The following is a 72,089-nucleotide window of genomic DNA, read 5'->3' as shown; positions in this document are numbered from 1 at the left end:
CAGTTTCTTCCCACATCCCAAAGACGTGACGGTTGGTAGGTTAATTGGCCACTAAATTGTGCCTGACATTTAGATGAGTCATAGAATCCAGCAGGACTTCATGAGAATGTGGGGAGAATAAAAAGTGGAATTAATGTAAACTTCATGTAAAGGGATGATTGATGGTTGGTGTGGACTTGAAGTGCCATGGGGCTGTTTCTGTGCTGCATCTCTCTGCAGCTCTATAACTCCATGGGATTAACTATCCAAGTCGTTCACTTGTTCATCTCAACTTGTTCCACGAGTACAAAGGAGAAATAATTATAACCTTCACTTCCCTCAGTTTCATTCTGCTGTCATTTGGACAGTACTAATTCCCTCACATGTGAAAGGTCTAATGACAGAGGTCATGCTGTACATTCTCCAAGGGTCCATTGTTTTTCCATGCATGTTTAGGTAGTGCATTTTTAACTGAGTATTTAGCTGCAGCCTGTATATCAGCTAAGCCTGTCCCTTCTTTCACATATACTTTCCTGCAAGAGAAACAGAATGATGGTCGGCAAGCAGAAGAGCCTGCCGACTTTCACTTATCACAAACAGCAGCAATAATGTCAAATCTATTTTTTGTCATTTGCAGCACTCAGGCTGAGATGAGCTCACTGATTGGGAATCAAACTTGGAACCTTCGCAGTCTGTCTCCCTCAGTCATTCTCTGTGAAGACAAGTTATTGATCATTGTACTGATCATTGATCACCCACCACCCCACGAACCTCTGCATCCAACACATCATTCTCTGCAACTTCGGCCACCTCCAACGGGATCCTACCACCAGGCACATCTTCCCCTCACCTCCTCTCTCTGCTTTCCTCAGGGACCGCTCTCTCCGCGACTCCCTTGTCTACTTGTCTCCTCACTGATAACCCCCCGGCACTTATGCCTGCAAGCACACCAAGTGCTACACCTGTCCCTACACCTCCTTCCTCACCACTATTCAGGGCCCCAGACAATCATTCCAGGTGAGGCAGCGTTTCACCTGTGAGTCCGAGGGTGTCATTTATTGCATCAGGTGCTCCTGGTGCTGCCTCCTGTACATCAGTGAGACCCGACGCAGATTGGGTGACCTGAAGACCTTTCATCCGATAGTTCTGCAAGAGATCCCAAGATGTGTATGGAATTAAGATGAAATTCTCACTGCTTCAGAGGTGAAATAGGAATACTTGAGAATGCCAGGGGAGATACTCATCAGAGAAGCAAAGGACTGCAGATGCTAGAATCTAGATGAAAAACACAACGATGCTGGAGGAACTCAGCAGGCCAGGCAACATGAAGAGTCCTGACCCAAAAGGTTGATGGCCTGCTTTTCTCCAAGGATGCTGCCTGGACTGCTGAGTTCCTCCAGCATCATCGAGATACTCATCAGGTTACAGAAGCCTAATGTACAGCTGGAAGAGAACAAGTGGAGTCTTAAGTTTTTTTTTACTTGGGATTCAGCAAGAATGACAAAGGGTAAATAACTGCTTAGGAAAATGCAATGGTTGTGCTGGATGTGAGGGAGCTGACTAATGATACTGAGCTTGGCAGCTTCCTTGGCATTCTTCAGTAACGAAACTTCAACTTTTTGAGTCTGGACATCACAATAAATCTCCTTCACAGGTGGATTAGAGCTATATGGTAAAGGTGAATGACGGAAGGCGAAAGGCTCAAATAGATGACTTGGTGGACATACAGGATGCTCAGGAAGCTGGCTAATGGGATCCAAAATTGGCTTGGTGATAGGAGCCAGGGGTCATGGTGGAAGGACTTTTTTTTTAATTGAAAGTCTGTGACCAGCGGTGTACCACAGGTATCAGTACTGGGACCCTTGCTATTTGTGAAAAATATCAACAACTTTATGATTATGACTAGTAAGTTTGTGAATGACATAAAAGTTGGTAGTGTTATGGATAGCAAGGACGGTTGTCTAAGGCTACAGCAGGATATAGATCAAATGGAAAGTTGGGTGGACGTTGGCAGATGGAATTAATCCTGATGAGTGTGAAGCAATGCATTTTGAGAAGTCAAAATTGGGTAGGACATATGCAATAAATGGTAGAGGGCTAAGGAATGTTGATGAATAAGCGACCTTGGGGTTCAAATCCATAGTTCCCTGAAAGAAACATTACAGGTAGATAGGGTGGTGAAGAGGTCATGTGGCATGCTTGCCTTCATAGGTCAGAGCACAGAATAAAAAAGTTGAGGCTCTATGTTGCCACTTTACAAAACACTGGTTTGACTACAGAGTTTTGTGTGCAGTTCTGGTTGCACTGGAGAGAGTGCACAGTAGGTTCATCTGGACGTTGCCTGTATTGAAGGACTTTTGCTGTGGGAAAAGACTGGGTAAGCTGGGCTTATTTTTCTTGAAGTGAAGGAGGCTGAGGTATATAAAATTATAAGAGTCATAGATAGGGTAAAGAGTCAAAATTCTTTTTTCCATCATAGGGAAATCAAAAACAAGAGGAAAGAGGAAGGAGTTTTAAAAGGATTTGAGGGGAAGTGTTTTACACAAAGAGTCATTGATATCTGGAACCTGCACCAAACGAGGTGATGGAATCTGATACAATCATTATGTTCAAGAGACATTTAGACAGCCACTTCAACGGGCAAGGCATTGAAGGTACAGACCTAGTGTAGGCAACTGGGATTGGTGTAGCTCGGCAATCAGGTTAGCATGAACATAGTGGGCCAAAGGGCCTGTTTCTGTGCTGTACAACTCTATGACTCCTTGAATCTCTATTAGGGATCCTTGTCCTTGTGCATATGAATATGACTATTGAATGTACCCTCTCAAAATCAGTCAAAATTAAACGTAATGCTCAATCCTGAGGTTCCATATTTGGAAAGGAAAAAGAGCCAGCTATTATTTTTTATGTTATCATACTTGGTCATTAATCTGCCATGTTCAAGCCAAGGCTGCGATGAGGTTTTGAGTGCTCCTGACGAAACCCAAATCGGGCATTGTGAGTAGGTTATTAGAGAGCAATTGCTGTTAATGACACATTTGATCACTTATTGATGATGAAGTGTGGAACTATTGTGCAGTAATTAGCCAGACTGAATATGTACTGCATTTTTATGGACAGAACATAACTGCAATTTTCTACATTCAGGTAGATACTGGTATTGTAACTGCACTGGAAAAGCCTGGCTGGAGGCACAGTTAGTTCTGCAGCACAAGTCTTCATCATTTACGTGAACCGTTGCCTGAATCCTGGACATTGCTTGTTAAAAAGCCGTTTGTCACCCAGTCATTGGAGATGATTAATTTCATGTTGACAAGATTGACAACTTTCCTTTTCCAGACAATATTTCCATTATGGAATTAAATGAGGCATGCTTTAACTTTGTGATCAGGACATTTGTTACAATTTGTCAAGATGGTGAGACATATTTAAAGTTTGTTGAAGATGAGAACAAAAATTAAAGGAAGAACTCTGGAACCACTTAAACATAGTGACTGGAGGCTGATATGTCTCAGCAGGCTTATCAGCTGCATTTCCTATTTACAATATTTGTCCTGTGTTATTTAGCATGCAGCTTCTCAAATGTGAAGTCTTATCTCTTCTATTATTTTACAAGCGAGATTTATTGGTTCTCATGCTTATTTTTTTCAATTTTTCTAGGCCTATTCTATGACTATAATGCTTCCCTATACCAAATTGTTCAAATCCATATGTTCTTATAATACCTCCATCAAATAAGATTTCTGTTAATAATAGTAACACCAAACCCTGGGCTACTACATTAGCTGAGGTTGATTGAAATATTATGGGGAGATTGATAAGTATCAGCTGCTTCTATTATGTGACCACTTTAATCCCAGCAGATTTCACTTTTCTATTTTTGAGACATTCTGTTTAAAAATTTTTGGAGTCAATCCAGATAAAAACTGTCATGTTACAACAAAGGATGTAAAACGTTGAGAATACTAAAAAAAAGTTATGCGTGGTTTTTCTGAAACATTCTTATTGCCTGCAGCATTGTTACTTATCAATATGCAGAGAAAGCTGCTTCTGTTCTCTCTCCTTTCTCTACGTGGGTACATAGGAAGAGACGCTTTCTCAGATGTTTCAGAAGAATGCTCAAGGAAAACATTATTTAATTTTAATGTCTCCTGTGGATATTCAGCCCTGCGAACTCTCTGCTCTGAGAACTCTCTGCTCTGAGAGAGTTCAGCAACAATTCAGTATTTCTCCGATGCTCCTGATTTTTGACATCTGGTATGTGTAGTCTTCAAAACCAGTGGGCTGGGAATGTCCTTCTCTGTGGTTTTAGTGTGGTCCCATTTGGTTTACACCTTTCCAGATGCAGACCAAGACTGGCCATAGGAAAATCCAAGGTTAATTCGAACAATGGTAAAGAGGTATAGACCTTGCTGGCGTCATCACTGTTCCTTTCTATTTATGCCCAGAGAACACTTGATTCCTCGGTGCCAGAGTCAGGAAAGTAGAGTTAACCAGGTAATGATTCCAACCCTAGTCTCAGGATAGATATAGTGTCAGAATAAAGGTACACCCAATTAAGACCAAAATAAGGAGGAATTTATTATCTGAGAGGCTTGTGATTTCTTTTAAAAATTCTGCCTCTGCAGAATAACAAGTTATATTCAGAACTCATTCAAGACTCAACAGCTTAGGTTTTTAGGCTTTAGGGAATTAAAGCATTTTGAGGAAAGTCAAGTTGAACTCAATAATCAGATTAACCACAATTTTATTGTACACCAGGCTCATGGGGCTGTATGACCCTATTACTATCCCATTTCTTATTTCCTAACTTCTTGTATCATACCATCAACTAAATTTACCATAGAGCTATTCCATATTTTACACTACCTTGTGATAAGCATTCTTACCACCTCCAACCTTGCATGAGTAATAGTATTTCAGACCTACAAACACAATCTTTGAAACAATTTAGTCCTTATCTGCTGTGCCTTAATGACAAGGAGCATGAAAATAGAAGCAAGAATGGGGCATACAGATTTCCAAAACCCTTCTATCATCCATTTATGCTGTGACAGATCCCCTGCCTCCATCTAAATGTGCAGTTTCCACATTCATTGATTCCTGCTGCAACAATGTATGTATTTCTCTTGATCTTTTATTTATGGAGAGTTGTAAAATTGTGGTCATAATGCATGATGAGAAGATTGGCGAAATAGTCAAAGAATTATGTACCTCGTATGTAAACCATACATCGAGCCATATAGCAAGGCCCTTTGGCCCACTGAGACTGCATTGACCACTGGAGGAAATTAATAAGCGTTAAACCTCAGCATGTGGCTACAAGGAAAAAACTCAACCAGAAACCACAATGTTCAGAAATCCATCAATCTCAGCATTGAATGTACTCAATAAGTGGAGATCCACATTCCTCTGGGAAGACCAGCTTTAAAAATCTGAAACATTCTCCACAAAGGAATGACTTTCTCTCTGTTCTAACTGGGTCATCCCTGATCCTGAATCTCATCTTCTTGGTTCTGGATTCTCCTGTGTGAGGAAACAGCCTCTCCAAATCTACACCAACTCATAAGCAGTTTCCCTCTGGGTATTTGTGTCAGTTTTCAAGCGGATGGTGCATTTGCCTTTGGCAGCAACTGCGAGTAAAATAGCAGAGGGAGAAGTCTGTACTCTCTCAGCAGAATGAACCAGAAAGAGAAAGCTATTTGGTATTGATAGAACAACTGTGTCCATGTTATTTCTGCTTCAGTGGCAACATCTGCCATCGGTTGCATCTAGACATGGAGCCATGCTGTTTGGCTGCCACAGTGTTACCTGCAGTGTGAAGGTCACTGTGCCACTGCTTTCATCTAGGAACGATTACTTAGTAATGATTATAACAGGCACATCACATCCCATGATGCCCAACTGCCTCCAGGAGTTCCCAGATGCACAGCTAATGAAGGCTTGCAAATGTATTCCCTTCCCAGAAAGGTGAGGAACAACATGCAGGCACTCTACAGCAGTTCTTCACCATTGTTTATTCCCAAGTGTTGGCCGTCAATTACTACATATGTAGAGTTAATATGAACACATTGAATCAATATGTACCTCCAGGAAATAGCCTTGTCCAGATCAACAGGAAAAGAATCCATTCTATACCATGACGTTCAAATCTAAAACCATGAGCTATGAATTTGCTGGATACTGTGTCAATATGAGGCTAATTTAAAGTTGATAAAATTGATGGCATCTTGATTTGACAGGAAGCTTTGAGGAGACATTCCATTGCCCACATTGCCTGAGATTTTTATCACATTTCTCAATTCTTTTCTGAAGGGTCAACGAAAATGTGATGATGAATCAATAAAGCTAAATCTGCATATAAAGTTAAGGTACAAAACTGAAATATATTCTGAGAATGTGAGATTTATCAGGCTAAGATATTCAATGAGTTGGAATGAAACTCAGATCAGAGATAGCTATTCAACTCCATGGGCCTGCTCTGCTGCACAATTAAATATTAGCTGATTTGTGACTTTAATCCATTTTCCCATCTAATGACAAGGTTTAATGACAGTAAGGTTGCCTGCAGTGTTCCCGTTCTGGAAAAAAGCAGTACTGTTAATGACTGTTGTGCTGAACCAGAAGATACACTGAAAACATGATTAAAAATCTATGAACTTAAAATATAAAGATAATATAAATATAATGCTGTTTCCTTTTCATTCAAGAACAAAATCATTTTTTTTTCCTCTGCATGCTTTGGTTGGCTCCATGCTTAATGCACTTTTCTGGCAGAAAATAATCACCAGCAACTTTTAAGTGCACTGGCTTTCACGTGAAATGTGGATGCTAAAGAGTCCAATACATACGTGGCAAAATTAATATTGCCTTCAGGAAACAGCATGCAACCCAGTAACTGAGATCAGGATGCTTTGCTTGTGGGAGAGCACACAGACAATAACACCACCTTAGAACTGCTCAGCAGCTTGACATTCTGTTCACTGTTGCTGGACTTGGCATACTGCCCATTACAGATCAGAGGCAATCACTTTTAATTGGCTTTAATCACATTGTTGGCAACCTAATATTTTGCGTTATGTCGCCAGCTACAACGATAGGGCTTGTGGAGTCTTCCCTGGAGGATGGTTGAAAATAAGGAGGGCAGTGCAAGATTTAATAGATATAGTAGACAACAGGTCATATAATATCAGAAATCATGATATTTATGTAACCTTCACATGTAGTTTATTTTGACAGCAATGATAAATTGTTTTGATTTTCTGTGACTCATCCTTGCATGCTTGGACCTCTGTTACAAAATCCAACCACACCGGAGTAGCTAATTCTTCATGTTATTCATGTCTTATGTAGTTCCATTGTATACTTGGTCCTCTTTTATGGCTTAATTTCAGGGGCTGAAATATTTTTATAGCCATTTGTTTTTGAGCTTGTCTTGAGTAGTTTCAGCTTTTTTGCTGTTTCATGTTTTTTTATTAAATAAATGTTTTACATGACAGAGCACATAAGATTTTTCCACCGCATGTTGTTTCATGAGTCATTGCAAGCTCTAGTTGCTTCTGTACGATGGCCCAATCAGGTTTGAATACAACTCTCAGTAAGTTGTGAGAGGTGAGTATAGTGTTTGAGAGGGCATGTGATCAGACTAGAAGGCATCTGGTGGTAGGGCCATAATACATTAACATTGCAGTCAGTACCTGACTATGTTATTGTCAACCGATCTGTCTGTTTAAGCAGGGACTCAATGGCCGTGGGCAAATGTTGTGCTCACTTGCTCAGAAGCTCTTATCAACTCTGGGAGTGCAATGGGATTTATTGTGACATTAACAACCCACCTGTCTAATTTCCATCAATTAGTCAATTATTTTCCTTTGCATATTGCATTCTTGTTTCACAGTTTAGATTTTTGCAAGTGACATAGGATGTTATTTCATGGAAAAAAACTCTTCCAAACCATGAACAGTGGAATAACATAATCATTGTCTACTCCTCACTTTGAACTGATAAGTTTGGAATTTGACAAAACTGACGTTTAAACTTGATGCTTATTTAATATGTCCAATGAGAAAATGAATGCAACAATTTAATGGAGATTTGTGTGAAACTGATCAACTCAAACTGTAACTGTTGTTTCTGAATGGGTGTTTTGATTGATTGGATTAAGCATGGAAAAATGCAGAACAGGTTATACACAGACATTCTTCATTAAGATTTGAAGGAGAAAATATTTAACTGCGGGTAAATACATGTCCATTGGTGTTTATTACATCTCAGTGCCACTCCTTTAACTTTGAAGAGCTGTGATTAAATTTCCATTGTTCAAATGTGGGTCATTAACATTTACAGATAAGAGTAATTTCCCCCGAGTCCACATTTCAAACTGAGACCTCTCTGCAGTAGATGTCCATATAATTACAATAATTATTCGGGAGTCAGAAACTGCATGCTGGCAAAGCCAAGCAAGTGACTGTTAGCTAATTTATTACAAAACCAATAACATTTACCGAATGCATATTAATATTGGTATTGGTTTATTATCGTCACTTGTACCGAGGTACAGTGAAAAACGTATCTTGCGTACCGATTGTACAGGTCAATTCATTACACAGTGCAGTTACATTGGGTTAGTACAAACATGCAGTTGTAAATGTGCATGCATTGCATTGTTGTCCATGCATTTCTCTTTCTCACTCTCATTATGGAGGCACGTCTTTGTGTGCATTCCAAATTATACAAATCATTAGCCCTGGAATCATTAGATGCCGGGGGGGGGAGCGTGGGAAGGGAGGGGGATGCCAAGCTGGAAGATCAGTTCGGGAAGATAGGGAAGATTACATTAGTGTCCTTGGTGCCCTGGTGGTGTTAAGACTGTGTGCTGGGAAGGGAGATGCGAGGATTGTGTTCGGGTCGGTTTGAGTTCACATCCAGCAAAGGGGTTGCAGCAGGCATAGGGATGTAGGTAGCCTAAAAAGGAGCTATCAGAAGGGGTTCGTTTTTCACTTAAAGGAGGACACTCAAGGAATACAAGATTTCTAGCACTGATAGTTCTTAAGCAGATCTCGATAAAGTGACACACAAACAAGTCTCACAAGTACAGTGTCGACCTTCTTCTACGTGGGTGGTCTACATGTGGACAAAAAAACAAGGAAGTGGCATGAAGCCATGCAATAAATGCCATTGGATGTCACTGTGCATCTCCAGACATATCTGTGTGGATATCAGGCACATGAAGAATAGGGATCTTCACAATCCTTAAAATAAATCTCTTACTTCTTCCATTGGATTTTTCATTGGACTTCAATTGCATCATGTATATAAATATCACATTACGCAATAGGCTTTACAGGTCATTATTTTTATTGTTAATAAAATTCATATTGAAAGAGATGCAAAATAATGAATCATAGTTTTTCAATGTATCATCTACCTCAAGACAACTTTTCAGATCAGTGTCACATGTTTTGAAAAATTGAAAACAAATGAATGATTTGACAAATTATTATTCTTTTCCATTTGTACTTGGTTAAATTACAGAAGAACCATCAAATCATAAAATCATACAGCACGAGTGATTTGCTCATCGATCTGCACAGGGTCATTGAATGAATACATTTAATTCCATTCTGCTGACCTTTTTTGCCCCCATATCCCTGCAGTTTCCTCACCAAATTGTGACCTAATTCCCTTTTAAAAATTACTCGAGACTGCTTCTGCCACCCTTTCTGACAGATAGTGCATTAAAAAAGGTTGCGTTGACACCTTTCCTCTCCTCTCCCCTCTGCTTGTTTTGTCACTTGTCTTGAAAGCTGTCCTCTGGTTACTAATGCCTTCGTCAGTGGAAATAAGTTTCTCCTTATTCCAAACAATACCCCTCAATAGTTCTAAACACATCAACTAAATTTCTCTTAATCTTCTCTGCTTGAAGATATATCCTAGCATCTTGAAACAATAACTGCACCAGAATTACCACTTGTTTTAAGCAGAAAGAGAATTTTTCTTTCAATATTGTGGAATATGTATTTTGACTATTTCAATACAGAGTTAGAATTACTCAGCCAAATTGTCCACCAGCAGCTTGATTTCCCAGTAAAATTATTACAAAGACCCTGCACATTCCCAGATTACTTTCTGAATCTGATGTCCTCCCTGTCATCCTCATTTTCTGGATTTACAAAGGAGCTTCTTCTATGCCCCGCCAGAGTAAGATAAGATATTTATTTATTCGTTACATGTACATTGAAACACACAGTGAAATGCATCTTATTGCATTATTGAGAATGTGCTGGGGGCAGCCCACAAGTGTCGCCACTCTTCTGGTGCCAACATAGCATGCCCACAGCTCCTAACCTGTACATCTTTGGAATGTGGGAGGAAACCGGAGCACCCGGAGGAAACCCAAGCAGACACGGGGAGAACGTACAAACTCCTTACAGACAGTGACCGGAATTGAACCTGGGTCCCTGGTGCTGCAATAACACTAGGGGAATCAATAGTTTTCCAGGTATGTTCTACCTTGAATGCTCAACTTCTTCATTTTGAATCATGGCTTAAAAGTAAGATAGAGTAATGTTCTGCCTCCACTCCTGTAACATGAAGCATTGGTACACTGCACTAACAAAGATGAAACCTATAACAATTAATCTGGTTTAATCTCTCTGCAGAGACTACCTGGGCAGTTGACTCCCTCATGATTTTATAAACCTCTAAGGAGGGGCATAGATAAGGTGGATGGTCACAGTCCTTTTTCTGGGTTAGGGGACTGGCTGAATAAAAAAGAAACAATCTATTCAAAATTTCAACAAGTTCAGATTCTAGAAATTTGGATTAAAAATAGAAATGCAAACAATACTCAGCTGGTCAGGCAGCATCTGTGGAGAGAAATGTAAGCAGAAGCTTTCCTTCACCTCTTTCTGTTAACATATCCTCCAGACAGTTTTGCTATTGTTAACAAACATTCACCACCCTCTCTCAGCTGACAACACCACCACTGGTGTCGTTCATCTTTCTTTGTCTCCAGCTTATCACTGACATTCCCTTTGTTCTTTCCACCCCTTCCCCTCCTCTACAAGTTAAATCATGTTTGTGTTCTAACTTTTCCCAGCCTTAATGAGAGGTCATTGATCTGAAACATTAACATTGTTTCTCTCTCCGTTGATGCTGGCTGGACTGCAGAGTATTTCCAGTATTTCCTCTGCCATCGTCTATTCATTTTAGTAGTTCGGATAGAGGTCACTGATAATATTTACAGAATTTATCCATCAGCAGCTCTCAGATGACACCAACTCGATCAGCTGGCCGTACAACTGCTGGGGAAACTTACTGTCCAGATAGGAACATAGAAAAACTACAGCACAATTCAGGCCCTTCAGCCCACAAAGCTGTGTCAAACATGTCCCTACCCTAGAAATTACTAGGCTTACCCATAGCCCTCTATAGAAACATAGAAAAGATGATGATGGACAAATGAATTTAACTTAGATGAGGTACTTTGAGATGTTGAAATCATGAAGTGTTCTTTCATAAAAGCCTTTCCTTTCTTAACCTCTTGTTTGCAAATCTATCGAACTCAAGCATTGTTTATTGTGTCAACCTTCATCCATTATAGTCAATTGAATCATTTCATATTTTAATAATGTTGCATCTTTGTTATTCTGCAAGAAAAAACAGTATTGATATAAACCAGTTCATATTTAACAATTGTAAGGTGTAGAACTATAATCACTCACACAATGAATGGCAACAACTTCAAATAAAATAATTCAAAATAAATTCTCAAACATTTGTGATTGACCATTTTCTTTTTGGTTTTCTTACAGCTAAGGCAAAGTTGGCCTGTTTAAACAAAATTGAATGTTGCTACATTTATTCCTCGTGGGAAAGCAATTTTATGCAGAGACCTTATGACCATGGATGGAGTTCATGAATCATGACCTCCATAGTAAGTGGGAAAGAGGAGGGAAGGGGGACTAATTGGACAGGTTTGTTGCAAGACTTGGTTCTTCACCCAATCGTTTTTTTCCTTTTGTGAAAAGGTTGCCTAATTCACATCTTCTTTACTCCCTGGAACACTGATTATGCCACTGATGGAAAATAAACACTTTCATCCTTGAAGTTCTGTTAATTTTAACAATCCAAAACTGAAATTAAGATTAAAGATGATCCAGTGCTGCATGACATCAGAGAAGTATGGAATGTCTGGTTTATGCAAATTGAACAAGAGCAGAAGAAACAAATGTTTAAAAAAAATTATAGTTAAATTCAACCCATCAAATCTGCTCCATCCATACGTAACATATGAAAATTAAGAATTAGGACCTGGAGTGGGTCAGACTCTTGAGATTGTTCCACCATTTAATAAAATTGTGACTGATCTGATTTTAATCTCACTTATCTACCCACAACAACCTTGTATCCCCTTGCTTATCGAGACTTTCTCTTCCTCTGCCTGAAAAATATCCAAAGATGAGGCATAGCTGGGCTGAATGCACACAGTCTTTTTCCCAGGGTTGGAAAATCAAGAACGAGAGAGCATAGATTTAAGGTGAGGGGCAACTTCTTCACCCAAAGGGTGGTGAGTATACGGAATGAACTGCCAGAGGAAGTGGTTGAAGCAGGTACATTAGCCACATTTAAAAGGAACTTGGACAGGTACATGATGGATAGGAAAGGTTTTGAGGTTTATGGGCCAAATACGGGCAAATGGGACTCGTTTAGGTGGGAATCTTGGTTGGTGTGGATCAGTTTGGCCGAAGGGCCCGTTTCTGTGCTGTATGACTCTCTGACTCTGAATGTATTAATCTTTGAAAAAGAAGTTTCCAATGACCAATTACCCTCTAGGAGAAATAATTTCCTCTCACCTCTGTTTTAAATGGGAAACCTCATATTTTTAAAGTGACCTCTAGTTCTAGATTTTCCCACAAGAGAAAACATCCCCTCCACATCCACCCTGTCTAAAGTCCTCATATCTTACATGTTTCAACAAATTAAGTCCCTTCTCACCTTTCTAATCTCTAGCAGACTCAAGCCAGATATAAGGCAACCCATCCATTCAGTTCTCAGTGTAGAAAGCTTCTCTGAAGTGCTTCAAAAACATTTTAATTATTTTATAAATGAAGGAGACCAATAATGTACATAGCGCTTCAAATAATAAAAATAGAAAATGCTGGAAATACTCAGCAAGTCAGACTGTATCGGTGGGAAGTAAGATATCTTTATTAGTCACATGTACATCAAAGCACACAGTGAAATAGAGATAACCATTAACTTTCTCTTCCCACAGATGTTATTTCCACCATTTTTTGTTGTTATTTTAGATTTCCAGCAGTTTCTTTTTTAATTTTCATTTTACTCCAGATGTTATCTCACCAATACCCTATACAACTGAAGCATAAACGTTTGACTTTTGCATTCAATTCCCCAAGCAATAGATAATAGAATGCTGATAGCTTTCCTAATTACTTGCTATTCCTATATACAAGCATGTTGTAAACTTGAACAAATTGTTGATGTGTCGGCTCGAAACCCTGCATTAGCCCTGATCCAGAATGTTTCAACCCAAAATGTCGACATATCCTTCCCCCCCCCCCCCCCCCCCCCCACAGATGCTGCACGACTCACTGAGTTCCTCCAGCAGATTGTTTGTTGGTTCGGATCCCAGCATTTGCAGTCTCTGTATTTCCCTCAAATTTATTTTGGAAATCTAATATAGACTGGTTCCCCTTTATCCTCAGCACGTGTTATTTCTTCAAATAACAAACTTTTCCTTTCACAAAACCATGTTAACTTTGCCTCATTACCTTGTATTTTTCTTAGGTGCCCCGTTTTAATATCTTTAATAACATTTAACCTTTTAACATTGTTAGGCTAAATGGTCTGAAGCTTCCCATTTTCTGTCTCCTTTTCTGAATAAAGGGGTTATATTTGGAGTTTTCTAATCTAGTGAAATCTTCTCCAGATCAAAAGAATTTTGAAAAATTAAATACAATGCATCAATTATCTCACTGACAAGGCACAATCAGATTGGAATACCACGGACTGAAGGGTCTCCTTTAAGTTTCACACCATTTTCATCTGGATATAAATCACCAATCCTTCATTGGCACTGGGTCTAAATCCCGGAAATCCCTGCCCAACAGCATTGTGGAAGTACTTCACCAGAAGGACTAGAGCAGTTCAAGAAGTCAGCTCTCCACCACTTCCTAAGATCATTTAGGAATGGACAAATGAAAAAATTTTATCCGCCTCTAATTATTATATCAAGGTCTGGACTCTTGGATATTATCAATTGACTTTATCTCATTTTGAGAAAGTAAAATTCTTTCCTCAACTTCTCTGGAAGAGAACACAACATTGTGGATGTCAGAAAATTGAAATGAAAAATCGGAAGTGCAGAAATACTCAGCAGGCTAGGGACCAACTCTGAAGAGAGAAACAGAACTGACATTTCGGGTCAATGAACAATCATTGATTCAAAACTCTTAAGCTCTGTTTCTGTCTCCATCATTGCTGCCTGATCTGCAAAGTATTTCTCACATTTTTTATTTGTCATTCTCCTGTAGAAAGCTCAAGTGGCATGATTAAATATCCTGGCAGCTCTCGACTCCTCTTGTCTACAAAAATATGCAACCAGCCCTGAATCAATAACCTTCGATGCAACTTTGTTCCACATGAACTATTGTCTTTCTCTAACCAATGCACTTGTGCACTTCTTATATCTGAGCTCTGGTTTGCGCTCAGTGGGTGAAAAACTTAACTTGTTTGCTTCCATCTCAGCTATACCTTACAATTTTTTGAAAACCTGTCATTGCACCTTCTGTTGTTCAGCTGAACTGTGCTTACTCATCCAATCTTGCCTTTACAATATCATTTTGAAATCCTGATGTCATCCTGGGGTCACTCCTTTCTGAATCCATTCCATGCTATTTCAGATCTCTCTCATTACAGGTTGATGAAATGTGCAAACTATCTGCCAGAAGTGGCCTTTTGTTGACTTCCACAAGCTGTTTTAACTTGCAGATCAACATGCACCGGGTAATCTGCAGGTCCTATTTTGCTTCATTAATAACCATTGCACATTGACCAAATTCTTTAGCCATTCACTGATCTGTTTATGTTATATATAGTTAATTGGTGACTGGTAATTGGTTTCTTATTTTCACATGTACTGAGTACATCAAGTGAACAGCTCTGTCTTGCATGCCATACAGACAGGTCATTGCAAATACAAGTACATTGAGGTCATACAAAAGGAAAAACAATAACAGCATGGAGAAGGTGCAGTGCAAGTAGAGTGCAAGGGCCATGACAAAGTAAACTGAGAGATCAAGAGTTCATCTTTATCATACAAAAGGTTCATTCAAGAGTCTTATAACAGCAGGAGAGAAGCTGTTCAACCTTCTTTAAATGACCAACTATTTTCTTTTCTTCCCCCCTTTTCCACAGTGTATTATGTCATAATACAGCAGATGTAATATTAGATCATCATTAAGAAATATTGTACAAGCAAATTTTGAAAACTACATTAACAAACTCTGATATTTTCTTTGATAAAAATGCTAACTTAGGAAGTGATTCACTTGATAGAACACTATTTAAAAATAAAACATGCTTACTTTAAACTGAAACATTTAATTTAACTTTAGTTCATTAATTTATTCATTCATTGGACATCGCATTTCTGGCTGTATCATATTATATGCCCATGCCAACTGGTGCCCAACCTAGACTTTTTCAGTACAATTGAGGGGTCTGCCACATTATTGCAAGTATGGATTCATATATAGGCAAGACCACATGAGATTTCCTACTCTGGAGGACATGAGTGAACCAGATAGTTCTTTGCAACAACCTGGAAGTTTAATGGTCACCAATACTACTAAAATTAGCATCTATATAATACTAATAATTCAATGAGTTATTGCATGTGAATCCCTTTTAGATGTCCAATGTAATTTATGAGGAACCACATAGAGATAATCACTTTTCTTCATTAAAAAATTATAATCCAATATATATCTTGTGTTTTATAATTACATTGATGATTAGCATTGATTGTTGAAGGTGTGTTGTAAATAACGTATGGATATTTGAGATAGCTTCCATTTGTTTAGCTTCTTCACGTCTCGCCTGTGACAACTGTTCAGTCTGGCATAATTATTCTTCATTCATGTGAAAAATCATCACTGAACTCTGATAAATGTAAATTGGTAGATGTTCTGATGAGGCTTTCACAAATGCTTGAGTTATTTTGTTAATTATGAACTCAAAATGCATCTAAGTTAGAAGTTTATGGATTTCCCTTCAGATAAGATACAAAAATTCTTCCAAAATTTTTACCAACCAAATCCATTTACGATCCCACTATGTCTGATGCTGATCTGCTAATGTTACGCACGTTCAAACTTTCTTCTTTCTATCTGCAAATATTGGGATGGAAATCAATGTGCCATAAATCAGTTGATCAACACAAATGGTTTCAGTATCTTTAAACAATCAATAAGTATTGCAGTGATGGATTTCTACAACATGTACAGATAACCTTATTTCAAGCCAGCTTAACTTGGAATGCTAAGGATTGGATGCCAATGATTCTAGTATTAAAGGGTAAACCAGAAGCTGAAGCAAGACATAATGAAGTATTCAATTGGATTGATGTAGATTGCAACAGTGGAGATGTTAATTGTGATTTTGTTTATATCCAACAAAATAAGCATCAAGTGGGTCTGGTTCCATTTCTTTTCTTAAGTACCAGCGAGTCTAGGGGTGCTGAGCAAGCTATGGCACTAGTCCCAAGCTATGCTTTGTGAACTTCGGAGAAGTTCCCCAGGGGTTATGTAGGAACCAAAGTCAGGCCACATCTGAGATACGTAGCATCTATGAGCTCATGCATTTAAGGCATCACATGGGGATGAATGGGAAGAAAAAGATTACTTTTTTAAAAAAAATAGTGTTTGTATTTTGCTTAATATTTATACTTGTGGTTAGGAGAAAAAAAGTAATTATTTTAATTTTTAAAATTTTGATGAGCATCTAAATGTTTCAGAAACATCGAAAACCCTTGACAGCTAGGAAAGCAGAGTAGGTGGGAGGAAGCAGAACTTTGGAACAACAAACAATCTGCTGGAGGGACTCTGTGTCGAGCAGCATTTATGGGAGTCCTGATGCAGGGTTTCGACCTGAAACATGGACAATTCCTTTCCTCCCACAGATGCTCCAGATTCCAGCATCTGTAGTCTCTTGTGTCTTCTGCAGCAGAACATTGTCAGCTGTCAAAGGCTGCCAGAGGAGTTTCATGGATGGGACTTCTTCTAGGCTGCTCTGTCGCTTCATATATCATTTGTAACCCTGTATCCGCATATAATCTCACCGTTCTACTTCAGGACCACCTGAGCCAGCAAGTTGAGCCCTTGAGGTCTACAGAAATTTAGTTCAGGGGATAGGAGGTCAAGGGTGGAAAGTATTCCCAGCAGACTCAAGCCAGTAAAATCCAGCCTGGAACCTCCTTTTAAATGGTTGCTATGCTGGGCTATTATGTTACTGCAGTTGAATGCCACCTCAAATACATCATCATTTTCACATAGCAAATCATTTATTTTTAATGAAAGAGAGCAAATTTGCATTATTCTTTTGTTTGGGGATATCCCAGGATGGTTACAAGAGGTGTACTTGTATGATATAAATCTCGCCATGGACTTTAGGGTTTCACAACCTCCTGTGTGTGAGAGATGCTTGAGGACCAGTCTCCTGGTTAATAAAAACAAAATGCAGTGAGCTGCAGCATGATTGATTGAAACATTATATCGCATATGGAGAATTGTTTGTCTGGCAGGAACAGTGATGGAGGCAAAATCAGTTATAGCTTTAAAAGATAACTTATTTCGTTAAAAGTTCAACAACTTAAGAGGATATGGGGAATTAGAGAAATTGGGTATCTTCTTCAAAGAGACAGCATAGGGTTGATGGGCCAAATCAAGATAAAATAAGATATCTTTATTAGTCACATGTACATCAAACCACACAGTGAAATGCATCTTTCGCATAGAGTGTCCTGGGGGCAGCCTGCAAGTGTCGCCATGCTTCTGGCGCCAACATAGCATGCCCACAACTTCCTAACCCGTACGTCTTTGGAATGTGGGAGGAAACTGGAGCACCCGGAGGAAACCCACACAGACAAGGAGAGAACGTACAAACTCCTTACAGACAATGGCCGGAATTGAACCCGGGTTGCTGGCACTGTAATAGTGTTATGCTAACCACTACACTCCCATGCCTGCTTTGTCTCCTTCTTTATTTAAAATATCTGTGGAATCTATTTTAACAAGTCCCAACTGGCACAAAAGAGTTAATAATAGAGCAGTATTTACTAGGCTCTTTACACCTTCATTGAGGGCAGAGTTAATTTTGAACCAGACCAAAAGTAACATTGGAGCACAGGTTAATGGACTGGGCGGGTGGATGTCAGATGTAATTTAGCGCAGAAAAAGTGAGGTAACGTGTGGAGAAAAATTCCAAAATGATTAGAGGATCAGAAAAAAATTATGGGGTCAGATGTACAAGTTCCTAAAAATCAGGAGAAAAGAAACAAAGTGTTTTTTTTAATTTCTAGATTGATTTCTTTAGGAATGCTACTTTCCCAGTAATGCCACATCCCATACATGAATAAAGTCAAATAATACATAAATAGGAACAAAATAATGGGGATGATCACACACTTTTTGTCATTTGAGGATAAGAGTCTTTTCATTGTAACAAAGAATGTAAAACAAATCTGACAGATATTTTCAAATTTGTGAGAGGATTGATAGAGTGAATCATCAAAATATACAATCAGGTGATGTGAATTTATGGCCATCATCAAAAAGCAAGAAAATATTCTAACTCTCATAGAGAGGTCTGATATTACAAACTAGTGGGTGGCACAGTGGTGCAACAGTTAGCACTATTACCTTACAACTCCAGGGTCCCAAGTTCAATCCCGACCTTGAATACCATGGAGTTTGCATGTTCTCCCAATGACAGTGCGTGTTTCCATCAGGTGCTCTGATCTCCTTGCAATCGCAAAGATGTACTGGGAAATTAATTGGCTGCGGTAAATAACTCCTCAGCAAAAATCAGTTGCAAAACAATCAAAGGGTAGATGATGGGCATGTGGGATGTTGAACAATAGGAAGTTAAGGAGGTGGGATTGCTCTGCTCTGTAGGGAGCTGGCATAACCACCATCAGTGTCACAAAATAAAGACAATAGTAGTGGTGGAAGCTAATTTGCTAACATATTTTAAAAGGCAAAATAATTCATAGAAGAATAATAATTTAAAGGCAAGTGTACAAAGGTGTTTCAGAGGTCATGTCTTTCAGAGAACCAAGTAATGAAAGAAGATGGTTTCCTGCTGCTGGAACCAATTGTGGTTGCTTTTAAGATGAGTTGACTTGTGAAGAAGGCATGAAAAGCATCAAAAGGAGTGCTATATTTATCCAACTGCATTCCTTTCTGTATCACTCACTCTTCCCTCACATTGACATCTAGACCCCCAGGTAAAAAGCCTGACTATTTGGTACTTCATTCCTGATGCTTCCCCCAAACCACCATCACCACCTCCTTCCTCAGCTCTAAAAGTTCCTGGCTCATTTAGGACTCTCCATAAAACGCAAGTTCTTGTCCAAGATTCTGGTTTGCTTGTCTATGTTATTTTATGGCACATCTGCACAGGGTTTGGGGCATTTTTCCACTGAATCAAAGATAGTGTGTCACATCTCCAATCAACCCAGGTACCTGTAATTTGATTTTTTAAAAATCTTCAGGGATATGGGCCAAACACAGGCAAATGGGACTAGCTCAGGTCAGCAAGTTGGGCCAAAGGTTTGTTTCTGTGCTTACTATGATTGTATAATTAAAAAAAAGAAACCTTTGTCTAACTTTTAATGATTGGACCAGTGATAAATCCATAAATCCTAACTTACCATAACTATAATAGTCATTTCTAAGCTTCCTTATGACATTGAGCAATTCCTGGTTCACAGAGCAATCTTATTTCTCACATTCCCATCAACTGCAGTGTGATTAAGTCAAATTTTGTCAGGGAATGTCAGTAACTTTGTGCAGCTCCTGCCATTTCACCCCAGATGTGCCAGCACATTTGCCAGTTGACTTTCCCTGATCATTGACTATTTTGAAACGCCCTGCTACAATATCTTTACTAATAGCTTTTAATATTTTCCTTCTGTTAGGCCAACTGACCTGCTCTTCTGTTTTCTGTCTTCCATTTTGAGTAAACAGGTTGTATTTGCTATTTTTCAATCCAATGTAATCTTCACTGTATCTGCCTTGTGCTTTGTAGCAAGTTTGCACCAGAGAAATCTTGCTACAAAAGCCCTCTGACTATCACCCCTCCCCACTTCCAGCCCTGATCACCACATTGTCCCCATGATTCCCCTTGAACCCAGCCCTGACCCAACTCCCAGACCCCTAAATATGGCTACAGGCCCCCACGTCCAGTCCTGTTCCCCAAACCATTCATCCATCAGTTCTAGTTTATGCCCCACCAACCCAAATATCCATCCATTACTATTGGTTTCCAAGGCTCCCCAACTGATCAGTCAGGCATCGGTGATGAGATAAGACCCCAAGGCAACAATCACCCCACCTCCAACTTTCCCAAACACCAAACCAACTCAGGCATCACTTGAAGTTTGTAACAGGGTCCAACAACAGGAAAATGGTAGTTAGTGCCCAAGTGCTTTGTTCGGTTTGTATATCCTGTTGTTTGAATTGAATTTCTTGGTTCTTTTTTTGCGAGTATTTTTTTTAAGTGCTAGCTTCTGCATTTTCTATTATTATATATTTGCTGTGGTGACCTCTCTGTGCAGAATAATGCTTTAATCCCTTCCTACTTCACCTTAACACCTGAGTAAAAATAACTTCAGAGTAAGCAGGTAAACATGCCTCAGTATAACGAACATCAAAAATGTGCTGCAGTTGCTGGAAATCCGAAACACGAGCAGAAAATCCTGGAAACACTTGCAGATCAGGCTGTATCTGTGGGAAGAGTAGGAGGGATAACATTTCAGATTGAAAACTTTTCTGAGGAAAGTTCTTCAGCCCAAAACGTTAACTCCATTCCCTTTCTGCAGATGCTGCCTAACTTGCTGAGTGTTTCCTGCATTTTCTGTGCCTGTACCACTAAAGATAACTGGATCAGTGCAAAGACCTGGAATTTTCACAGAAAAATTTGAAGAAACACAAGGGAAGCCATGGCATTTGATCTTGATGAAGTGTATTGGATTTGCCCAGGAGGGAATGTATTTTTGTTCAATAATGACGTTTAACTGACGAATCATAAGCTGATCTATAGTTTTGTTGGTGTTATAGAATTTGTCAGGTTCACTTGACTTCCATCCTCCTAGTTATTTTCAGGTCTCAGCTGGTGGAAGTGTCAAGTATTTAATAAAGTTACTTTGTATAATTGCATTTGTCAGTGTAATTATGGATTGGTCAGTCAAACAATTACTTTGTGAACCAGAAAAAACATTAAGTATAGCAGTTTTGCACAATATTGACAGCTGAAGAACTCTTCATGCCATTAATTACATATACATAGAAACAAACTTGAATCACTTATCACGGGGGATCAACTCAATAGGCATGTGCTTTCTGGTAACAAAATTTTCACATGAACTTAAAGAAATATTTCAGATTTATCTAGTGCCTTTCATGATCTCGCTGTGTTTTAAAGCAATTTACAGTGACTTTTGAGTGACGGGTGGACAAATGCTTAGCAGATGTAGTTAATGTAGATGAATATGAGGTCATTCAATTTGATTTTGAAAAAAGATAAACAAATTGTAATCTGAATGGTGATTGACTGGGAAGGACGAAGGTTCAAGAACAGCTACTTTCCTTCAACCATTCAGTTCTTGAATCAACGTGCACAATCCTAATCATTGCAGTTTACCAACACTGACTACTTTGATCACTTCACATTAAAATGGACTCGTTTGTTTTTGTTCTAATTGTGTTCCTTCTTGTAAAAATTGTGTGTAATTTATGTTTAGTGTATGTTTTTCTTGCGAATGCTGCTTATATGATGCTATGTGGCTGTGAAGTTGCTGCAAGTTTTTTTCATTGTACTTGTGCATATGACGTTAAAGTCAATGTCCAGTTTATTAAGTGAATGTTCTTGAATACCTTTCACTGAAAGCATGCATTCAGATGCAGCAAGCAGTAAATGGTATGTTGGCCTTCAATGCAAGAGCATTTAAGTACAAAAGCCAGAACACCTTGCCAGAACTATATGGGACTTTGGTGAGACTCCATATGGAGTACTGTGTCCAGTTCTGGCCTCCTTATCTGAGGAAGGATGTTGTTGCTATGGAGGGAGTGCAACCAAGATTTAATAGAATAATTCCTGAGATGACAGGACTGACTAATGGGCAGACTGGGTCAATTCGGCCTCCATTCACTGCACTATTGCAGGATGAGAAGGGATCTGATAGAAGTTTTTAAAATTCTAATAGGATTGATACAGGAAAGATGTTTTGGTTGGCTGTGGAGTCAGAACCCCAGGATATTGGTTACGCCATTGAGTACCAATGTCAGGAGAAACGTCTTCACTGAGAGTGGAATTCTTTACTATAAAAGGCAGTAGAAACCAAGTCATTAAGTATATTCAAGAAGGAGGTCGATACGTTTCAATGCCAATAGGATCAAGGAATATGGGGAGAAGACAGGGCAAGCTGAAGTGGATGATTGGCCGATTGTATTGAATAGTGGAGCAAGTCTGGCAGGTCAAATGACCATCTCCTGCTTCTATTTTCTCTGTGTCCATATTTGTATGTTATGTACCTGTTCTTTTTAGGTTGAGAGAAAGTCCTGCTAACTATTCTCTCAGCAGTCAATTCTTTCTGTTTATTTTTTTAAGGGGCCTCTATAACCACAACAGTTATAACCTGCTTCAGGCTCAGTGGCAGGCTCCCCAGCATGAGAAGTTTGCAGACGGTCATACTACCCTTTTGGACTCCAAGCAGAATCCAACAGAGAAGCAGCTGGTAGCAGAGTGGGAAAGATTGCTGGTGGCAATGACCTGTCAAAGCTAGGCTCACATGTTAGAACAAGAGTAAGACATGCTGGCACCCCTGTAAGATCCACTCGCTTTTAATTGCTGACTTGTGAACAACAACAAAATGCAAGTCAATCAATAGTTCACTGCTGGTTGAAAGAGTGAGTAAATATTGGTGTGGACATTGGGAAAATGTCCTGAGCTTCAAAGAGTTCCTGTGGACGTGGACCTGTATAGGCACTTTCTCCCAATCAAATCCTGCAAAGGACCAATGGAACACATTGTCAACATCATCTAAATTATCTGATTAAGTCCTGGAGTTGGCCTTGAATTTACATCCTTCTGATTCAGAAGTGTAAACACATCTTTGATACGGGGTAACATCTGAAAATGGCTGGAAATACTCAGCAGGACAGGCAGCATCTGTGGAACGAGAGAAAATGTTAACGTTTCAGATCAATGCCCTTTCGAGAGAACAGTTCTGATGAAAGTGGAATGGCTGTTCCAAAGATGCTGTTTGACCTGCTGAGTATATACAGCTATTTTCAGTTCTATTTCTGATTTCAAACAACTGCAATATTTTGCTTTTGCACTTAGATATGAGAACTCAACAGGGTGATATTTTTAGTCAAACCATGTTTCTAAAGCACATGCTCAAATAACTGGGTTTAAATTGTTTCTTTTACCAGAGTGATTACCAGTGCAATTTCATACAGTTTTTGTATGAGTTACAATTCATTTGTGGATCTAGCTTTGTGTAAATAATAATTAAAATAATTATCAATTGGTGATAATGCTCTTTATCCATGCTTTTCAAAGAGCTCTCCTCTTTTCATTATAGTGGAGGCTGATTATATAACAAATTGATATCATGACTAGGAATGATAGATATCATAAGTCAACCTTCTCTTTAAACACAATAACATTTTTATACTTTTTGCATCCCTTTAAGAATGTGAATGCAACAGATCTTTTCCTTGCTGATAAGTATTCCTTCAGTCTTCTCACCAAATTCTATCAACGTTGCTACAGGTTAAAAGATGAAGAATTAAACCCACAGGAAAGACTTGTTTTCAGACATTTTTGATTCAGCTTTCTCTGTGATCGCATGAATTCAAAGTGGTGGAACAAAGCCTTTTGTCATTTACATGAATTAATCAGGATGGACAATGCAATTTATGAATACAACAATTAATAATATTGCAATATTAGGTTGCAACAATGGCTGGAACTAGTATTTGGAACCAGTGCAAATAGGTGCTAATGTTTGAATGACAACTGTGTTGTTCTACAGCTGGTCTTTGTTACCCCTGAGCTCATTGCTGAGTGACAGAACACTTTGATGTCTCTATAGCTTTGCTAATATGATTTCAGAGGGAACATAACAACTTAAGAAAATAGGAATAGGATTAGACTACTCCACTCGTCAAGCCTGCTAATGCCATTCAAAATGATCGTGGCTGATCTGTCCCAGGATCATCTTCCCTTCTGTGCCATTTCCTCATGGACCTCCATTTCATGATCTTTCAAAGATTTATCATCTTCTTTAAATACCCTCGAATAGCTATCCTCCACAACCCTCTGAGGTTAGCGAATTCCAGACATTCACCATCCTCTGCGAGAAGTTCCTTTGCACCCGTTTTAAATAACTGGCCACTCATTATATAACTGTTGTCTTGTTCACAATTCTGTACGAATGGAAATATCTTAACATCTCCCCATCATGCCTCCTTAGAATCTTATGTTTCAATATGATCACCCTTCATCACTCTGAACTCCAAACAATATAGATCTAACTTCTCAAAATAGGATAAACCTCTCATCATCCCAGAAATTAGCTTGGTGAACCTCCCGTGGACTGCCTCCAATGTTACTGTATCCTTTCTTAAATAGAGGGACCAAAATTATGAACAGTACAAGAGTTGTGGTCTCATCAATACCCTGTACAATTGTTACAGTATTTCCCGATTTCTTAATTCCAACTCCCTTGAAATAAAGGCCAATATGCAATTTGCCATCTTTAACCCTTTTGCTGACCTGCCTACTAACTTTTTGTGATGTGTGTACAGGAACACCTGGATTCCTGTGTACTTAACTCATTCACAATCTTTCTCCATTAAGGCAATAGTCTACCTTAAGATTCTTTTTACTGACATATGTGACCTCACACTTTCAACATTAAACTCCACTCATCAAGCTTTCGACTCCTCACTCAACCCATTTATATCCTGTTAGTGAGTCCTTATATCCTGATCACAATATGCTCTCTCACCTATTTGTGTCAGCGTCAAACTTGGACACATTATACTCTGCCCCCTCCTGCAAGTCATGAATATAAATCAGAATCAGGTTTATCATCACTGACAATATGTCAGGAACTTTGTTGTTTTGCAGCAGCAGTATAGTGCAAGACATAAAAATTACTATAAGTTACAAAAATAAATAAACAGTGCAAAGAGGAGTAATGAGGTAGTGTTTGTGGGTTCATGTACCCATAACTAACTGAGGGCTAAGAACTGATCTTTGTAACACTTCATTAGTCACATCCTTCCAGCCTGAAAAAGACCAGTTTACTCTGACTCTCTGTATTCTATACAATATTCAATCTTCAATCCATGTTAACATATTTTCCCCAATACAATGAGATCTTATGATGAAAAACGTTATGATGCTGGAGAAACTCAGCAGGCCAGGCAGCATCCGTGGAGAAAAGGTAGTGGTCAACGTTTCGGGTCAGGACCCTTCTTCAGGACCGAAGATAGGAAAAGGGGAAGCCCAATATATAGGAGGGAAAAGCAGAGCAGTGAACAGTAGACAAAAGAGGGGAGGCAGGGTGGGCACAAGATGGTGATAGGTAGATGCAGGTGACAGACAGGTGTGAGGGAGGAGGGGAGAGCAGATCACCTTATCCACTTGGGTTAGCGCTCTCAGGGAGCTATGATGCCATTTTCAGGGAGCTTGGAACTTGAATGCCAAGATCTCTCTGTATATCAATGCTCCTCAGGGTCCTGCCATTTACTGTATACTTTGTCTTACATTGACCTCACGAAGTGCAATGCCTCACACTTGCCAGATTAAACTCTTATCTGCCATTTCTCCTCCCTGCAGCAATACCACCACCCACTCGATAATTTCTCCTTCTGCCTTTTTACACAATTATCCCCTCCCTCGGCCATTTCTCACAATTTCCCTCTGCCTCAGGCTGCAATGGGCATATGATGTTATGAATGTGGACACATTTCCCATGGGTCGGGTGTGAATGCTGTTCCTGTGGTCCACCAAGACTGAAAAGATCACAGGTCGGGGTTTAACATCCGTGAAGAGGAATCAACCAACAATTAGCAGGGACGTTCCAATTCCGTGATTTTTTTTGATGACTTCCAATTTGGCATAAGGGCAAAAGATGATACACATTTACACCACATAAAAGGAGAATAAGCCAATTTTCAAGCAATTGCTTGTTCAGTAGAGGTATTCCCATTTTGCACCCCAGCTGTGGTAATTAAGCATAAAGCTGGCTCGTTCTGTCACAGTTTTAAATTCGAGAGCAAGACTCCAATCGTGTTTGTAATTGTATTATAAATCAAAATTGTTAGCTTTCCTTTTCTAAGCTTGAGAAGCAGAGCAGTACAGCTGGGTTAATGAGCCTGTCTATCATCAGTCTACCTGCACTATAGTCAGTCTCCTGTGGTAGCAACACCAGAGATAGATTTGCCCATTTGTAAATGGCAATTGGTTGAACTCTGCCAAACATGTTTAATAGCTTTCCTCTGACTGACCATTTTCTGTCAGGTTGGTTTTATTTTGTATAATCTGCTTCACGTGAAGTATATCTTTCCCAAGATTATCTCAGATCTGTTGGCTGCCACAGTGGGAAGCCACACTCCAGATGCTTCTTAGTTGCAAGGGATGACAATGATTGATCAGTACCTAACCACGTCAGCAGGGACTGACAAAACTAGAGAATAAAACATTATTGCTACTTGGCTTTAGTAGAAACATGTTTTGGGAAGACCTTCAAGTACCCACAGCTTTGCTTGGAAATCTCAATCCAATTACTGACAGGAGGACAGCAGAATCTTGGAAAACTTCCAAGCCTTTTCAATTTTTTATGCAGATTATTACTGGGACATTTTAAGGTGGTGAATGAACACCTACTGGATTGCAGGTTGTCAGAGCTTGTGCACAAATGAGTCTGAAGTCAACAGTAAAATATGGAAGTTTGAACAAGGGTGTGAACTTGGAATATCCAGAGGTAGAACACAGCAAACACCCAAGAGATTTGCAAGCCATTCAGTCAACTTGAATTACATTTAGTTCCTGTGACCTTGCAGATAAAGCCAGCAAAACCACTTTCATCTGGACTTTTATATAAAAAGATTACTGTGAGGAAAGCAGTTAGATTTTACTGATAGCCTTAGCACTTTAATTTTTAAATGTGTGTAAACAGACTGGCAGCATAACAGCTTGGGAGATCTCTATATCTGCTCGAAATGGGCAAACGAAAAAGCGCAGGTCCCAATCACACAGCTATATGTAAGCGCAGTAATCTTAGGCTCACTTTAACCTAAGTGTAAGATCAGAACTCAAGTTCTGGTTCAAAACTCTAAACTCCCAATCAATAGCATTCTGGAACTACCTTCATTACATGGGCTAATGTTGGTCAAGGAAGTGACCCATTATCATGTCTCCAAGGACAGGTGGGGATGGTCAATAAACACTGGACTTTTGCATAAGTGAAAATAAAAACCCACTCTTAAAGAGGGGTTTCATTGCAGGGAATCAAAAATGAGTCCTCGGGCATAAGGTCTAACATAGGCATATCTTCAAAAACTGGCAGCCTGATAAACTGTTGTTTTGAATATTTGAAGGATGTAAGTATTTATGTTCAAGCTCCAAGATCCATCACTAACCTCTCTGGATCGTGTCTTTCATTTTGATCAGCCAGCTGTTGATTATAATCCACACACTGGTAACCGTGACATTATTGCAGTCTCAAACCATTTAAAATAGCAATGATGCTTATCCATTTAAATAAGAACTCAGATGAGCAATGCAAACTTATACATCTAAGGTGTTAAAAATGAATACTGAAAGAAAATGATTCAAATATATAATGTTGAGTTTGGTGAGCAATGAATCATGATTTATTAAAAGTAATACAAGGTTTCACAAAAACACATTTCCAGACTAAGAAACAACAGTACTGCCAAATACTCAATGGGCTGAATGGCCTCCTCTTCTATTGCAATGACTCAATGATTCAGAAAGGAGCAGGTATGTTAATTCAGCTGCAAAGTGTGTATTCTGTGAGCATTTACCCCCATCAATTCAATTGAACAATCAAACAGGGTGCAAAATGAACTGCCCTTGATGCTCCTTTCTTGCCTTCAGCTTTAGGCCAAGGAAGCTCTGCCCTCAACAATATGAACAGCCTTCCCACAAAGGACATCGTTAAGTGTCTAGCAGGTATATCCAAAAGTGGCACATGGGAAATACATATCTCATGTTGTTCATACCAAAGCCATCTCCACTTATAAATACTGAGATAAGACTGAGCAGAGAAAGCTCTAGGCCAAGGGCTGGAAGGTGGCATAAATACAGGTGCCCGCCGGTCAGTGTGGACTTGGTGGGCTGAATGGTCTGTTTCGATGCTATATAAATTTTATATGCACTGGCCCATGAGGATATCACTTTAAAGTTGTCTATGATGCAATTAGTACAATTTGAGCAAGTTCTTTGTTTTTCACTGCATTTCATTTCCACCATGTTCTGGAACTTTTCCAGGAAGTGTTTTTGTGGTACACCTTATCCACGGAAATAACATAAAGCATTCTTTACATCAATCCATACAGCTGCTTCTTCAAAAATGTATGATATCTATCAGACACAACTCTGCTGAAAATCGTGCTAAACCAGATGAGTAAAGGTAGTTTCCTCCACTAAAAACAGAATGCATACTGCCTGGAAAAGAAAGAGCTTAAATTAATATTGCCCCTGTTTAGGATTTCAAAGTGGTTTGCAGACAATTTTCTAAACAAAAAATTTTGGACTTATAGATTTCTTCTTATAGCCTTCATATACTTGCTGTGTGAAATACTGCAGACAATTTATGTCATAATGTGATAATGATCAGATAATCTGCTTCAGAAATATTGATTGAAGGAAAATACTAGCCAGGATACCAGGGATAACTCCACTGCACTCATTCAATACAATATCATTTTGCATTCACCTGAGAGAAAAGATAGACCTCAATTTAACAACTGCTCTGAAAGATAGTGCCTCTGAAAGTCTATCACCTCCCAGGGATGCCACTGGATCGTTCAGCTACATTTTTGTCTTCTAATCTTTGCAGTAGGTATTGAACTCCAAAAATGCACTGAATTGCACTACAGGGAGACACCATGGAGTAGCCACTGTGGTGGCGCAGCATCATTTTGTGCACAGCAAGATTCCATTAACAACAATCAGTTAAGTGACAAATTGATCTGCTTCTGGGTGTGTTTGTTGAGAAATATCACATATTGTTAATACTTGGGCAGCAGAGGCGACTATCAATACTAATGAAAATCATAAAAGTCTCCAGATGTTGGAAATATAAAATAAAAACAGAAACTGCTGGAAATACTCAGTAGGTCAGGTGACATCCATGGCAAAAGCAACTGAGTGAACATTTCAGGTCAAAGACCCATCGACAGGATAAGGAAGGAGACAAAAGAAGCTTGTTAAGCCGTAGGGATGGTGGGGGTGAGGGGATGTCTCTGATAGGGTAGAACTAGGGTGGCTATGGGGGACAAGCTGTAACCAAGGTTATAGAATACAGAATATAAGGCAAGGTATCTTTATGAGGCACATGTACCTCAAAACACAGTGAAATTCATCTTTGCATAGAGTGTTCTGGGGGCAGCCAGCAAGTGTCACCACGCTTCCGGCGCCAACATAGCATGCTCACAACTTCCTAATCTGTACGTCTTTGGAATGTGGGAGGAAACCAGAGCACCCGGAGAAAACCCACACAGACACGGGGAGAACGTACAAACTCCTTACAGACAGTGGCCGGATTTGAACCCGGGTCGCTGGCGCTGTAAAGCATTACGTTAACCGCTACACCACCGTGCGTACATCACAGCACATTACAGGCTCTTCGGCCCACGATGTTGTGCCAACATTTTATCCTGCTCTAAGATCTATCTCACCCTTCCCTCCCACATAGCCCCCCATTTCTCTATAATTCATGTGTCTATCTAAGAGTCTCTTAAATGTCCCTAATTTATCTGCCCCCACAACTTCTGCTGGCAGTGTGTTCCACACACCCACTACCCTCTGTGTAAAGAACTTACCCCTGACATCCCCCAGATATCTTCCTCCAGTCACCTTAAAATTATACCCCCTTGTGTTAGCCATTGTTGCCCTGGGAAAAAGTCTCTGACTGTCCACTTGATCTATGCCTCTAATTAACTTGTACACCTCTATCAAGCCCCCTCTCATTCTCCTCCTCTCCAAAGAGAAAAGCCCGATCTCACTCAACCTATCCTCATAAGATATGCTCTCCAATCCAGGCAGCATCCTGGTAAATCTCCTCTGCACCCTCTCTAAAGCTTCCACATCCTTCCTATAATGAGGCGACCAGAACTGAACACAATACTCCAAGTGGGGTCTAACCAGAGTTCTTTCAAGCTGCAACATTACCTCGTGGCTCTTGAACTCAGTACCCTGACTAATGAAGGCCAGCACACCATGCACCTTCTTAACAACCCTATTGACCTGCACGGCAACCTTGAGGGATCTATGGGCGTGGACTCCAAGATCCCTCTGTTCCTCCACACTGCTAAGAGTCCTGCCATTAACCTTGTATTCTGCCTTATCTGGTCAACGTGTGAATGGGAGCAGTTAGAGAGCGAGAACATAGACAAAAGAACATAGACGAAAGAATGTAGGGGTTGTAAAATGCAGAGAAGGAGGACACGCTCGGTAGGTCAGACCTGGCTTGTCCTCCACTCCCAGAGGAAACAAGGTGGCAAAAAAAAAAAAAGGGGATAAAGAAAAACAGAAACAAGCAGAGCCAGTGTCACGGATGGATGACTGATACAGACTGACAAGTCAAGTTACCTGAAGTTGTGGAATTCAGTATTGAGTCCAGAAGGCTGCAACATGACCAGACGGAAGATGAGGTGTTGTTCCTTAAGGTTGTGTTGGCCCTCATTGTAACAGTACAGGAAGACAGAGGCTGATAGGTCAAAGTGGGAATGGGATGGAGAATTAAAGTGAGAGCCTACGGGAAGCTCAGGGTAACATTAGTGCATTGTTCAAATAAATATGTCAAAGTAACGCACTTGACAATGTCCATTCTTAATATTCACATTTCCTCTGAGGAGTACCTGCTCAAAGAGAGCGAGTCCTCTCTTCCATGTGATGAGCCAATCTGGTTATCTCTTCAGAGACCCCAAAAGATTGAACGGTGGCTTGACAGGTATGAGTTGGAATGAACAAAATTTATCAGCACCATCAACTTAAACTCTGATGCAAGTAGATCAAGTTCTACAACCATAGGACCCAGTACCCAGCTCTTGGCCCTACCTAATCTGTCTTTAATTCTATTGGTAAACAATGACTACAACTTTAAATGATGTTAGAAATTGATGTGCATCACAACAGGCACACTCTATGATTGTTGTCGGGGTGGGGGTCCTTCCGTAGGGTGAATAGAGAGGACTCATTTCCCTTCGCAAAGAGGTGGCAAAGATTTAAATGAATTGTCAATAAGATTCTAGAGGTGAATTGAAGAAAAGAAAATCACTCAGCAAATAATGATAAACTGAAAAGGCAGTGGAGGAAGAAATCCTTCCCCAGATTTAATAATACCTCAGTGGCCACTTGAAAGCCCAAACCACAAGGTTTTGGACCAACAGCAGGGGTGATCACGGGGTCCACTTTAGATATGAATGTGAAAGCGTTTAATAAGTAGAAATAGAAGCACATCATTCAGCCTCTTATGCCTGCTCTACCGTTCAATGAGGTCACAGCTGATTATTTATCTTTGTGCTACTTCCCTGCATCAGCCTCTTACCCTTTAATTCTTTTACTTTTTACAGACGTGGCCAAACGGCCGCTTTCAATTCTGTAAATTTCTGTGATTCTGAGAGGTGGAACACTAGCCTTGCCAGTGAAGAAGATGACATCTTGAAAATTCAAAGTGATGCAGTTGTATAATATCTGACCAGCATAAACTCTTAAAAGGAGATCCACTGCCACAAAGTAAGTTGCCTAACAAGCATAATTGTATCAAGTTACTTCAAAGAGCAAGCTCTTCAGCATCTTCTCAGGGTCAACTTTGTGTAAGCCTAAAACATTTTTTTTCCCTGTTGTCCACATCTTGAGAAAGTGTCAAAAAAAAACTGAAGTAATTTGGCTACGTGCAAGAAATTGAAAAGTCGAGTTCTGAAGATACTGGAAATTTGAAATACAAGCTTAAAATGCGTTAGAATCAATTGCACACCACATTTCCATTCTACTCCCACTCTGATCTGACTGGCCGCTTATACTGTTCCAACAAAACCCAACTAATCCTTCAGGAACAGAACCTCATCTTTTAGCTGGGCACACTCCAGCCCTTGGAGCAGTGAATTCAACAATTTCAGATAAGGATTAGAAGGGAATTGAGGAACAAGCTGGCCAATTCTGATGAAAGGTCATCAACTCGTGAAGTTTACCATTTTTTTCCTCTCTCTCTCTCCACAGATGCCAGCATTCTCCTTTATTTCAGATTTCTAGCAAATATTGTGTGTTGATTTTATTTTCTCTCTGTCCTGTTTTCATTCAACTCAGTTCCTGCAGGCAAAGCAGTTACGAATTACAAGACCTCGTTGCCCTGTCTCAGTCAACACCACAACTGCTTCTGTCACACAGTCTCTTGGTCTCCACCCTATCACAGGCATTCCTTTGTTGTATCCACCCCTTTTTCTTCTCTGCAACTTAAAACATTTGATTTCTAACTTTTCCTCGTCAGTAGATCATCATCAACAAGTGGGAGATTATCAACCTGAAGTGTTAACTCTGTTCCTCTCTCCACGATGCTGCCTGACGATGCTGAATATTTTCAACATTTTGTTTTTGTTTATGGTTATTTTCCTTTTGCTCTTCACCCAACCCACCTGCCAAGAGCCCAGACCATTCTTGATGGAGCCAGCTATAAGTGGACATCTAATTTGAAGTAATCTTGCTGTGTAGGAGTAAAGACTTTTACATTCGCTGAACTGGAAAAGGCAATAAAATACATGTGGTAGCAGTTCAAATTTCTTCCCATCTGAAGTGCAGTGAGTGAGAAGTTTTGTACAGTCAGTTAAAACCTGGTTCTTTTTAGTAAATGCACTTTTGCAGACATTGGTAAACAGGCTAGCTTTTCTTGCCTGTGATGATTTAAAAACACCTTTACTCAATCTTACCTGTGCTTCACTACTATCGAGGCACTGGCCAATGTTTAGATGACTGTAGTCCTGTATGTAACTATATGTGGTAGGCACAAGTAACTTCTCACACGGGGACTTTTTTTTGATGTAAGGAAATTAGCACACATACTCATATCTACCAAAGTGAAGTTATTCACTATCACATGCATGAAGTAATTAGCAGTCATTGAACACTTGGTTGGGGATACTAATGACAGAGATCTTTGTTACTTCCATTGTCAGTCTACTTTAAATTTCATGTATTCTTATACACTTCCTCTCAGGTGTGGATGACTGCACATTGACTTTCTGTAAGGTTCCTTCATGGACCCTTTGTTTGGTGGCATGCTGCCCATTCCCTCCCTCCATGCATGCACAATTTCTCACAATCTTCACAATATTGAGAGAGAGATCTCACAATCCCTTACTCGTGCATTAGTGCTCCAATAGCCACACAATTGCACCTTATCGCTATCTCACGTATGTGCCTTTTGAAGACCATATGCAAAAGGAAGGATGGTGGGGTGGTAAGAGGGAGCGTTCATGAGATGGGAAGGGGGTGACATCAGCACTGATATCACAAGTGCTTAACATGAGTAACTTTTCAACCGTATACTGTATTAAAATAATTCTCACATACATCCTATGTCGTAATGTAAAATGGCCATATTGAATTTGTCAGTCATCGAGTACTGTGCTTTATCGCTGGAATAGCAAATTGGCCTGCATACAGAATAGGCAACTAATTCAATTATTGCCCATTTTACAGCACAGAAGAACAAATTAAATAACCATCATTGGACACTGCAGCATCTAATAATTGAATGGCTCTGCTCAAAACTGGAATAAAATCCAATTTGAAATTTTCCTAGTTATAGTACAATTGCTCTGGGGAATATGACAAAACCTGTGGTTTCTTACAAAGATTATGTACATCGCTTCAAGGCTCAAAGGGAAAAAAAACCAATGATTTCTCACAGAATTGTTGAGAAACAGGCAATACCCCATGCAGGTTATATTTGTACACAAGTGCTGTAACCAGGATTAAGCTATAGCCTCCAAGCATTGACAATACAAACTATGTGGTTTCACATCACCAATCTTGAAACATTTACAGAATTTAATTTCTTCTGCTGGATGAGATATATAGCTCTTGTTTCACGACAAATTCTTCAACTAAATGTAATGGTAATCCATTTATAGGATTTAGGGCTTTCTCGAAAGTAGGAAAATTTCAACATGACCAAGAAGTTGGGGATAACATGAAATGCATAGGCTTTGTAAATTCTAAGTTTATGATATTTTTGCAAATATCTATTTTTAAAAACCCAAATAATTTAAGGAAAAAAATAGAGAAGAGGATAAGTAACTCCACTGAAAACAAAGAGCAGCTATCATTTATATGGTCCTTCTATTGCTGCCATATATCTTAAGGCATTATATGCAGGAGTATGATCCATCAAAACAAAATTGACCGAGCCAGAGACATTAAGATAGGCTGAAATTTTCAGCCAGTAACCAAACCTTTACTCGGACACAACTGTGCGATTCTATCTCCATTACATTGACAACTGCATTGGCACCACTTCTGGCACTCACGTGGAACTCTTCAATTTTATCACCTTCACTACAAACTTCCACCCCGCCCTCAAATTCATTTAGATTATCTCTGACACCTCTCTCCCTTTTCTAGATCCCTCTGACTCCATCTCAGGAGATCTGATATTTACTATACATCCGCTGACTCCCACAGCTAACTTGACTGCATCTCCTCCCACCCCGGTCTCTTGTAAGGACATCAACCCTCTCTCTCAACTTGTGTGTGAGCACTGCATCTGTTCTCAAAATGAGACTTTCTGCTCCGGGACATCTGAAACGTTCTCCTTTTTTAGGACACGTGGCTTCCCCTCTACTGTGGTCGATAGAGCCATCACTCACAGTTCCTCCATTTCCCAGACGTCTGCCCTCACCCCACCTCTACCCAGAAAGAACAGAGATAGAGTTTAGATTATCCTCACCTTTCATCCTACCAGCCTCCGTAACCAGCACATCATCCTCTGTCATTTCCAACAGCAACAACGGGATCCCACCACCAGTCACATCTTCCCCTCCTCGCCCCTCATGCAAGCAATATGGTAGCTTATTTCACCCTTAAAATTTGATCCTCTTGACTCAATGGAACTGAATTTTGGAAATGGAATGTAATGCATAGTATCACATATTAGTACATACAACTGAGGAAGAATATCTAAACCATAAAAATATACTGCTTCTCATTTGAAAAAGCACAATAATGTATGGAAAAATGTTAGAATTCAGTCTTCATTTGAAAGTAAGTAGTGAAAAAGTGAGTTCCTTCGTTCATGGGATGGTGCATCATTGGCCTGCCCCAATCAGTGTGGGGGACAGGGCTCACTGACATCTTCAAAGCAAAATTGTCGAAACTCTGGAATATTTCAACTGCTGGGGATACTCAGCAGCATCCGTGGAGAGAGAAACAGAATTAATGTTTCAGGTCAATGACACTGTTCTGATGAAGGATCATTAACCTGAAATGTTAACTTTGTTTCAATGCTGCTCATTAGAAACCTCAAGAAAATTGTATCACGAGCTTCAAGCAACTTTGGGATACCAAGAGTGCACCCAATTTTCCAACTGCTGGCTACTTGTATTTTCAAATTACCTTGAGGTTATAAAATATTTGTGAAGGTAGGAATTAAGTAAGATCACATCCTCTGTTGGGGCAGCAGTGACAGGGTACACACCAAGGCAGCGACTGAGAGAACAAAACCTTTACACCAGTGTTGTCGAATGATGGATCACTGGAAGTTCATCCTCACTAAATGAACTAAGTGCACCAAATGAATTATGCAGATTCAGTATCATGTTCCATCCTGCCTCTGAGACTCATTGCAATAAAGTCAATTTCAGAGCAGAACACATGGTTGCTGTAATGTTGAGTAGTTGGACGGGGATGAGTTTCTGGGCAGGAATGTACGGACACAAAAAAAAGTTAAAGTAAGGCTGTTGCATCTTTGAAAATGTCTAGGTAAATATCTAAAGATAAAGATGAAAGGAGAACAATTATTGGCAAAGAATCAGTGCATGCATGGTGGGGGGAAATGTTCTCAGTAATTCTAATTTCTCAACTCTGTTTAGTCATTGGTTTATGGCAGATAATTCCACAGTTCAAGTAGTTACTTATACTCACCATATCTCAAAGTTTTCTTTTAATTGTTTTTTTTGTGAAGATCCTGAATTTTTGCTTTTAATATGATTTCCTCAATGAAACAATCTGTTGGTGTTTACCTCATCATGAATCCTAATAAACGAGGAGTTTTATATATGATCAGATCCAACATTTTGCAGTTTTCATGAGAAGAAACCTAAGCTCAAGAGTCTCTAATTATCCCACTGCCAAGACTCAAATACAAAATCTAGCCTAACACTCCTGTGCAGTACAGAAACAATGCAGGATTCTTAGAAGAGTAACCTTTTGGATGAAGATTACCATATCAGGGGCCTTTAACATGAGAAGACAGGTCCACTCAGTCAGAGAGAAACAACCTTATAGTATCTTTTCAAAGAAAATCTGGTACTTTACCCAGACTTATCCCTCAGCCAACATCACTAAGAAGGATCTCATCACCTTGCATTGCTCTTTAACTGAGTGTTCCATGCGTAAATACACTAAGATTCCCTTCAATGGCTAACTTTCAAAAGTTAGTTGTTGGCTGTGGAGTATCTCAGGAAGTCCTGTGGTTATAAAAGATGCTCAGTAAGTTCAACTTATTTTGGTTCACACCACTCCTTTTTGAATCTTTTTTTAAATGTTTCTTTGATCAGCTTCAGATGATGAGTACTAAAACTTGCACAAAGATATTTCCATAATGGCCAAAATGTAAACTGGGTATGTTTATTATCAATGATTGCTTCTTTTTATAATGGCTTTATCTACTAAGTCTAAATGAATGCTTCTAAGGAAGGTATTTTTAATCCATTTTTGGGATCTGGGAATTGCATGCAAGACCATCATAAATTGTGCATTCCTAACTGGACTTGAGAGTGGTGGTGAGCTACCTTTATGAACCATTTCAGTCCTCCTGTTGACAGTACTCCCACATGTTGTTAAGTAACATGTTCCAGGATTCAGACTCAATGATATTTCCAAGCCATGATATTGTGTGGTTTGGAGGGAAACATGCAAGTGATGGTGTTTCCATGTCCCTGTTGCACATTGCCTTCTTTGTGGTCAAGGCAATATGTTTGGGTGATGGTTTTGGAATAGCCTTGGTGAATAACTGCAGTGTCTTTTGTCGAATCGACATACTGCAGCCACTGTGCACAGGTGGTGGATAAGCTATCGACCAAACAGGCTGCTTTGTTCTGAATGGTGCATGAAAAATATTCCATTACACTCCTGACTTGTTACTTGTAGATAGTTCAAAGGGTTGTGGCTGGGGTGTCAGGAGATGAGTCCACTCACCCCAGAATACAGAGCCTCTGGCAAGGTCTTGGAGATACGTTCAAGTGTTGATACTTTGCCATCAACTTCCAACTGAATCTTTATAAACTAAATGAGGTTGATTTGAACAATAAAAGTTCTGGTTTCAAAAAAATTTAAATTTATGTTGGTTACTTCTTTTCGGTAATTCACCTCACCTTATTTCGTCACACATCTGCAGAAGTAGTGTCACCTTCATCAATTCCTTTGTTTGAATATCTCGATATATTAGGGACACATGCACATACTTATTGTATTATAAATAAAATATCTAATATATAAATACATCATGACAATCAATGTTTACACAAGCTCCAGCTGTTGGCTCTAAAACTGATTGAAAAGCGAATTAAATATTGACATAAAATTGATGTCATAAAATTTATTAATAATAAAATAAGAATGCACAATAATTTTGAAAAATAGCAGAGGGTTTTTTTTAAACCAATATTATGTCTCGCAGCATATGCTTGAAGCTCAAATTTCTTGAACAGCCCAATCAAATTTCTGGATATCTTCATGAATCACACATCCATTAACTATTTTTAATCATTTGTTCGTTTAAGACAAAGGGCTTTTTTCATCATGACATTCCAAAGATGGTATCCCAAAGGACATGGGATGAAGTTGGGAAGACGGATTGAAAGAAGGCAAGTAGCTAGATCTTTTACACCTAAAAAGATAATGGGCTCATGGAACTTTTCCAATGTGTAAAGCGGCAGAAATGAAGCAATTAGATCTCTGGAGAAGCAAGAGATTGATGAATTTGGTAAACTGGGATTAATCTATCAAAAGATGATCATCCTAATGCCTTTATCTATTTCTAACATTCTTGCATTATTAAATGTTTGAGTGTTTTTTTTATAAATCAAAACATGAGGATCATAAAATGTTATGACAAAGCAAAAAGGGACTTTACAGCCTTTCAATCCCTTGTTGATTATTTGAAGGAGGTAAACATGGCTCTTATTTCCCCACATTATATTATCTATTCCAAACATTTAACCACTTGCCTCATAAAAGTGTTTCGGGATTACACAATCACCATTGATTCTAGAGGGGTCTTTCAATGGGAGAGTGGGACAAATGGGATTGCTCCTAAGATCTGGGATAGATCTAATGGGCTGAATCATTCTGTGTTGTTATAACTATAAGGTAAGAAGGTGTCTCAAGATCAATATATAAACTCTTCTAGCTTCTTCCATCATTCTTTTTCTTCTGGATGCTCACAAGGTGGCTACTGAATGCAGGCCTGCCCTAGTTAAAGATATTTGATTCCTTAAGAGTCCATTGTGTGAAAATTCAGAGAGCAGTTCATTTTGTGAATCATCAACATTTGCAGGAGATACAGGTTCTCCCCAGGTTATGGCAGGTTTCTGAAAACTGTTTATAACCCAAGCAAAAAAATGAACTGCTGGAGGAACTCAGCAGGTCAGGTAACATCTGTGGAGGGAAATGGACAGTTAACATTTTGGGTTGAGATCCTCATACGGTGTAGAGGGGACGTAGCCAGTATAAGGAGGTGAGGGGGTGGGGTGAGGCAAGAGCTGGCAAGTGACATGTGGATCCAGGTGAGGGGGACTTGATTGACAGATAGGGGAGTGAAGGTAGAGATAGCAATAGAGGCTGGGAGGTGATGTGGAGACAACGAAGGACTGCAGATCATGGAATGTGATAAGAAAGGAACAGTGGGAGGAACAGATAGGGGACCCAGCGGGTGCTGGGCAGATGGAGTAGGTGAGGGAAGAGAAAGGGACCCAACCAGTCCTTTCAGATGAGACAGAGATTCACCTGCGCCTCCCTTAATATCATCCACTGCATTCGGTGCTCCAAGTGTGGCCGCCTCTACATTGGTGAGACCAAGTGCAGACTAGGTGACCATTTTGCAGAACACCTGCGCTCTGTCCATAACTGCAAACTGCATCTCTCCGTTGCCAGTCACTTCAACTCCCCCCCCCCCCCCCCCCACCATCACATAGATATGTCAGTCCTCGGCCTCCTCCGCTGCCAGGAGAATTCCAAACGCAAACTGGAGGAACAGCACCTCATTATCTGTCTTGGAACCTTGCAGCCTAACAGCATGAACATTGAATTCTCCCACTATAAATGATCCTCACCACCCCCCCCCCCCCCCCGCCAACTTCCCCACAACCCCCTCCCCTCCACCATGCTTCTTCTCTTCTTCCCTTTCCTAGCCTCCTTTTTTTTTAAACCTTTGACTCATCCCCCAGTGGATCTGCTCTCCCCACCTCCCCTGCACCTGCCTATCACTATCTCTCACTTGTATCTCCCTATCACCCCGCCTCCCCCCTTTTGTCCACCTATCACTGCTTTGCTTTTCCCTCCTATATATTGAGCTTCCCCTTTTCCTATCTCCAGTCCCAATGAAGGGTCCTGACCTGAAACGTTGACCGCCTGCTTTTCTCCACAGATGCTGCCTGGCCTGCTGAGTTCCTCTAGCATCAGTGTTTTTCATCCAGATTCCAGCATCTGCAGTCCTTTGTTTCTCGAAGAAAAAGAAACAACTGAGTGATAAGAGGGCTGGAATGGCACTGGAGTGGTGGGGGGGGGGGGGGGGGTGGGTGGGAAGGGGAGGCGAGACATTGGAAGGTAGGGTGTGTGAAAGAGGACCTGGATAGAGCAGATGGAGGGAGAAAGAAAGAGGGGGGAAGAGCAGGTTACCTGAAATTCGAGAATTCAATGTTCATACCATTGGGTTTTGACCACCCAGGTGGAATGGGAGGTGCTCTGCTTCTCATTTGAGTTTAGCATCACCTTGGCAGTGGAGGAGGCCGAGGACAGACAGGTCAGTATGAAAATGTGGAAAGCTGTTGATATAGCAACAGCAGAAATGTTGATATAGCAACAGCAGAAATGTTGATATAGCATACATGGATTTTTAGCAGGGTATTTGACAAAATACCACTTGGCAGATGGTTTTAGAAAATAAAAAAAGTCCATCAGAACCAATGGTCAGTGTGGAAGGGGGATTAAAATGGCTTGCAACTGATTAAACGTCAGAAGCAACTCAATCTCCACCCAGTGAAAATATAGCAAATCAAAAGTACGCCACATTTGTTTTGACAAACTAAAACATGCAGGCTAAAACTTCATTCATCCAATGGCCATTGTTGCCACATGGAACAGCATTGTTGCTTAAGAGAGTATTTTTAAATAGCTTTTTTATTTCACACACTCATTTCCATTAGCTCAATCAAAAAAGACTGTTGAATGTTATTGGTCTGCTTTGTTTGAAAGACAGTCTCCAAATCTGTTGCCTATCTTTCATTGTGGAAAAGAAAACCTTAATTAAGTGACATGTCAAATAGAACCATTTGCTGTGCAGCAAAGATTGATTAAGTGACTGTTTGCTAACCAAGGCAAACCTGTATTACTTTTCACCCTTTCCCGAAATCCCTCTCATGACTTTGATTTCTTTTTGACCTTCTTTGTTTGAATCCAAATTGCCTGTCAATTTAGTTTCATCATATAAAGGTCTCTCACATAGAATCCTCATAATGGATTGGTTCTTCACCCTCTTCATAACCTAAAGGCGGCTGGCAGAAACTTTGCCCAAGCTAAGGGTACTGTGTACATTGGTTATGACTGGATTAGTGGCCTGAGTTTTGGACCACTGATGTTGAGACACGAGTTTGAATCCATCATAGCAGCAGAGGAATTTAAACTCAAGGAATTAAATAAGTCTGAAATTTACAAGCAAAAGGTAGTCTCATCAAGTGATGATAAAACTAATGGATTGCTGTAAAACACCGTCAGGTTAACTATGGTACTTCATGGAAGGAAATCCCGTTTCCTTACCCAGTCTGACATACAGATGACTCCAGACACACTAACGTGGTTGACTCACAACTGCTTCTTCAATTCAGGGACTGCATTGCCGGTTACGTCCACAAGGTGTGAACAAATGAACTAAAATCAATAATAAACATGGATCCTTCGCATCCAGCATGGTAGCGTAACGCTATTACAGCGCCAGCGACCTGCGTTCAGTTCCTGCGGCTGTCTGTAAGGAGTTTGTACGTTCTCCCTATGTGTCTGCGTGTATTTCCTCCGGGTGCTCTGGTTTCCTCCCACATTCCAAAGACGTACGGGTTCAGAGTTGTGGACGTGCTATGTTGGCGCCGGAAGAGTGGCAACACTTGCGAGCTGCCACCAGCACATTCTCAGTAACACAAAAAGATGCATTTCCCTTTGTGTTTCGATGTACATGTGACTAATAAATAAATATCCATCCATTACCTCTTTTTTATATAAGGTGTCTGAGAACCCACAATTTATGAGAATGGATGTTTTAAAGAGAAACTAAGGAGAATCAATGTGACTAGAGCAGTTCACATAGGATACATGGATTTTTAGCAGAGCATTTGACAAAGTACCACTTGGAAGATGGTTTTTAGAAAATAAAAAAGCCCATCAGAACCAAGGGAAAGTGGAAAGTTACATTAAAAATTGGTTCAGAGAAATGAAACACTAATAGCTGATGGGATACTGGAGAGGTGCATGCAAGGGGTTCTGTAGGGCTCACTATTGAGCCCCTTGCTCTTTGCAGTATACATAAGTGGGTATCAATGTAGTGGCCATGTATAAGAAGTCTGCCAATGATATGATGGCAGTGTGTTTGATAGTGAGGAAGAAGGTTATGAACCATGAAAAGATGTCAACAGAGGAGCAAGAGGTATTGCAAATAGGATAGCAAACAAGCACTGGGGTGCATGATAAATATTAAGGTATCAAGAAGTCTTGAGGAACGAAAGGATTTTGAAGTCGATGCCCACAGATCTCTGAAGGTGGGAGGGTGGGTAGATAAACTGGTTAAGAGGGTATGTATGATACTTGCCTTTATTGGCTGAGGTATAGGATGCAAGAGCAATAAGGTCCAGCTTGAATTGTATTAAACACCATCTGGACCACAGCTGGAGTATTGTTTACAGTTCTGGTCATCACATTATAAGAAAGGTGTGACAGCATGAGAGAGGGTGAAGAGGAGGTTCACAAGAATATTGCCAAGGGTGGAGATTTAGATATGAGGAGACATTGTTTTCTTCAGACAAAGGAGAGTAAGAGAAAATTTACTTGATGTGTACAAAATTATGAGTGATCTAGACAGGGTACTCTGGAAGGAACTACTTAGAGGAGTCAGGAACAAGGGAACATCATTTAATTGGTAAAAGTAATAGAGGAAGATTTACTTTTCACCAAATGAACAGCAAAAGTCTTCAATTTACTGTCTGAAGAGTGGTGGTTCTGAGCCCCTTGTCCAAGAAAAAAGTCCCAGAAGATGCAGGTGAAAAGCCATAAATTGTAGACAATAAGCCAAGAGCTAGGAGGTGGGAGTAAGCTAAAAAGCTCCATTTGTTGGCTGGCATGGACATGATGGCCCAAATGGCCTTCCTCTTTGCTTTAAGTGTTAATGTTTCCATAATTCTAAGTTTCCATCTGTTCTTCCATCTGTTTCACTTTACAACTGTCAACTTGCTCTCCCACTTTTAAACACTTCTGTATTAGAGCCATTGGAGTGAATTGCATTGCCTTTGCTGGTAGCAGTGCACGTCAGCATGCCCTTGATATCTGTGCACTGCAGAAGTACCAAATGCACTGGCGGTCAGGTGGGAGCACACGTCCTTTTGGTGTGCCACTAGACTCTGCTCTCAGTGACAGTACTGTAATGTCCTCAGCTGGGAGGTCAGATACACTTTGTAACTGGCCCCTTTGCTCCGAGCCTGACTCCTACGCTTTGTGCCTGGCACGTCTGGCAGTCTAGGTTGCCTTCCTTAATTAAAAGGATATGAAGCAGTGTTTTATTTTCTTTGTTTTAAATAATATAAATGTTTTAAATAATTTACTGGAGGTATCTAAGAATTTTTTGTGGTTCTTGCTCTGAACACCTCAGCTTCTCCAACTCTCGTTACCTTTAAAACATTCGGTTAAACACTTGGACCAAGCATTAAGTTATCACATCTAATTTTTCTTTCCTTGGCACACTCTCTTACATTTCACTTTTTCTTCTCACATTTCTGTGAGGCACTTTGGGATATTATTCCATGTTAAGAGCACTGTATAAATGCAAGCTGTTGTTTCCTTTCCAAATTTAAACTTGAGCTCATTATCATAGACACCATTAACCATTGTTGTCCTTTAGTCAACCTTGAATCCACGGATGGGATTTCTGCCTGCTCTGTCCCACCACTGCTCCCACCCACAAGAGTGGTTAGCAGACAATTCTTTTTCTCTACAAGCCCAAGTACCCACAAAGTGACTTATGAGCAGGCCTCTAAATGGGAACTCAGCCCATACCTTGCATTCAAGCAGATAATTTTTGGAGTTAAGTGGAGGTGCTATGCCATTTCTGGGTCTTGGTTATGACAGAGTGTTGGTTTAACCTATAGTTCTTACAGTCCCAAGAAAGTTCACAGAGAAGCGATGCTTCTGTTTTATCTGTTAGTCCGAGAAAGCCTTAAGAATTTTCTCACATCACTGATTATCCACAATGTCCCATCACTGCCTGCAGCTCATCATCCACACCACCACCATCCTGCCAACTTCCCACCACCCAATACGTCCCCTTTAATGGGACATTTCTGGCCATTGAGGATCTTCCAGAATTTTGGGTGAACCATCCAAGGAATGATGTGACCATAGAGTCAGAGCATGGAAACAGGCCCTTTGGCCCAACTGGTCCATGCTGACCAAGATTCCCATCTAAGCTAGTCCCACTTGCCAGCATTTGGCCCATATCCCTCTAATCCTTTCCTATCCATGTACCTGTCCAAGTACCTTTTAAATGTTGTTAATGTACCTGTCTCAATCACTTCCTCTGGCAGCTCATTCCATATACTGACCAGCCTCGAATGAAAAAGTTGCCTCTCAGGTTCCTAATAAATATCTCCCCTCCCACCCTGTAGTCCTCGATTCCCCAACCCTGGGGAAAAGACTGTCCGCATTCACCCTATCCGTGCCCCTCATGATTTTATACTCCTCAATAAGATCACCCTTCATTCTCCTATGCTCCAATGAAAACAGTCCCAATCTGCTCAACCTCTCTCCATAACTCAGTCCCGAGTCCCGGCAGCATTCCAGTTTGGAATGAGACTTAATCAGGCTTTAGACACCGATTAAAATACACTGAAGGACTAACCACCTGCTTAAAATTTGCACCCTGTGAAATTTTTAATTCCCTAATCCTATCCTTCAAGGACCAACTTTTAGTTTAGCGACCTTTTCCTGTTTATATAGCTGTAACAGCTGTTACTGTATGCTTTTAGATTAATTGCCAATTTATTCTATCTTCATGAGTTTTTTGTCATCCTTTGTTGGTTTCAAAAAGTTTTCTAGTCCGCTGGCTAATCACTGATCATTGCAACATTCTTTGTCCTTTCTTCCAAGCTGTCACGATCCTTACTTCCTTTATTAGCCATGGATGGTACGTCCTCCCACGGAGCCTTTCTTCCCCACTTTCTCGCTTTCTGCACATGACTGACTCTTCATTTTAACTGGAGCAAACACTTCATTTTTAATATTTTTGTTGCTGGTTTTGCAGTCCTTTGATTGGATTCATTTAGGATACCTGCTTGCCTGATTCACTGACGCCCCAGACTTTTGGTTTCACTTCATTGCAACATTTTAATCAAGAACATGAAAAATTAAGAGCAGGAGTAGGCCATTTGGACCGTCATTATTCAATAAGGTCATGGCTGATCTGGCCGTGGACTCAGTTCCACCTACTTGCCTTTTCACCACAACCCTTGCTTCCCCTACTGTGCAAAAATCTAACTGTGTCTTAAGTCTATTTAATGAGGCAGCCTCTACTGCTTCCCTGGGCAGAGAATTCCACAAATTCACTACTCTCTGGGAAAAGCAGTTTCTCCTCATCTCAGTCCTAAATCTATTCCACTGAATCTTGAGGCTATGTTCCCTAGTTCTTGTCTCACCTACCAGTGGAAACAACTTTCCTGCCTCTACCTCATCTATCTCTTTCATAATTTTATATATTTCTCCAAAATCCCCTCTCAGTCTTCTGAATTCCAGTGAATATGGTGGCAGGGGGATGTGGGGAAGGGGTGTGTTCCACTTTAAGTAATCCCCACACCCCCCCACCATGTTTCTTCTCTTCTTCCCTTTCTGAACCTCTCTTTTCTACCCCTACTTTTTTCCTTTACCTTCGACCCATCCCCCAGTGGATCTACTCTCCCCTCGTCCCCCGCACCTACCTATCACTATCTCTTACCTGCATCTACCTATCACCACCTTGTGCCCACCCCACCTCCCCTCTTTTGTCCACCTATCACTGCTCTGCTTTTCCCTCCTATATATTGGGCTTCCCCTTTTCCTATCTTCAGGCCTGAAGAAGGGTCTTGACCCGAAAGGTTAACTGCCTGCTTTTCTCCACAGATGCTGCCTGGCCTGCATCCTGCAGCATCATAGTGTTTTTCACATCTTTTCTCAAGTGAGGAGTCCAGAATTGCATGCAGTACTCCAGGTGCGGCCTCACCAGTACTCCGTACAGTTGCGGCATAACCTCCCTGCTCTTAAATTCAATCCTTCTGGCAATGAGCAATCCTTCTGCAACTTTCAATGCAAAATATTGTCGGACCTGAACGTTCAGAGACAAGTCGAGACAACAGTACAGAGCATAAGATGGCCTAGTGCATTAACTGTTTCCTAAAAGCTGATCAAGGACAAGTTGCTGTGCTTTCTCCCTGGCTCCATTTATCTACATTTCTTTCACTTTCCAATTTTAATTATATTGCACAACTTAATTTCAATTTGCCACTCAGGCATAAAACAGCCCCTGTAATTTCTTTAATAGGCAGCTGATCTCCAATCTCAGTTTCACACCATATTGCAATATCAAAAACTGCCATGTTTCTCTCTGTAGGTTTCGCTCCCAGTATTGTGATTTTTATGCAAATTCACTGCTGATCTCCCCCAATCCATTCTCAATGCACATTCTTCTTGTAATTAGGGGTATAGTTGCAATGCAGATAATTTACTGGAATTATATCCACACCATTGATCTAGAGACACGAGTTTAAACATCACCACCTCAAATTCAAATAATTTAGTAAATCTGGAATAAAAATTCAGTATTGTCCACGGTGAACATAAAACTATTACATTTCAGATTATCGTTGAAACAACTCAAGTCCTTCAGCGAAGGAACACTTTTACCTTTTACCCAGTCTAGCTAACATGTTGGTTCCAGACCTACCAATATGGTTAAACTCTTAAATGCCTTTTCTGTTCAGGAGCAATTAGGGATGGACAAGAATTGACTGCAACCATTTTTTTAAAATTCCTTTTCGGTATTCTGTGCTATCTAATTGCTAAGTTAGTTCTCTGTCCTCATGTTCTTTCATTTCCCTTTGCATTGTTCTCTCTATTTCTATTTTCAGTATAATTATGGCCCTTATTTCACTTAACCCAAATGCAATTTCTCTGCACTCTTTCACCGGTACCTGTTACTTAAATTAACACTTTGTAGATGCAAATGAAATCATTTATTTTTTTTAAATTTGCACTTCTCATAAATTCTTAATTTGCACAACTGACAATCTCACGTCTCCCCCAAAAATAAAGGTCCTGCTTCAAATTCCCTTTCAAGAATATTGTTGTTTTTCTATGACTTTTATGTTGAAGCTGTTAGAATTCTTTCTATGTGAAGGTTCACCAATGGAAAGAAAGATCACATTCCCACTGGAGTGAAACAGCTGCTGTATCAGATAGAAAGTAGTTAGTGTTGGATTCACCAGCAAGCTTCTGGTACACAGAAGCAAAGTGGTTAAGTTACGAAATGGAAGGTCACATTATTCATCTGGAAAACATGAGTTTGGATGTCCCCACACAGGCAAGGAATTAAATTCAAGTAATTAGATAAATCTAGAATAAAATGTAGATATTCATCATGATGGATGTGTTGTTGCAAATCCATCTGGTTCACTGGGAAAGGAAATCTGGCAAAGAGTGGTGGTAGAGGATTACCTTACTGATTGAAGGACTGTAACCAGTATGTGCTGCAGGGATCAGTGCTGGGTACTTTACTGTTCATCATATTATACATATTAATGATTTGGAAGATAATGCAGGTGGCACGGTTAGATATAGTTGGAAATTGAATATTATTGTCACTTGTACTGAGGTACAGTGAAAGAATTGTCTTGCATACTGTTCATACAGATCAATTCATGACAGTGCATTGAGGTAGTACAAGGTAAAACAATACAGAATTTGGAGTAAAGAGTCACAGCAACATAGAAAGTTCAATGCAGGTAGACAATAAGGTGCAAGGTCATAAGGTAGATTGTGAGGTCAAGAGTCCACCTTATCGGACTAGGGAACTGTTCAATAGTCTTGTAACAGCAGGATAGAAGCTGGCCTTGAGCCTGATGGTACATGCTTTCAGGCTTTTGTATCTTCTACCTGATGGGAGGGGGGAGAAGAGAGGCTAGATGGGGTCTTTGATTATGCTGGCTGCTTTATCAAGGCAGTGAGAAGTACTGTATAGACAGAGTCTATCGAGAGGAAGCTGGTTTCCGTGATGTGCTGAGCTGTGTCCACAGCTCTCTGCAGTTTCTTGCGGTCTTGAGCAGAGCAGTTGCCATACCAAGCCGAGGCATCCGGATGCTTTCTTTGGTGCATCTGTAAAAGTTGGTGTGTGTCAAGGGGGCATGCCAAATTTCTTCAGCCTCCTGAGGAAGTAGAGGCACTGGCGAGCTTTTTTGGCTATGGCATCTATGTGGTTGGACCAGGACAGGCTATTGGTGATGTTCACTTCTGGGAACTTGAAACTCTCAACCCTCTTGACCTCTTTTGCAAAAAACTCTATGATTCTGGAGGAACTTAGCAGGCCAGGTAGCAACCATGAAGAAAAGCAGGCGGTCAATGTTTCGAGTCAGGACCCTTCTTCAGGCCTGAAGATAGGAAAAGGGGAAGCCCAATATATAGGGGGGGAAAGCAGAGCAGTGATAGGTGGACAAAAGAGGGGAGGTGGGGTGGGCACAGGGTGGTGATAGGTAGTTGTAGGCAAGAGATAGTGATAGGCAGGTGCAGGGGGGGGGGCGGGGAGTAGATCCACTGGGGGATGGGTCAAAGCTGAGGAGAGAAAGGAAAAAGGGGGGGGGGCGGGGAGTAGATCCACTGGGGGATGGGTCAAAGCTGAGGAGAGAAAGGAAAAAGGGGGTGTGGGGTAGAAAAAGGAGAGAGAGGCTAGGAAAGGGAAGAAGAGAAGCAGCATGGTGGGGGGGCATTGTGGGGAAGGGGGGGGTGGTGGGGATTACCTCAAGTGGGAGAATTTAATGTTCATGCTGTTAGGCTGCAAGGTTCCAAGGTAGAAAATGAGATGCTGTTCCTAACACTATGATGCTGGAGGAGCTCAGCAGGTCAGGCAGCATCCGTGGAGAAAAGCAGGCGGTCAACATTTTGGGAGGGGAGAGCAGATCCACCAGGGGATGGGTCCAAGGTAAGGAAAGAAAAAAAGGGTGGGAAAGCAAGCTCACCAGCACCTCTACTTCCTCAGGAGGCTAAAGAAATTTGTCATGTCCCCCTTGACACTCACCAAATAAAGAGGGATAGGCTAGGAAAGGGAAAAGGGACCTCTTGTATGGAAGTGGCCGGAGAAGGTGGTTGCCTAAGGTTACAACAGGACCTTGATCGACTGGGAAAGTGGGCAAGGGAATGGCTGATGGAATTTAACTCAGACAAGTTTGAAGCGATACATTTTGGGAAGCTAAACCAAAGCAGGGCAAACACAGTGAATGACAGGGCCCCAGGGAATATTACTGAACAGCGAGACCTTGGGTACAAGTGCACAGTTCCCTGAAAGCGGTAACATATTAGTGAAGGCTGATGGTACACTTGCCTTCACCCACAGACATTGAGTACAGGAGTTCAGACATCACGTTACAGTCGTACAAGTCGTTGATTAGGCAGCATTTGGAGTATTGTGAGCAGTTATGGTTGTCGTGCTCTAGAAAGGATTCAGTTAAGCTAAAGACACAAGAGACTGCAGATGCTGGAATGTGGAGCAACAAAATCTACTGGAGGAACTCAACAGGTCAAGCAACATCTGTAGGGGGGAAGGAATTGTCAATGTTTCAGGTCAAAACCCTGCATCATGATTGAGCTGGAAAGGATGCAGAACGATTCACAGGCATGCTGCCTGGACTCAAGGGCTTGAGCGAAAAGGAGTGGATACACTGGGACTGTTTTCTCTGAAGTGAAGGAGGCTGAGGGCATATAGAGGTTTATAAAGTTATAAGAGGCTTTTACAGGCCAGATATTTAGTCTTTTTCCTAGGGTTGGGGAATCTAAAACTTGAGGGCATAGATTTAAAGTGAGAGGGATTGGAGGAGCAAGTGTTTCACAGAGGGTGGTGGGTACATGGAATGAGCTCTCAGAGGAGGTGGTAGAAGCAGGTATAAATACATTTAGACAGGTACATAGATAGAAAGGTTTCGAGAGATATGGGCCAAATACAAGCAAATGGGATGTGTAGATAGGCATCTTGGTCAGCATGGACATGGGCTGAAGGGCCTTTCTCTGTGCTGTATAAATCTATGACTCTGACCTGTGCTCGTCTGGTTTGGATCATGTGATTCCAGACCCACCAGTGAGATTGCCTTCAAACTGTCCTCTGAAATAGGCCAGAATTCCACTCATTTCAGGGTTAATTAGAATTGACCAAGCACACATTGTATGGATGAGTAAATTTTAAAAATTCCCTCTCCTAATTCTAGCTAATAAAGCAGTAGGAAAATATTTCTCAAAGTTAATTTTGTGTTCCTGACTTTCACATCCCGCCCCATCAATTTTGAAATATTTGCTGGTATATCATCCCATTGGCAAGGATTAAACCAAAGACCTTTCTGGTGTGTCGGATATTGCGGAGACTTAAGATATCTTTATTAGCCACATGTAGATCGAAACGCAGTGAAATGCATCTTTTGCGTGGAGTGTTCTAAGTGTAATAGCATTGCACTTACCGCTACACTACTGTGCCTGCTCTCTGCTCACCACTTTTTATTATATTACTCTGATTATCACAACTTCTACTTGCTCGGTGTGAATTTATTTGCAATTTATAGCATATCTAAACAGTTAAGTCCTGACCTCAACTACTCTTAGCTGGCTACGACATGACTTTGCTGTCGGTTTCTTGCTTTCTACCAAATATAAATTTGACGATCAATGCATATTTTGTTACATAGTCCACAAGGTTCTTCAATTACAATTGCTTTTAAATCCTTTCAAAAAGCAAAGCTGGACCGTCTTTATCTCTTTGATACACCCTGTTCATATGTATAGCACTTAAGGAATGGAGAGAAGTCCTGGAGGATTGGTTGGTGTGGCTTGGGAAACATCTTGTAGAATTGATGCAGCTGCAGTTATAAAACACATAACACAGAGACGGAGAAAGTTATTGAGAATAGATTTTGGATAAAAATCCTTCCATATGGGTGCAGCAAATGGTATAAACTGGAATGAGTTTTCATCTGGGCCCACCTTTGAGCCCAGAACAATATGCCTCAAATCATGAGGTCTGGGTACTTTTCCTTAAATTCATTATTCAGAATATGGACTTCAGTAAATTGGTTTATTATTTTCACATGTACCAAGGTACAGTGAAAACCTCTCTTGCATACCATTCATACAGATCAATTCATTACACAGTGCAATGAGGCAGTACAAAGTAAAACAATAACAGAATGCAGAGTAAAGTGTCACAGCTACAGAGGAAGTGCAGTGCAGGTAGACAATAAGGTGCAAGATCATAATGTAGGTTGTGAGGTCAAGAGTCCATCTCATCATTTAAGGGAACCATTCAATAGTCTTCTCAGTGGGATAAAGCTGTCCTTGAGCCTGGTGGTATGTGCCCTCAGACCCCTGTATGCAGAATTTAGCCTGTTATCCTCATGATCTGGCATGCCTCTGATGACTCTCACCAATTTTTACAGATGCACCATAGAAAGCATCCTATCCAGATGCATCACAGCTTGGTACAGTAACTACTCTTTCCAAGACTGTAAGGAATTGCAACGTGAACATAGCCCCATCCATCGTACAAACCAGCCTTCCCTCCATTGACTGTCTGCACTTCCTGCTGCCTCAGGAAAGCAGCCAACGTAATCAAGGATCCATGACCCCAGGCATTCTGTTTTCTCCCCCCTCCCGTTCGTCAGAACATACAAAAGTTTGAGAACACATACCACCAGGTTCAAGAATAGCTTCTATCCCACCATTGTAAAACTGTTGAATGGACTTCTATGCCAAAGACAGAACTCTTGATCTCTCAGTCTACCTCTGCGAGGCCCTTGCATTTTATTTGTCTAACCTGCACTCTCTCAATAACTGCAATACTGTATTCTGCATTCTTTTTATTTTCCTTTCGTACAACCTCAAGATACTTACGTATAGAATGATCTGTCTGAATGGCATGCAAACAAAACTTTTTCATTATCTTTGTACATGTGATAATAATAAATCAATTGCCAATTACCAAGTATGTGTTTCATCCTTAATATGTTTGGAACAATGAATACTACCAGATGTTATGAGAAAAAAAAAGCCTTAGATCGCCCAAGTTAGACCACGTTCAGTTAGATATTTGTCTGTGGGAAAAGGCCAGCCCTTGTTCTTCATTGAAGAATACAGGGCAATGTTATAAAATATTTATCTCTGGCAACAAAGATTGATGTTTGAACAGGAACACTGCAAATGTTGGAGATTTAAATATACAAACAGTAAATGCTTGAAAAACTCAGGCGGCATCTGTGGAAAGCTCACATTTCAAGGCCAACGTGTTCTAGTAACAGTGAAGGGTAATGATAACAAGTTCAAGGAACCTTGTGGGCAAGGGTTATCGGGGGCTGGATAAAGGGGAAAAAGGTTCACGGGGCAGGTATAGAGAACTGAAAATGAGGCCTAACAGGAGTATAAAAATTGTAGAGTGGTACTTAAATAAGGATTTCAGATGGTGAAAGGGGAGTATAAAATATCACCGATGGACAAGATTAAGGAAAACCTCAGTATTTTATGCATACAACATTCTATACAACAATTGAAAGATATTTGGAAAAGTATATGGATAGGAAAGGTTCAGAGGGATATGGGCCAAATGGGACTAGCTTAGGTGGGCACCTTGTTCGGCATGGATGAGTTGGGCTGAAGGGCCTGTTTCTATGCTATGACTCTATATTAAGAGCAAGTGGGTAACTAGGGAAAGATCAGGAACCCAAGGAGCGAGAGGACATAGCTCCCCTGTATAATCTGAAGAGAAGGACATTGTTGGTAGAAAATTCAGGGAGGGGGGCAATGAAATTCTCAAACATTGAAAAGGAGCAAAAAAAATCAAACCGATGAATGACTCAGTGGGTCAGGTGGCATCTGTGGAAGCAGATGGATAGTCGATGTGTTTCTGGTCAAAACACTGCATCAGGATGCAGGATCTTGAATCAAAATAATGACTGCCTCCACAATTACGGCTCAGCCCGCAGAGTTCCTCCACCAGTTTGTTTTATGCTCCAAATTCCAGCATCCTCAGTCTCTTGTTCATTAAAAGAAGGAAGTTCAGGACAACTTCACAGGCTTAAAGGTGAATAAACCTCCAGGGTCCCAAACAGCCGTGGAAGACAAGGAAAGAGATTGCTGGAGCTCTGGCAGAGATTTTTTTTTAAAACTCTTTTATGGACACAGGTGAGTGCCAGATAACATACATTTAATCAAGAAGAGCAGCAGGGATAAGCAATGTAATTATAAACCAGTGAGTCTTACGTCAGCGGGTAGGTAAGTTATTGGAACAAGAAATACTTGAGACGGAGTTAATCTATATTTGGAAGGCCAGGACTTAATCAAAAATAGTTTTTCTTGGGGGGGGGGTGCATATCCTGCCTGATGACTTGGATTGAATTTTTTGAAGAAGTAATAAGGTGCATTGATGATGGTGGCTTGGCTAGTGTCATCCACATAGACTTCAATAAAGGTTTGATGAGGAGCCCACTTGGGAGGCTCATCCAAGGTTAGAGCCCACGGGATCCAGAGCAAGTGGGCAACTTGGATGAAAATTGGTTTGGTCAAAGGAGACAGAGTGATGGTGGAGGGTTGCCTTTTTGATTGCAGGCCTGTGACCAGCAGTGTACCACAGCAATCAGTGCTGGGATCCTTACTGTTTGTTGCATACATTAATGATTTGGATGTGTATGTGGGAAGCATGATTAGTAAATTTCCAGATGATATGTAAATTGGTAGTGCTGTTGATACTCTCAGGCTGCAGGATAATATTGCAGAGTTGGGAAAGTAGGTAGATGAAATGTAAACCTGATACATGTGAAATGATTTATTTTGGGAGGACTAATAAGGGTTGGACAACCACAATGAATGGCAGAGCCTTAGGGAGTATTTAAAGTTGGCAGCACAGTTGGATAGAGTGGTGAAGAAGGCATGCAGGATGCTTGCTTTCACTTGACAGACACAGGATACAAGAGGTTATGGCACAATGGTATAAAGCCTCAGTCAGGTCAGAGTTGAAGTGCTGAGTGCAGTTCTGGTCACCAAGCTACAGGAACTGCACTGCCCATGATGCAGAGAAGATTCACTCGCGTGGACCATTTCACTTTTGAGAAGATGAGGTTTATCTCCTCTAGAGGCTGGGAGGGCACATGGTAGAGGTGTGTAAAATAAAAAGGAGCATTGATAGTTTGTGTAATACTTGGAAACTCTTCCCCACAGCACAGATGTCTAAAACCAAATGGCAGAGGTTCAGGGTGAGGGTTAAAAGTTTTAGAAGGGATTACAGAGCACAGCAGGAATCTAGAGAATACCTCCTGAGAATTTAATGAAGGCAAAGACTCTCACAACAACTAAGAAGCATGAATTATCAAGGCATTGACAACCAAGAGCACGAATTGTCAAGGCATTGAAGGGTCTGGGCCAGGTACTAGAAAATTGTATTAGTAGAGAATGGCCCTTATGAACATGGGCTGAATGACCCGTTTCTGTGTTGTGTAACTCTCTGACGAAGTGTTGATGTTTAAAGTACTGCTTTGTACATTCAAGGCTCTCAGATTTTATTTCTATTCTTCACAGACAACTGTGGAAGTTTATGCAGCAAGTGAATTACTATCATTAACTGCATAAATACCAACTTCATTCCAAACTGTATTCAGCATCTTTATCTCTGACTAATGTAGCCAAAAAAAACTCTCCAGATTTATAAGAACAGCTACTTCTGTCTTTGCATCATTTTAATTCATTCTTTCAGAAGGTGTGGGCGTCATTGGCATGAGCAGTGTTTATTATCCATACCCAACTGCGTCTGAACTCAGTGGTAGTTAAAAGTCACCTGCATTACTGTTAGGTGGCAGAGGGGCGCAGCAGGTTTTTCAGATGCTTCACAACTGTAGAAACTTGGGTTCCATCCTGAACTTTGTCGTCATATGTGCATTCTCTTTAATGAAGACGTGGGCTTCCTCCGGATGCTCAAATTTCCTCCCACATTCTAAAGACTCTCCAGTTGGTAGGTTAATCGAAATAGCCCCTAATGTAGGTGATCAGTGGGAGAATGAGTGGTTATCATGTAATCACAGAAACAGGCCCTTTAGCCCACTGAGTCCATGCTGACTGTCAACCACTTATTTCCTCTAATCCTACACTAATACCCATTTTGTTCTCCCGACACTCATCGACACCTCCAGAGTCTACTGCATACCTATACGCAAAGGGGCAAGTTACAGAAGCCAATTAACCTATCAACTCACATCTTTGGGACTTGAGGGAAGCTGGAGCACACAGGGAAACCTGTACAGTCAGTGAGAAGATCCTCCCAGACACCATAGGACATCAGGATTGAACCCAAGTTTATGGAGTCGTGAAGCATCTGCACTACTTGCCTAGCCACACTTCCACTCTGCACCACTGAGCTCAAACGCAATTGTGCTTGCTGGAGCTAGCAGGCAGAGGCTCTACCAGCTGTGCCACTGCATTGTCCTCATTTGATGCAAATGGATTGAGTGGAAATTAGAGGAATGGGATCAAAGATTGCTCTGAGATGTCATAAATTCAATGGATCAAATGGCTTCCTCCTATGTCATGAGAGAATATGAAAATATAGGTCTGGAGGCACAAATCACCTACAGCAGGTGAGGTCATTAGATTTCTTTCCCTGAAGCACATTGGTGCAGAACAGAATATGTAAAATAGGTGTAGAAATAGGCCATTTGGTCCTTGAGCCTACTTCACCATTCAAGATAACAGCTGATCATCTACTTCAACACTATTTGGTTGCCTTGTACCCACATTTGTGCTGAATTCAATCAAAAAGCAAAAGAAAAAAAAACTGGAAAGTGAGGTTAGATTTTTGCTAAATTTCCTTTTCTTCCAGATTTTCCAAGAATGAGAGGCGACCTCTGACACATGCAAAGTACTAATATCCAGCAATCTGTTATTTATGTAAATAATGACAGCACCTTGTTTGGGTAAAGATTCACTAGCTTCTCAGAAGTTTCCCCTCATTTCAGTTCCATTTTGAGACTGTGACCTCCAGTTCTTCAGCCAAGGGAAACATCCACCCTCTTACTACTCTTTCAAGGCCTCTAAGTATTTTGCATGTATTAATGAGGTCACCTCATTCCTCTGAAATCTAGACAAGGTTTGGCATAAATCTTTCTTCACTTTACAGGTTTTTTTTTTGCTTTTTAGTTGAATTCATTGCTTTCAGTTAACCAGTCTTTCCATTTTGGTATCAGAACTGGTCAGTCTGATGAAAGGAAATGGCTGACAAAGAAAAACCAAATATTCTGGTAGTCTTCACAGAAGAATGCACAAATTTTTCTCCCAGAAGTACTGGAGAACCAACGATCCAGAGTAAATGAGGCTCTAAACGAGGAGGTAGTCAGTATGAGTAATACATTAACCTGTCACAATAAATCTAGCTTTCTCTCTCCATAGATACAACCTGACCTACTGGGAATTTCTCACATACTCTTACATGCAAGTCTTAAGCATCTTCTCTGCTGCTTGCTTCAATTTTTCCAATAGTCTGGTGTTGGACTGATTACAGAGGCCAGCAGGAGAATGGTAAATTCCTGCATTTCCCAGCAGTTACACTCATTTGAATGAAGAGGGATACAGTATCTGAGAAAGAGGGGAAGTTTTAGATCATTTAGGATTTTTGAACTGATTGACCTAACTTAACAATGGAATGATGTTTTCTGCTTTCACTGTTTGATATTTTCATTCTGAAAATACTTTATAATGTACAAATGTTTTAAACAGTATGTTTAGTGTCAGAGACATTTGCATACATTCAAGTTTTTTTGAAAGCTTTGGCAGTGGGTTCAGAGTGGTGGTGTGGCTAAATCTGTTGTCAAAGGATTTACTGAGATTTACATTCATACGATAGATTCACAGGGCTATGCTGGTCAGGTCTAAAGCCATTCAGGGGAGCTGATTTAATTGGAATATTAGTTTCAGGGAATTGCACACTGAACAGGTTGTGCTGCTCAGACATACTAGAACATCCATTTTCAGTTTGATCATCTCATCTTCTAATGTTCAGTGTGCAAGGCTATTCTGCACCAACTATTTTCAAATGGCAACCATTTATTCTTGTGAACCTTTGTAGCAACATTATGTTATCTATTCTAAGCTGGAGTCCAACACTCTACTTGGTAAAGATGTAGCCCTGTCAAAACAATTGCTGTAAAAATATCCTTACTCTTTTACTCCAATCCCCTTGCAATAAAAGCTAACATTCCATTTGTGTTCCCATTGTTTATGCCAGGTACATATTAACTTGTTATGATTTGTATTTTCATCTAAACTTTTTTAAACTCCAGAATCCTCATTTCCTTTGTTTCAATGGTAAAATGCTGCCAGCATACAAACTGATTCACCATTTGAGCCACAAACAAGTGCAGTAAGTGTCAGAAACTTTCATAATTCAAATACTTCCTGAAGACATACAAAATTTCAAAGAAATGTAGATGCCCCTATTTTTTTTTTCAGGATCTGAGCATTACATCTTTAGCCTGTTGCTAATTCTTGTGCCATTAGTAGGAAGAAATCCTATGGCAAATGAAGCATTTTGGTAAAATCTTTCAATCACTTCATCTATGGAATTATTTTGAAAATAAATACACAAGATAATTTCCATTTAGACTGCAAAAGAATTTAAGAGTTCCTTACAATCAGAAGCACAAAAGAATCTAAACAGCAGAAAATTATTACCCATGTATTTCAAAGCAACTGAAATATTATTGCTATTTTTAAACACACTTGTTAATCTATCCTAATACAGAGGTCCGCATTACTTTGCAATCATTAAATTCCAAATGAGTAAATGATGGACATGATTTGTTTTTAACCAGATAAATGCTGTACCTTTCTGATGAATGAACAAGTTTCAATGGATTTTGCAAGTACATGCTTCAAATACTTCAAACAATTGTCTTCATTTGGTTGCATTTTTCTTCCATTTAGGAAACATGTCTAAATTATTAATTTTACTCTGTTCAGTGGTTTACTGAAGGTCTAACTTGGGGTCTGATAAGTGGTTCCATTTTTTTTTTAAAAAAAGGATGCTGATTGATCAGCAGTTGACATCCAACTTTTCCTTTTGTTATTGTCACTTTCACACATCAATGTACCAGATTTCCACATCTTGCAACCTTGGACAGAACCTCACCAAGGAGCCAGTGCCTCTCAGAATCCAATAGATGATCAATGAAGTCATAGAATCTTTGCTCTACTGTGTCAAATTTCCATTTTAAATTAACTACATATTGTAATATGGAAATCAGAATCAGACAACTGACCAATTAAGGGATATCACGAAGCTGTTCCAATGGATTTTCAAGAGAAATCGATATTTGGTTTCAATTGACAACATGGCCAAAGCCTTATAGGATATATTTGCAAAGGAATAAAAGTTACTGGTCAAATATCAAACAAAGAAATGTTAAATTGATGCATTTAATTTTCATGCATGATTTCTAGACCACAACATATCTGGCTCTCCATAAACAAGTTGCCAATTATTATCTCCAAAATCTCTGGATTCTCAAATGTTTGAAAGTGTTGCTGTTTAAAAAACATTTAGTTTTATTTCCCACAACTAAACAAAATGCCACTACTTCTGTATGAATTTAAAACAGAATTTACTGCAGCAGACAATTCCCAGTCTGTGGTGTGTGTTTGCTGATGTCAAAAATGGAACAAAGAAAGTGTACAGGAAATATCCACTAATATTGGATTGATGTTCTGTGCATTTGACCAAGAAAATCTTCATACATTTGAGCATGTACGTCTGAGAGAATGAGAATGGGCTTATCACCTGCAGTCAGCTAACACGCTGACACAATCTGCTTGGATTCACACCTAGAGAATGGCCATTTGTTCAACGTCCTGGAAGATGGATACTGTCCTTGACCCCATAAATGCATGCTAGGTCAGGTTTTTTTATCCCCATTTAAAAAGGAGAGCAAAAACATGTAGCTACTGCAGCGTGAATTTTGCTTGTACAATCCAATCTTAAGTTTTAAAAACATTGCAGGTTAGCCTAAGGATTTTTGCATCATTTGACAGTCCATAACTATCCCAGTTCTATCACAGCAGTTTATAGTGTCAGCAGCTGTTTTTAATATCTTAAATGGCTGAAAAGGATCAATGAACAATGATCTTGTTCCAAAGCAGATTTGTATTGGAGCAAAGGCAACTATATTCCATCATTTCTAAAAAGCAACTGCCACTAAATTTTAGCAAATAATAAAGTGACTTGGATTTGTTTTAGTGTAGAGTAAATTAACTCCAGCCAAGCTCAAAGCACATCAAAATTAGAGATGGAAAGATGCTGTACATTTTTGATGCCACCATGTGCAGATTGTTTTACTTTTCTGCTTCACTCCCAAGTCATTCATACAATGGACGGGGCAGGAAGTATTTTATTACTTCGGTCCCCAACTATTATCTCAAAGTAATCCATCAAACTGAAATAGAATTCCATATTCACATTCTCCAAATAAACAATTATCATGTGTGAAGTGGTGACAGGTTCTTTGTCTGAAGGACATTACAGTCAAGGCAAAACCATGTATTTGGAACATTAAATACAACCACATACTCTTCAGCAGGAATCATTTGATATGCATCAGGATTGAAGCATCATATCTTGGAAACAGTAATGCCAATGCAAAAGCCCTAACCATAATTCCAGCTTAGATCTAAGAATATAGGGTATACACTTGTACATTCGTGATTGACAGTGCTTGGTACATTCTGCATTGGCAAACTGAGGAATTATATTCTAATTTTTTGTTAACAAGTATATTATTCTATATTTATTAGCAATCTGAAAATGTTTCTCACTTCAAATATATCACAGCAAACTATAAAAATACAAACCTCAGTTGCAAAATTAGCAATTATAATGATCAATGTCAATAAATGTTCTAATCAAATTAGAATTTCTTTCATGAAAAACAAAAATTATAGAACATAATGTAATACAAATCACCTCCATCTCCCCCCCCCCCCCAACTCTTCCTACCCCAATTTACCATGTGAATGAGAATTAAGAATAAACTCACAGTTGCTGCCTGGCACCAGTCCCAGGTTTACTGAGCTGTTATTGATTCGAATTTCTGTTGAAAGAAAGTTAGAGTAATGAAATAAACAGCAACAAAGTTTTGAAATTCTTTCAAACCATGACAGGGTTACCCATTACATCCTAAGATTCCTTTGCATCCTCCCACTCCCTCTCTCCCCAACACCAACTCATTTTTTTGTCGGGTGTTTGCATAGTATAGACTACACCGAAGCAAGGGCTTTTGCAGTAGGGTCACAAAAATGCTGAGAAAAATAAGATTACAAGATGAGCCTCCAGGCTATAATAAAAGCAGCTGTAATCTTCAATGCACGTTTGCTATAACAATGTGAGATTGCTGTTAACAGTATTTCATTGGTTCAGAGCACCCAAAAGAACAGCTAAATACTTTTGATGGGCTCATGATTATTGTGTAGTTCATTCAATGTGGCACACATAATAGGACATAGATTGTGATGCAAATATGTTAAGGCGTCTTATCTTCATTGATTTCCTTACAACAGAGTGGCTTTACTCAGTAGAAAAGGGAAGAAAGTGCTGATCAATTGCACTTCACGGCAGAGCTAACAAGAGTGATGGTCTGGAATGCAACTGCTTAAAAGGGCACTAGATACGAATTCAATTGTGGCTTTCAGAAGGGAATTTGATGAATATTTGAGGATAAAAGTAGATTGTGGGAATATGGGGAAGGAGCAGAGGGAGTTGAACTGACTGTACTCCAAAGAGCTGGAATAGATCCAATGGGTGGAATGATCTTTCACTGTACTGTTTCTCTGATTTTAAACAAGGTCTTTGGCTCGGTAGTTGTCCCCATTCTGATTTGTTGATTAGAGATCTGCAGTTATTCAATAACTAATTATACTTTCTCACATCCTTTTCAGTTTGCTGTACTGCAGCTATGGTCATGGAAAGAAATTCATATTCTTACTGGAATATTACCAGGCCAATGTTCCAATCGTTTTTGGGGTCTGGTATTTACTCTCCAACCTCAAGGGGAAGATTGCTTGGTTCTACTGCTTCAGCAGAATTACACAGACTGAAATAACAGATAATGGACCAGCTTCTTAAAGTCAAAGGCAGGCTTGGGAACATTTTATGCGATACATCGGCAGAATTCCACATTCATGGTAACATCCATTCAACACTTGAGCAGTCTCAGTTTGAGAAAGTACGTTCAGGTACCTCCGGTTGATGTCGTATTTTACTTTTCACCACTTGCCAAGTTGTGAATCAGGATGCGCCCAACAGTTCAGCTTTGGCTTGGATGTGAACGGCCTGGTGCAAAGTTGCTTATTGCCTTTAATAGTAATGGATCTGGCTCGAGTAAACAATCAGTCCTTAAACAGCCTCATATTTGCACATACCCTAGAACTTAGCATGGATGTGTTATTTTCTTCAAAAGAATTCTTTTTCTTGTTTTGATTTAATTGTTCAGATCACAATTACTTTTACTCAATAGAAACAAAGAAAATTTGCAACAGTCAGGTGTCATTTGGCCCATCCTGCCTGGACTGGACCTTCTACCAGTCTAGTTTATTGTTTCCCATCATCCCTCCCATATATGGTTCTCCTATCACTTAGCAATCTCAGCATCTATCCTCCCCCCCCCTCTTCTCCTCTACCCGGCTCAATCTTTTCCTCTTCCTTTCTTATATTTCCACCGATCACCTAGTCTCGCCTCTCCCTTCTATACACTGGCTGTCATCTACCTACAAGCTTCAACCATCCCTTTGTCTCCACAGATGCTGGCTGACCCATCACTGAATTCTTCCAGTTTATTTCCCTTCAGGTTCCAGCATCAGTAGTCTCTTGTGTCTTCAATTCCACCTTCTAGTCTAATGCCCCTATGCTGTAGATCACAGCACTTGCAGTATACACATAGCATATTTTAAGCATGAAGAGGGTTTGTGTATCTACCACTCTTTCAGGCATTGAGCTCAAGACACCTCCTACCCTCCGAGTAGAAATATTCATCCTCATTTCCGCTCTAATTTGTCCACCATTTCTTTAAATCTATGCATCCTGGTTTTTGACACTTCTACTCAGGGAAGTCAGTCTTTTCTATTCATCTGTAAATTAATACATTTCATTTGAGTCTAACATAACCTCACTGCTCTTATATTCAGTGCTATACCTGTTATTGAAGGGAATGGCCACAGGGATGCTCTGCACTACCTGCCTATTCCCCATCCTTCTCCTGACAGTCACCCAGCTATCTGCCTCCTACAACTTAGGGATGACTGCCTCCCTGTAGCTCTTGTCTACATACTCCTCAAATATCCTATAGGAGCTAAAGGTCATCCAGCTGCAGCTCCAGTTCCCTAACACAGTCTGTAAGGAGCTGCAGCTAGAGGCACCTCATGCAGATGTAGTTATCAGGGAGACTGAATGTCTCCCAGAACTCCCACATCTCACAAGCTGAACACACCACTGACTCTGGAGCCATTCTCACCACTCTGGCCTGGCACTAAAAGAAACAACAAATCAAAGAAAGGAAGGAACTAACCAGAGACTTACCTTCACCCCTTCTCGCCAAAGCCTCAATACTCCCCCAACACTGGCCCACTCACACAATAGCCACTCTACTCATGCTTGCCTTCCCTTTATTTGCTGTTGTTAATATGCCAATCAACCAGTAACAATTTGCAAATGTGCCTTGTTTAGACTCTTGCAAAGTGAAATTCACAAGCACAGGCACAGAGACTCACCTCTTTTCAAAGAGGTTGTGCTGGTCTTTTTGTGTGATATGTGGAACAGACTGTGTTTCAGTCCTCCCCAGGGTTACTCCCTCGACTCTTTTTCCAGTACATCAATAATTGCATTGGTGCTGCTTCCTGTACTCAGGCAGAACTTGTAGTTTCATTACTTTTTTTTCCAATTTCCACCCTTCTCTCACCTTCACATGGTCAATCTCTGACTCTTCCCTTTTCTGGATCTCTCTGTCTCCATCTCAGGAGATAAGCCAGCTACTGATATCCATTACAACCTTACCGACTCCCACAGATTTCTTGACAACTCTTCATCCCATCTTGGGGCAGGCACGGTAGCGTAGCGGTTAGCATGACGCTTTACGGCGCCAGCGACCCGGGTTCAAATCCTGACACTATCTGTGTGGAGTTTGTACGTTCTCCCCGTGTCTGCGTGGGTTTCCTCCGGGTGCTCCGGTTTCCTCCCCCATTCCAAAGACGTACAGGTTAGGAAGGTGTGGGCGTGCTATGTTGGCGCCGGAAGGGTGGCGACACTTGCGGGCTGCCCCCCGAACACTCTACGCAAAAGATGTATTTCACTGTGTGTTTCGATGTACACGTGACAAATAAAGATATCTTATCTTAATAATGAAAGCATCTCGCATGCCTTTTAAACCACTTTACTAATCTACCCTGCAACCTTTAAGGATGTCTGGGCCAACACTTCAAGGTACTTCTCTTCCACCACCACAGCATCCTGACATTTTTTGTATATTCCTTTGCTTCCATGCACCTCCCACGCCATTCGCTCGCACTTCTCTGGATTAAATTCCATTTGCCATTTTCTGCCCTATGTATCAGACCATCTATATCCGCCTGCAGTCAAAAAAATTTCTCCTCATTTCAACGACAAGGCCAATTTTTGTATCACTGGCAAACTTCTTTACCTTGATCCCCTCATTTCATCAATATACATAAATATATAAACACAAAGTAAGGGACTAATTATTGAACTCTGTGTAATCTCATTGGTAACAGCCTTACAGTGACATAAATACGTGTTAATTATTACTCCTTTGCTTCATGACATTGAGCCAATCTCTGATTCAATTTCCCACTCTCCCATGGATTCCATGACCTCATGCCTTTTTTGACCAGCTTTCCATGTGGGACCTCAACAAAAGCCTTCTAAAAATCCTCATGGACTATGCCAAACACATTATCTTCATCAACCTTCCTGATTATCTCCTCAAAAGATTCAGTCAAGTTAGTTGGGCACAACTTTCCTCGACAGTTCTTGATTAACCTGTATCTTTCTGAGTAAACGTTTTGCTGTCTCTTAGGATGAATTCCAGTAATTCCAACTGCCAGAGGAGGTGGTAGAGGCAGATACAATTGCAATGTTTAAAAGGTATTTGGACAGGTACTTGTATAGGAAAGGAGTAAAGGGATATGAGCCGAATGTAGGCAAATGGGATTAGCATAGATATGCCTCGCAGTCAGCATGGACCAGTTGGGCTGAAGGGCCCGTTTCTGAGCTATACAGCTCTATGACACTAAATCTAACTAAATTATGATCATGACTCCATAAATGCTCTCCCATCGATACCCCATCCAGCCATCAAGCTTCTAAATCTAGAATTATCCCCAGCTTTATCTTGTTGGGCTTGGTACGTTTTGGCTATAATACAATTGAAAAATTCTGTGCCCTTTATCCTGTTTACATTGACTGTATCCCTGTTAATATTAAGGTAAATGAATGACCACTGTTGTTGGCAGAATCTCAGATGGCGACAAGGAGGCATACAGTAGTGAGATATATCGGCCAGTTGAGTGGTGTCATAACGATAACTTCACACAACATCAGCAAGACCAAGGAATGATTCTGGACTTCAGGAAGGGGAAGTCAGGAGAACACACACCAGTCCTCATTGAGGGGTCAGCGGTGGAAAGGTTGAGCAGCTTCAAGTTCCTGGGCATCAACACCTCAAAGGATCTTTCTTGGGCCCAACATATTGATGCAATCACGAAGAATTGCATCACGCCAGTGGCTCTACTTAATTAGGAGTTTGAGGAGATTTGGTATGTCACCAAAGACCCTTGCAAATTCCTATGGATGTACAGTGGAGTGCATTCTGACTGGTTGCATGACCTCCTGGTATGGAGGCTCCAATGTGTATGACCTAAAGAGGCTGCTGAGGGCTGTAGACTCAGCCAGCTCCATCATGGACACAATCCTCCCCGCCATCAATGACATCTTCAAGAGGCAGTGCCTCAAGAAAGTGGCACCCATCATTAAGGACCCTGACCGTCTTCTCGTTACTACCATCAGGGACGAGGTACAGGAGGCTGAAGACCCACACTCAACGTTTTAGGACAGCTTCCTCCCCTCCGCCATCGGATTACTGGATGGTCCACGAACCCATGAACACTTCTTCATTATTCCTCTTTTGCATGATTTTTTTTGTAACTTATTGTAATTTTTATGTCTTACACTGTAATGCTATCACAAAACAACAGATTTCTTGACATATGTCAGTGATAATAAACTGATTCTGATTCTGATTCTGAAAGCTCGTACTAAATGAGCAAGACTGAATCCCTGCAGATATTTTCTTAACCCAACTGGGAAAAGTAAAGCTGACTGCTCTTTCCAGAATCTACCTTCATCAGCAATGTAAGGCAAACTGCAGTTCAAAGCCAGGAGTTCAAAGATAAAGTGGGTGAAAAATGGGGAGAACAAAATTCTTTTGAAGCCTTCATGATTTGACCTAGTTATTTGCATATTAAAGCTTGAAGCTTTTATTTTGAATAATTTGGCATGTCATTTCTGATATATGTTATGCATATTTTTAAACTGTTTACTCTTTTCACAAAAATTTTGCTCCAATACCTTCCTCCAGTAGTTTCAACCTGTTTCAACCTAATATTAACACTGTTGCAGCAACAAATTGTTGTGAACACGAAGAACCTTGAATCTCCCCGTCTTGCTGCATGTTATTGACATAAGGCAAAGTGCAAAATACTGGAAAGACTTTGTACCACAAGCACGGAATTCCTCTTTTAATATAAGCATCAGATTTTGAACTGCCTCACAAAATGAGCTGCCATCCATCATTGCAATTGGTCCATCCAATGGCAAAATCAATTATTTTAGCAGGTGGAAAAGAACAGTTTAGCCCACGTGAAAGAGATCGTTGAACTCTTGAAACTGTCTAAGGTATGCCTTGATATTTTCCTCAGTATTATAGACCGTGAAAAGGGATGAAAATTCATGACTTAACATCAGAGAAACTGAGACTGCAGACCAGATAAAACACGGCCTTAAATGGGCCCAGGAGAAGGATCTTGGTATCACCCTTCTCAATTCCTAGCTGTTGTGTGGCATGAATAGAGTTGATAGGACCACTGACGGGGTGTTAGAGTGGCCCCAGGCCCACAGAATTGGGTATTAATTGAAGGATAGAACCAGAAAGAACAGCAGGGAATTCAAACCCTCCAGATGAGCAAAGATTTCAGCAGCAGAATAGAATAAAGGTCAAGCAATATAATTTTAAAATGTTACAAAATCTGAAGACAATTAAAAGGAATGTTATTCTTACAAACAATTGTCATTCTTTGAATTAAATGGACATCATACAAGATACTTCTCCTAGTTATAACGTAGTATTTGGATATTCTGAATGGTCTCCCCTTGAAATGAAAATTATTTTATTGAGCTCCCGATTCAATTCGGAGGCCCTACAGATCATATACAGGCTGCTGCAGTCTTATTCTGTTGATTATTTCTGGATGGACATCATTTTCCAGACCTCTCAAAGCAAACAATTACTGAAAAGGGAACATTAAACAAAAAGGGCACTTGTTCGGTCAGTTGAAACTGTTCACATATGATCAGTTGAACTGGGGCCTTTGACCTCCTCTGTTGTAACTAAAAAAAATCAACCAGAATTTCATTCACAAGGCAAAACACAGCTCAATTCTTCCCCAAATCTCTCAAAACATTACATGATTATCATCTTTTACCACCTGAGCAATGTTCTCAGAAAGATGTCTTTACTGAAGAATGATGTTTGCTACATATCAGGGTGATTAGGTCACTCTTTCTGTTTAACAATGGAACCCCAATTTTTCCATTTCCCACAGCTCCCAATGAGGCTACGAGAGAATGGAGGAGGATGGAACAATATTGTATAGCGAGCCCAGAGATTATGTAAAATTGAAGCAGCGATGGTGTAACAGAGGTATTGGCAGTTGGCAGGATTAATAAGGCCAAATGTATTTTTTATCATGCAAAAGATGAAAACTGGGCAAAATTTCAGCAAGACTTACATTTCCAGGAACGACAAGGTTAAAATATAGTCATGCTACCTGGATATTGTGATTTATAGGATGTTTCATGTTCCTAATCTTGTAGGTTTAGAATCACACTTCTCATGGCACATCCAGATGATGCACTGCTCAAAGAAGCAGACAGATCACACATTTTATGCACAATATTTTATTCCACTCTGAAGGTGGGTGTGTGTTTGATGGCCTGTCCCCTTTACGTGCTCAGAAGCAACAAATGCAGGAAACATAAAAATGAAATGGCAGCCTTTCTTTCCTCCTTTCTTACATGCTGCTGACACTTTGAAGTGTAACATTTCAAACATAACACATTCATGCTTGGATGAGAGTTATTTTCTACTTGGATTTTTGAAGATTTGGAATGAGATTAGACACATGAGCTGCGTAACATCTGAAGGTCCTATATATAGAAATGGTCCGTCGTGACAACATAAGCACTCCCTCCCACTACCAGTGCCCCATGAATGTCATGTCTGCCATCTACAAAATGTACTGTAAGATTACAGAGAATGTACAGCACAGAAACGAGATATTTAGTCCAAACAGCAGATATGCTCCGCCCGACCTCTTCCTGTATCCCTTCATGGAAATCTATCCATATAACCCTCTGTTCCCTTCTCCCTCATTGGCTTGTCCAGTCTTCCCTTAAATGCACTTATACTTTTCACTCTTTGGGAGTGAATCCATCACTCTTTGTGAAAAGCAGTTTCTACTGAATTCCACGCTGATAAATTGATGGCTGCTGGTTTTGCTCTTCCTCACAATTAGAAACATTTTTTTCCATATCTGCTTTATTAAAACCTTTCATAATTTTATAGATCTGTATTAGGTCACCTCTCAGCTTTCTTTTCTCAAGCAAATGGAGACCCAGTCTGCTCATCCTTTCCGGATATGTATACGCTTACATTTCTGATCCTTGGGCTACGCTGGAGGCACTTGTCCATCTTGTGCTTACAAGTTCTCCTCCAAGTCATACGCCAGCCTAACTTGGAAATATATTCTTGTGTCTTACTCAACAAAGTTGTAGCACCTTTGCAAAGGACTGCAGCACTTCAGGAAGGCAGTTTACCACCCTTCTCAAGGATACTTAGGAATGCTGGCCTTACCAGTGGCACACTTATTCCTTTGGCAGGCATGGTAGTGTAGCGGTTAGCATAACGCCATTACAGCACCAGCGACCCGGGTTCAATTCCGGCTGCTGTCTGTAAGGAGTTTGTACGTTCTCCCTGTGTTTGCTTGGGTTTCCTCCGGGTGCCCTGGTTTCCTCCCACATTCCAAAGACGTACAGGTTAGGAAACTGTGGGCATGCTATGTTGGCGCCGGAAGCGTGGTGACACTTGCGGGCTGCCCCCAGAACACTCTACGCAAGAGATACATTTCATTGTGTGTTTTGATGTGCATGTGACTAATAAAGATATCTTATCTTAAATGAATTCAATTAAATATCCAGTGTGAAAGACATTGTTTACCCACCCAGCTTGCATTGTCTTGGGAAAAAAAATGAACCATGCGGTGACTTGAACGTCCATTTCATTATTCTTCTTATGTCCATTGATCCCAGTTGTCACAGCACTATAATTACTAAGGTACCTCACCCTATTCCTCACCTCTTCCAGTTTCAACACTGATTTTATCTGATTTTTTTTGTTCCTTAAGCTAAAGCCAGGAATATTTTTTTTGCAAAAATAATAGCTAAATAATATTCTCCTGAACAGCTGGAATGACAACTGGTATTCTTGGAGTAACCTGACAATGCAATAATCTTGTTATATTTTTTGATTTAGCTTTTGAAATTCTGTCAGCTCTGAAAGGATTACGTTAATCCTCACAACCGCAGTTTGAATCATAAATAATACATGTGTTTTGGTGGCAATCTGCAATCCTACTGGTGACCTCAATTGGGTCATTTTGATATAGACTACAGCACTGCCAATGAAATGTGCACCTCTAGGCCAATGACATGTTATGAAGGATTATGGCTCTCCAAAAATTCATTCAAAATTTAACATTGCAGAACAGCGATAATCACATCACCCACAATATGGAGCTGTGCTGTGTTGCATATGCATGAGCTTATCTTGTACTTCTCCTGACAGTTCCCGATACACTGGCTTTGAAATAGCCCAATAGTTGTCATTATATTGTTAGAACTCACAGGAGCAAGGCTGTTCCTCTTCCAGCTTTTTGTGTTCCTTCATAGTGTGGCTGAATTTGTGGCTTCTGATTGACCCCTTGCTAACTAAATGTGAGAGGCCTCCACTTGCTGTAAAATTCCTTCCACCTGATATGTCTCTTTCCAAGTAGTTACTTCACTCTCCAATGCTGCATTTTATGAGGGTTGGTGAAAACTTCGGGAAATATACGTACATCTTTCCGACTAGTGGATACATTGAAATGTCTCACACCAGGCAGACTGGCAGTGGGTGAGGCTGATTGCTGTGTCGGTTCTGGTTGCCTGGTAGACGCAGAAACCAGCCGCCACAATTTCAAGCAGATGGGTAAGAAATATATATTAGCAACATTCCTTTCCGACAAGTATTGAAGATACATATTCTCTCCTCTTCCATCGGGTAGAAGATACAGGTGCCTGAGGGCACGTACCACCAGACTTAAGGACAGCTTCTACGCCACTGTGATAAGACTATTGAACGGTTCCCTTATACAATGAGATGGACTATGACCTCACGATCTACCTTGTTATGACCTTGCACCTTACTGCACTGCACTTTCTCTGTAGCTGTGACACTTTACTCTGTACTGTTACTGTTTTTACCTGTACTACATCAATGCACTTTGTACTAACTCAATGTAACTGCACTGTGTAATGAATTGACCTGTACGATCGGTTTGTAAGGCAAGCTTTTCATCGTACCTCGGTACAAGTGACAATAATAAACCAATACCAATACATATTCCTGCTATATGAGCACTCCCTTCTTAAACACAGTGCGAGAGTTCAACCACAGAATTACAAAAACCAAGGTGAACTGCTTTCAAATGTCCTGGGATACAGTTGAAGCTCGGCAAACTCAACTACACACAGAGCACTTGTAATCTCCCTACTGCTTATTCCACTTGAATACAAGTTTGGGTGCCATCTTCAAGGGATATCTTGGAAGAGTTTTCCACTCAAGATCTCAAAAGGCTTTTGAACTGATTTGAAATGGCTTTGATTGAACTTTAAAACAAATAAATAATAATAATAAATACTCTGGCTGCAATAGCGGGTCAAAGAGTGGGTATTCACTGCTGAGTGATTCAGCTCCTGACATTCCAACGAGATTTTAAAAACAAAACAGCACAAGTCAGGAAGATGAATTCAGCTCCAGTGACACAATGAAGCTTAATATCATTCAGGACCACACAACCTGGTTGATTGACACCAAACTGAACACCCAAAACATTCACTTCTGTCACATCAGTCGTCAGTAGCTAGAGAGTGTACTACCTACAAATGCAGCTTACCAAATTACTAAGATTTTGACATCACCTAACAATCCCTGTTACCTCTACCAAGTAAGAGACGAAAGCGACAAGTGCTTGGGGACCCAAGCACTTACAATCTCCTCTCCAGATTGCACAACATCCCAACTTGAAAATATGTCGCATTTCCTTGCAAAAGAGTGCAGTGGCATAAGAAGGTAGCACTCGATCCCTCCTTTGAAGGACAATTAATGAATAATAATAAAAAGTGGTCATATTTTAAACTGAAATAAGAAATTTAAAGCTAGTTACTAGGAATTACAAAATCTCACTGCACAAAATACTAAATGAGTAATAAGCCACATTGGGTTTGAATTTAGTTTAGGAAGATCCCATGAAGGTGGTCCAATATTACTGTATTCATTCAGGGGATATGGATTTCTCAGCCAATTTATTTTTCATTCCTAAATGAACTGTAAAGGCATTTCAAAGTTAACACAATGGTGTGTCTGGAGTCACATATATGCCAGTTCAGGTCAGGGTGGCAAATTTCCTTTCTGAAGGACAGAAGTAAACCAAATGGGTTTTTATGACCACTCAGCAGATTTGTGGTTTCCATTCCATTATTGAAACATTTTATTTTAATTTCTGAACTTTTTAAATGTAATTACTTGAATTTAAATCCCCTGGCTGCCATGGTGGGATTTAAACTCATGTTCCTGGATTAACGATTAAATTACTGGCTGTGAGTCCAGTAAGTTAATCACTCTACTACAGGACAAAGTATTTGTAGATTGCAGTATTTAGCTAAGACTGCTAAAACAGAGTTAAGACTAATGCAAAATCCTTAGGTGTACTGCTATTGGAAAATAGTAAGTACTGATACAAATAGCATTATGGCAGCTAGGATTTAAATTGATCAGCCAGAGCTTGCCCTTTGCTTTTGTAATGTCCTTATGTTTCAAGGACTTTGACTTTTGCCTATATAATTTATTAGCAAATAATAATCCAATTAAATTTTCTAAGGTAAAATA

The 72,089-nt window shown here is 40.3% G+C and overlaps 1 long non-coding RNA gene across 1 annotated transcript; it reads right to left on the bottom strand.

Moving 5' to 3' along the window:
- Positions 1-28,696: 28,696 nt before the first annotated feature.
- On the bottom strand, positions 28,697-63,137 carry LOC127572764 (uncharacterized). Its single transcript, XR_007956681.1, has 3 exons — positions 63,113-63,137; positions 60,579-60,632; positions 28,697-28,995 (listed from the first exon to the last, which is right to left on the bottom strand). It is a non-coding gene; the product is annotated as an uncharacterized LOC127572764 (long non-coding RNA).
- Positions 63,138-72,089: the final 8,952 nt, after the last annotated feature.

This window comes from Pristis pectinata, chromosome 7 (genome assembly GCF_009764475.1).
Source record: "Pristis pectinata isolate sPriPec2 chromosome 7, sPriPec2.1.pri, whole genome shotgun sequence".
NCBI classification, from domain to species: domain Eukaryota; kingdom Metazoa; phylum Chordata; class Chondrichthyes; order Rhinopristiformes; family Pristidae; genus Pristis; species Pristis pectinata.
The sequence above is the reverse complement of the archived record's forward strand: the minus strand, read 5'-3'. Positions and strand labels throughout refer to the sequence as shown.